General features: G+C 41.9%; 1 protein-coding gene across 2 annotated transcripts; it reads left to right on the top strand.

Annotated features, from left to right (window-relative positions):
* Window positions 1-5,547: 5,547 nt before the first annotated feature.
* On the top strand, window positions 5,548-17,996 carry LOC146194866 (uncharacterized). 2 transcript variants are annotated; one of them, XM_084597574.1, is made up of 4 exons: window positions 5,548-5,822; window positions 7,321-7,409; window positions 16,015-16,217; window positions 17,849-17,996. In XM_084597574.1, the coding sequence occupies exons 1-3, from the start codon at window positions 5,750-5,752 to the stop codon at window positions 16,213-16,215; spliced, it is 363 nt and encodes a 120-aa protein (XP_084453700.1). In that variant the 5' UTR covers window positions 5,548-5,749; the 3' UTR covers window positions 16,216-16,217; window positions 17,849-17,996. The 2 variants fall into 2 exon arrangements, 1 of the variants encoding a protein (XP_084453700.1); XR_014705932.1 differs by lacking the exons at window positions 5,548-5,822; window positions 7,321-7,409; window positions 17,849-17,996 and adding an exon at window positions 11,749-11,847 and having other exon boundaries at window positions 16,015-16,154.
* The last annotated feature ends 54,093 nt before the right edge of the window (window positions 17,997-72,089 follow it).

Consider the following 72,089-nt stretch of genomic DNA (forward strand, 5'->3'; position numbering starts at 1 on the left):
ACAGTGTGTAACCTCTCCAGTATTACAGCCGTCACATGCAAGGCAGATATTCATGTTCAGCTTTGGACTGACAAGCCTAACGTGTGTCATTTGCGTTTGCCTAGCTTGACAAAGCAAGAAAAAAAAATTAAGGAAAACCTAAAAAAAACACACAATACAGGACTAGTCATTAACACATATAAAGCACATTTGTTCCTTTATTAATGATGAAGTGGCCTTCAATAACAGCACATAGCCTGAAGGAAGGTGCTGTGCCTGGCAGCTATTATTTTCACCTGTAGTAATGCGCATCTTGGGGGTGCTGAGCACTTATTTTTCTGTCCACTCCAACATGCGAAAACTACATCATGTGCATTCCCAACTTTGTGCAACGCCAGGTTAAAGTATTGCCGTTCAATGCTTTTTGCAAGCTTCAAAACAATAGGCGTGTACTTTGTAGAAATAGCCCATTTTCCGAGTTTTAAGCTCCGTAGTGCAGTCTGATAAATTGTCGATCACTTATTTTGGTCTGACTGTTGCACAGCGCGCGTCAATAAGATTACGACGCTCTCTTTACGCGACATTTTCGGACTTTCCACTGAATAAACACTGACATGCACGTGGAACATCGGCGATCATAAGTGAACACCATGTGAATACCACGACCTACTGTATAATACAGTAGGTCGTGGTGAATACGCTCAGCGCACGTTCATCACAGCACTCTCGCAGGATGTAGTCCAGACCGTGGTCCGGACATCACGCATCTCACGAAAAGCACAAACCGGCGCCTATACCTCCAGCCATACAGCAAACGAAAATGACGCGATGCTTGTATTAGATCACGGTGGACTAGAGACACGCAGGCGGTACCCAGCAGCTTTTTCAGCGCCGCTTGTCTGTATACAACTTGCAGCACCGCAAAGCATCAGCAGAAAGCGACGCGTTACGTGACGCATTTGATCACTGATGGAAGTGAGAAAACTTTGAAGAATCGAAACTACAAAACTGCCATCGTAGACGTTAATCCACAGGATAACCAACCAAATGAGCAGGCGTGCGGGCCTCGGGCTGGCCGTCATCGGTATTATATAGCCTCAACGATTACATATGCGCTTGTGCTTCTCTGCCGCGGCCCAAAACACGTAAACCTATCAGGCCATCACGTAGTCTATCACCCATTGCTACAATCACACATCCGAGGACCTCGGATCCGTTCTGGTTTTCCGACGTATCCCGGAGAAAAAACGCATCGTGTCCGCCGGACGTAAACACCACCGATCGGGTCCGTGAGATATATTTCCCGGATCTGTCAGGCTTTTCCGACGATCCTGAAGAAAAACACACCGAGTACGTCGGGTGTAGTACCTTTAAAGCCATTGATCGGGTCCGTCCGACGTATGTACCTTTAGCCACAGCCTTTTTATATTTACTGCACAGCTACAGCAAATGTATGCTGAATCTGTTTGAGGTCTAGAGAATTCCCCGCCCGTCGCGCCTGCCGAGGCAAAGGTGTGCTCCGCTGCAACAGGGATGTTTGAGGAAGACTAGATAACTACCGAGCCTGAATTTCTCCTTACGAGAGTACTTTCGTGAGTTCTAGATTAGCGCCAAGAGTGCGGGCACTTCTAAGCGGTCACCATGTGCAAACAGATGCAAACCAGAAATGAACCTGAAAAAATTCTGTCATTTCAAGGTCAGTGTCAATATATGGTTCACGTGTACATAATCATATTTATTTTTTCAAGTGTCACCATAAATCTACTTAGTACCAGATACTTCTATACTATCGCAAACAGGGCTTTGCTTGGTAAACCTGTTTGCTCCAGCCTCACAGCTCTGCATCAGTACAAGGCACAACCATATCCGCACTGGCAGTGCTGCTTCCAATGTGCAGGTTCTGATAATTAAACAGCAAATTATTATTCCACGCCCACTATTCTGATTTTCACTATGATATGAATGAGATAATTACAAGGGCTCTGTAGGCTCTTGTTCAAAAGAGAAAGAAGTTTGAGCCAGAAAACCATTGACAGATTTCATTGAAAACATCAAAGAATAGCTGCTTTCAGATGTAGATAAATGCTGCACTCAACATTAATCACCATTACTCTGTCAGGCAGCATCTCCAGTGTATAATTATTCTAGTAGTATTTTGTAGGAAAGCAAGCATTCGTTAGCATTCATCCATTTCACTTCTCAAAGCAAAGAAAAAAAAATCTTTGGACAACACCGAACCTAAATTACATGTCGACTTTGTTATTCGAGATGGTTTGATTTGTAGCACTGCACTGCTAACCTATGGAAATATTGTATAATGCAGAAATACCTCCTCCCTCTAGCAATGCACCACATGGATAAAGCAGAAGCATAAGAACAGCAATGGAACAGCCATTAGCAAGATAAAAAATAGAACTTGTAGATGCAGTTTCAGCTTGAATTGTCTAGGTACTGCATAAAGGATTTTAACTGTTGATAATTTCACAATTAAGAAATAAAATCTGCACCTGTTTCAAACCAAAACTTTTTGTGCATAAATCGAATGCACTGCATAGAGAAAAGGTGTACCAACTAAGTTTGTTCTACAGCATGAACAGCTTCTTTGTTTCAAAACAAAGAAAATCTTACAAAACATGCTGCACAACTCCTGAAAGAATGCTTGTGTCCAGGACTTAATTCAGAGTGGTTAGAGTGCTCGACTTCTGTGGCCAAGGATGCAGGATCAAATCACAGCCACGGCGGCCTCTTTTCGAGAGGCAAAAAGCAAGGCGCCCATAGGCTGTGTGATGTCAGTGACGTTAAAAAACCCCAAATGGTCTAAATTTTCTGACTCCTCCACTACAGCATCTTGTACAGCTTGAGTCGCTTTGGGACGTTAAATCCCACAAACCAATCAACAAACTCAGAAAGCACACAATTAAATGTGGTGCCAACCGTAAACAACATGGTTTTGTGATTTGCATTCTGGCACAAAAAGGAATTTTCCCCTTAATAATATCAGGATATACAAATAAAATGGTCTATTTAATTAGCTGATATGGATTAGAAACATTATACTGTTTCATATTAATTAGTGCCAAAAAACTTATGGTCATGAAATTCAGTAGCTTTAAAAGCTCCATGATAAAATCTTACCTACAGACATTACGTTTCAAAAGAAGCAGAGTTTTTATGTGCTGCAAAATGCTAGTAACACATATTCAAAAACCCTAGATGGTCGAAATTATTTCGAATCAAACACAAACTGCGTCGCAAAACCTGTATGCAAGTTAGAGATAAGTGCGACATGCCGTGTTGTCCCATATCATTTCATATTGATCTGTTTCAACATGAAAAAGAAGAACGCAAGTTAGAAAGAGAAGGCGTGTCCCTGTGATCATTTAAATTGGCTTGCTGCATTACAAAAAGTCACCCTGAGTACCAAGCTTCTGCAACTTAGTAGCAAAACTGCAAACACTCTTCTATGGATGCCAAGCTAGATGCACTTCACAAAAAACTAACCAGCAATTCTCGCACCTAGTTTGTGCACACCACTGCATGTGTTGTACATAGGTGCACTCTTTGACACGGTCAATATACCTTCAGAGCCAATTTACTGCTGTGTGCCCAGGATAACGCAACACTACATTCACCACTGTTCCCAAGTTTGGACATCGGTCATAATCATCATAATTAGCCAGACTATACCTACTGCAGGGCAAAGACCTCTCCCCTATTCCTCCAATTTACCCGGTCATGTGCTAACTGCATCCACTTAACCCATGCGAACTTCCTTAACCACTTCCACCCACCAAACTTCCTGTTGCCACCTGCTACGCTTTCTTTCCCTTGGAATCCAATCTGTTACCCTTAACGACCATCGGTTATCCTCTTTTAGCACAACCTGCCCTGCCCATGCTCTTTTCTTCATTACTTCCTCTAGAATGTCATTAACTCGAGTTATTTCTCTGACCCACTCTACGTGCTTCCTTTCTCTTAACGTTACACCTATCATTTTTCGTTCCATAGCCCCCTGCGTTGTCCTCAACTTAAGAAGAACCTTTTTACAGGGTATTCTGTGCAACACAAACACACACAAGAAAGAGGACACCATGGGTGCCCATGTTGAACTCTTTCTTGTGTGTATTTGTATTGCACTCGATACCTTGTAATTATGTGTGACAGCCAACTAGCTCAGCAGTTAACTCTCTTAAAGAACCCTTTTCATTAGCCTCACATTTCAGCCGCAAAAGTGAGTAAGGTAAGATGCAGCTGTTGTATACTTCCTGGGTGATACCGGTAAGCTGCTAGTCATAATCTGCGAATATTTGCCAAATGCGCTCCATCCCAATCTTATTCTCCTAGTTATTTCCCTTCCATGGTCTGGATGCGGTTACTACCTGTCCAAAGTAGATACATTTCAGAAGGGTAGATACTTGGGCTTGTTGGTACATGATCGAAGGGAACAAAATGTAGCGCACCAAGACAAGGAAAGCGCTGTGTGTGTTCTTTCTCTGTCCTTGTCTTGGTGCGCTACATTTTGTTCCCTATGATATATTTGCCTACTACTTCCAGTGCTTCGCTACCTATTGTGAACCTACCTTCCCGAGGCTGTTGAACATTACCTTAGTCTTCTGCATATTGATTTTGGAGCCTACCTTTCTGTTTTTCCAGTCTCGGTCATCATCCTTCTTTGCAGTTCATCCCGTGAGCTACTTCGCAGATTACCGCGATTCGAGAATTGCAGATTACTGACATCTGCCCTTATCAACTGCTCCCATTCCAAGTCTCTGAATACTTCCTCTTAGTAAGCTGTGAACAGTACTGCGTAGGTCGTGTCTCCTTGCGTAGTACCTTTTTATATGGGAATTTTGTTACTTTTTTTATGCAGAACTATGGTTACTGATTGAACGGCTAAAACTGCGTCTGCGCCTTGTTCGTGCCTGTGTGTTTCTTACGTCCTGTCTATTTTGCGCAGTTTTACCCGTTCAATTAGTATGAACGAACCAGCCCTTCAGAGTGTATTACTTATGGTTACTGTACAGCCGCTATATATATCTTAATCCAGTACTTTTACAAACGGCTCGTCTGCAACCTGATTTCACAATGCCTGCATGACTCTCGAGGTTTTTACTAAGTCAAATGCTTTTTCGTAATCAATGAATGCTATGTATAAGGGCTGGTAGCTTAATTGGTTATTATATTCCTAGCATTTTGCTATCACCTGATTGATGATATGGACATGAAATTTTCGAAAACCTGCTTGATCTTTTGCTTGATTGAAGTCTAAGATTGTCGTAATTGTGTTAGCAATTTTGTGATTACGTTAGTAAACACCATTATATGTAACAGATAGTAGGCTGATTGGTTTGCAATTTTGAACGCCGCTACAATCCATAATTTCAAACTTCCCGCGTCTCGGCTGCCGATGGTACTTCTGGTTCCCATTGGTTGAAAATAAAAGAAAACTTATGCTCCATTTTTGGCTTTCAAAACTTTTCAAAAACAGGCTCACTTTTTATTATATTATTAATAAAATGATTGTTAATTATTGCTGCACTTTTGTATACAATACTACGATACTACTACTCACAAGTAACTGCTTGGCAGTTCGCATGTGTGTGTACAGGCGCTGGTCACTGGTGTGTATCAACGGTCAACGGTCTGTGTGGCCCACGGCCTATTGTATGTTGGGTTATCTTTGTGCTTTCTGCCGTATTTTACTTCTGCCTGCGTGCCATGTTGGCATCAGCTGCTCCCTGACCACAGCGCGCGTCGTTTACTAACAGCGATGGATCCGTCCTCGTCTCAAGTGTTTGTGTCGTCTCAGTATGCAGTCGAAGGCAGCGGGGAATACGTCAGTGGTAAGCCTTTCTCCACTTCTGTATGCTCTCAAGCAGTGCTTACGAGCAATAGGTGGTTACGCAGAACAGTATATTGTTTTTCATTTCCGAAATTTTCATCGAGATACTGCTTGATAAAAGCGCAAAAAGAAATTATTTGAGCTCTATAGCCGCAAGTTGCTTTGTCTCTTGTCTTTTCACCGCTGTGCAAGGCGCCGTCGACGCTTTTACCCACGACCTACTGTATAATGCTTTTACCGCTGCTACCAGACGTTATTGTTCTTAAGTAGGGTCTGCATTTCAGGCAAACATCGGAAGATTAGTCGAACAGGTGTTCATGAGACTCCCCCACCCCCCTCATGCGAACGAGGCACCCTCTGCGCGAGCGCTCACCGCAGCTGTGTGCACTTCGCACTGTCGCGTGCTCTGCTCTTCGGATAAGTGTGCTATTACATGCCAGCTGTGCTCTGCGGTGAAGGGGCGCTAAAAGGCGACGCAACTTGCAGCAGTGAGCTCGACATCGAAAATTACTTTCTCTCTTAAAGCAACAGTTAACGCGATGAAAAATTCAGAAATGAAAGACAATAAGCTGCTCTACCTAGCGCCTTAACGTTCGTTCTTTTTTTTACTGTAACCCTTCCAGGCTGACACCAACATGTCTTCATGGTTCAACATGCACTTCTTTCTGCAAACTGTTTTCTATTTCGATATACACTGATTTACTAGATGTAACATTGGTTATAAATGACATCTAGGGAAGCAATATGGCTATTTTCTAATTCCCAAAGGCTTGTTGATAGTTGTAACAAAATGAAAATTTATGTACTTTGAGGATTTCTTACACAATGTTTAAGGAAAGATTTCGAATATTTTGAATGCTTTATTGTTTATAGAATGTGATACTTGGTTTCTCGCTTTTTTGAAACATTTGAATTTTATTCAACTCAGAAAAATGTTTTGGAGCAATTTTAAGCTTTCAAACATGCCTTGGGATGAGTCATCGGCAATGTTTTTGGACAAATCAGGTTGAGTGCAACCTCCGGGTCGTTTGGTGCAGAACGACCCTTGTTAGTTTTATATATCGGAAGAGCTCAGTCAGCTTGCCTGTACACAAACAAGAGGACCTTTTAAGGAGGAAGTTTTAACTCATTTTTGCCTGTATGCTTATTGGCAATAACATGTGGAAGGGAAACAGTTTCAAGACAAGACACGAGCTTATGTCATGTAGCTGCACATATTTATCCCTTACCGCTTATAGTTTTTGTGATTGCATATTTGGACCTAATATGACAGAGCCTGAATTCATAACTTTGCCATTACGAACAGCTCAGCAAACTTGGGCAGAGTGTTGGAGCAGTTTCACGAATTCTATACATCATGCACTTGTGTTCATTTTGGTTATCGTACCATATTAGTTTCTATCCACTGATATGGTTAAATGAGATTTTCTTGTTTGCCAGGCATTTAACAAAAGCTTCTATGCGAGCTCTTCTCATGTCTTTTGTGTGTTGTCATGCAGAAGGTCTCCGAGAGCTGATGGCTTCTTTTAAGATATCGTGGACCCCAGTGCCAAGGCTGACTCTTGGCAAAGTCACCAAGTCTGCTAAGGTAAGGATTTTTCTGTCATCACGCCATGACCAGCTGCGCTCAAAAGAGCTGTACATAATAGTTAGGGTATTTATTAAGTGCAGTTTTATTTGTGATGTGGTCCAGTTGGACAGTCCATTTCTTAAAGCTGTAGCCTATACATGCAACACTTACTGTCTGGATGAGGGACCAATTCAAAAGTGCTTTGCAAGATGAGGCTAACATGTGTGCAGTATTAGATACATTGTGATCCTCTAAATAGTAAGTGAAAGTGCATGAGCAATATCACTTGGGGTTCATTTTATTATAATAGTATGATTAGCTACCACCTCCTTGAGAATCGTAAAGGTGCTTGCCGAGTAACGTTTTTGCATTGTGGGGTCATTGCAAACTGGCTATTTTAGACAACCGGTATGTCTACAGAGCAATATTTATTGAAAGGAAAATAGATAGGTCAGCTGACTACTATGAGGGTGGCAGCAGAACGCTGGAGCTGATCAACTGAAGGATCATCTATTCAACTGCACGCTAATCTGTGAGCGACTTGTCTTCTTCAAAGGCCTCATAATGTCCAATCGGAAAAGGAAATGGAAGTGCCAGGCGAATCACATTGAGATGGAAACATCCTCAAGGCATTCAAATCTTTCAAAACTCCCGATGAGGTATGTTACATTCATAATTTGTCACCTCCTTCATAGTCAGTAAAGGGTGGTGTAGCAGCTTATGGGGTGAGTTGGTGCATAATACTCAGAATTGCAGTGAAGCCTAGACAAACACATAGAAACAAACACGAAACAGGCACACACTACAAACTGTAATACAAAACTGTACCCGAATTTCCTCTTGCACACTCGGCCACAACTTCCTCCTCTACTCTCAAGTACAGCACACTCGCACACATCTTCTATCCCAAGCAGATATGTCTGGCCAATAGTAAATGTTAGCAAGGTAGCATCCAAGCAACAAATACAAGACAAAGGCTGTCACTCACATCTAACAAGAGTTAAAACTCCTGCCACATAGGCACAAACTAAAAAAAACACACATCTGCAGCTGCCAAGAATCAGGTTCACATTCACGCACAATACATCTAAACAATGAGTCCGGTTTGTGAGTTTCAACACAAAAGACATATGAAGGGAACCCTTATTTGAATCGCTGATTGCCTTGCCCAATCTGGTCAGCTGCAGTTCATTTCTTCTTCACAAGCATAAAATTCTTTTTAATTGCCTAAGGTCTTCTTATTAGGCAAGAGTCGGAATAGGATTGGCAGAGAAATTTTTGAGGCGTTATAGATACAAAAGAAAGACAGCACATGGTTCATTGATGCCTCTTTATCCTTGTGCAAAAATGAAATTTCAGTTCTTGAAGGCTGTTTATGAGTTGTTGCTAGGGATGTGTGGTGCATGAGGAATGCTTTTTGGATGAGCTTGAAGACTTACTGAGGACTTCTCGGAAGATGAGCCGGAGCTGTGAAGCCCCATTGTTTGTCAGTTTGAAGAAGACGAAGGTTGTTCCTCTAAAAAATCAATGACTTTAAATACCTTCTGAGGAATAACCTTAGTCTTCTTTAAACTGACAAACAACGGGGCTTCGCAGCTCCGGCTGGCCTATGCAAAGAGAAGGCAACCCAGGAAATTAAGAATTTTATGTTTGTGAGGAAGAAAGCTGGTGCAAAAGCAGTCGTGTTTTGTAATGAACTGCAGCTGACCAGATTGGCCAAGGTGATCAGCAATTGAAAGGAGGGTTGCCTTGATGTGTTTTTTATTCCGTTGAAACTCAGAAATCGGACACATTTAGAGGTATTGGGAGGGAATGTGAACCTAATTCGTGGCAGCTGCAGATGTTTATTTTTTGTTTAAGTATGTGTCTGTGGCGAGAGTAGTGACTGTCTTGTTTGGACGATGTGAGTGATGATCTTGGTTTTGTATTTGTTGCTTGGACGCTACCTTGCTAACAGTTATTGTTGGCCAGACATATCTGCTTGGTATAGACCAGATTTTTTTACCCTCACGCGCAGGCTGCCAGCGCGCTCCTGCTCTAGACACCAGGCGACGTATGTATGGGGACTGCGGGACCGCAGATCACGCAGGCGCCTCGCGTTGAATATGCGTGTTTGTGAGCAATCGTTGTCAAATTCTGCGGTTAACGCGCTCTACCACTTACGCATGTAGGTGTGTGCTGTGCCTTGCTACTCACATTTGTCCTTGTTCTACATAATACAACAGCATTTTGAAACGCACTGTCCTCTTGACGCAATATACGAAGGTGGGCTACCATGCAGGTTGCGGACTGTAAATCAGCGTTCATGCGCAGCAGTGGCGTATTTTTTTTCTCGGACTGCCCTTCACAAGCATTGAATGCATATGTCTTGCTTTTTTACTTCTTTGATTCTACGAATTTTGGACCAGACTCCATGGTGTGAGATGTAACCGGATTGGCGAGCTTCACGCTAAAGGTTGCTTAGGCAAAGCGTGTTTTCGGCCACCAGTGGTTCGTCTTTGGCTTTCATTTGCCATTCCTAACGCGAGTTTAAGTCCGATTATAACAGACGCTTGGGCGAGTTGGGCAATCCACAAGTGCAGACAGCGCAAAAAAAAAAAATGTGGAGCTACGTTTCCGATGTTTTTTTGTTTTTTTTTTTTGCTTGGGCGGTCTGCACTCCCACTAACAGCAATTCAAATTTTTATTTCCTTATTTCAAAGAGAAGTCTGCATGAACAATGGTTGAGCGTAGTAGCTTTTTGTGATTTCTGCCTAAGACTCAAAAACATAAATTCATTACATGCTATGACCTGGCCGAAATGGCTAAACAGATCTTTCACATACACCGAAAGCATCTAAATAGAGAATATTCGTATTCAGCCGCTACTGTGTTATTTGTTCAAAACTTGAAAGAAATAGAGAAACTGTGTTGTGCCTTTCAGCGAGTGGCTCTGTGGATAGGGCTCTCGACTGCTGAGCCAGAAGACATGGGCTCGATCACGGAAGCTATGGCAGCTCTTCGATGAAGATGAAGCTGAAGGCGCTTGTGTGGTGTGCGATGCCAGCGCACGTTAAAGAACCCCAGGCATTCATTAACTTTCCGGAGCACTTCACTACGGCGTACCTCATAGCCGATGCCACTTTTGGACGCTAAACTTCATATACCACATAAAAACAGTTGTCATGCTCCAGCTAGTATTTCTTTGCTGCAGTTTCTTCCTTTCGCGTGTATGACAATGTACGTGCAGCATCAAAAAAAAGTATCATGCTTGACATAAAGGCACTACTGTTTAATAGGTGCTAGATTATCCAGCGATGAAAAGAAACGATCCTAATGCTCCGTTGTTTATAAATAAAGCGCAACAAAACTTGCGTGGTGTTAGCCTGTCGATTCCGATGAACGAACCGCGATAACTTGTTGGTATTACTGGCACAGTCGTTGATCGTACATCAGCTGCCTTCATCAACAAGGCACCAGACAACCTGCATTCACTTTCATCTCGATGTATACTGTATTCCTTTAAGTATAAGTGATTGCATTGTTTATTACCTACTGTGTTCATTCAGTAGCTCTCTTCGAGCCATCCTACAGTGGCATCCACCTACCATTTTGGCATAATCGAGGATGCACTGCTCAATTTTTTTTTTCAAGGAATGGGAGGATGTCGTCTTGGAATGATGTATATTCATTCTTATTGAGTTTATTTTTGTTTTAATTCTCTTGTTTTGGAGGTTTTTTATATGTAGACATTTTAGCAGCAGCCTACATAACCACAAATAAAGCCCTCAGAAATGAAAATATGCACATACTGTTTACTTCCACAAGGCTCAACCTCATTACTCTGTCCATAGAAGGCACCCTAAATATTCTTGTTTGATGTTTTTGGACACTACGTAAATAATGTTTGATAAAACTGCCACATACTTGTTTATCAAACAGAAGATAGTCGATGGTCACTTAGGACAACAAATTGGATTCCAAGGTAACTAAAGCATAGCAAGGGTGCAGCAGAAAGTTGGGTGAGCGGATGAATTTAAGAAGTTCACAGGGGTCAAGTGGATGCAGCTAGCAGAGGACCGGGTTAATTGTAAGAATATGAAAGAGGCCTTTGGCCTGCAATGGATATATCTTTGCTGATATAATTTTTCCAGACCTGCTACTAGTGTTGCTTTACTGTCTATTACATACACCCTATAATGCTTTTTGCGCTATAAATACCTTGTTGCCTGCTTTTTGTCCTTTTGTACATACATGGCTACATTATTAGAAGTAGGTGCCGTACATGTTATTGTCATTGCAAAAGGTATCTGGAGTGCCACTTGCTAATGTCAGTCCATACAAGTATCTCATATTTGACCTGTATTTTTCACCTTCCCTTTCAGTCAACATGGCTCATGCGAAAGTTGGCAGCCCCCCCCCCCCCCCCCCCACCTCTCCGCCTCGTGTTCAGCTCTTTGAAGTCACGGGAAGAAATGTAAGCTCCTAACAAAGCTAGAAGGCTGTAACTTTTGATCGTTCAAGAGTATTAGTTAACGTGTGCATGTTGTATGATGTGACATGTTCTGCTTATCCTATTTAATGCAGTTACATTTGGCCTGGAAAACTAAAACAGCACTTTAATATGGTGTGGTGCTAGCACAGACTTCATATATTTTGACAGGTGCATGGCTTTAAGGCATCTGTAAAATGAAACTATCTAGAAGTATCCTGTTTACTCATTTATAATATGCATCCATGTATCACAGCAAGAAAAAAAAGTGGAATGCCTTGAATTTTTCTGGGCACTGGATTTTCATGGCCAAATCTCAATATTATGAATCATGTTGGGCTAAAATGGTTCATTATTTTGAATTATCACGGTACTGAAAAATTAGTGGTTATAAGGGAGTGATCTAATCTTGGTATGAAAATGATGTATCTTGGCAGTAGAGACATGCATAAAAGCCAGATCTGAAATGAAAATGTTTCACGAACTTCAAAGCTGCTTCCTTTGAAGAAATAAGTTATTTTCTTCTACTGCGTGGACCACGCGACTGATTAAAAACCTCTATACCTTCCGCTTTGTCCAATGCTTCATCGGGTGCATACTTCATTGCACCGACTCTCTCTGTTTGCTAACATATTTATGTTAACGTGTTTGTAGTAACGAGATTTGAATGTACTTGAATGAAAATCTAGCTACTTGGAACAACCAGATTTATTGCAACCGCTCATCACTTGGAGTGATATAAATGGTGTCAAAGGATGATTTGCCTTTCTGACAGGTGGCTGGCTGTTCGCCTTCAAAGTGAAGTTCATAATTAAGAATCTTGATTGGCTTTGAACACTCTGCGTTAACCCTTTCTGCAGTCTGTTCTGTGCATGAAATATTTAACTTAATATCCCGACTCATCGCCCTGCTCCCCTTAAAATATTCAGGCAAAACCGTCATTGCCAACCTCTAGGAAGAGTCAGTCACAGGCCGAAGACATTCCCGCTAATTGTTTTTTTTTTATTTGCTTATTACGCACTTTATCTGCTTTCAGTATAGCCCCTTTGTCTTTTGGTTGCTGTTTTTCTTGTATTTGGTATTTGCGTTTTCTTTTGAACCAGCATTGCTTTTTGTTATGTGTTTTGTACTGCGGTAACTTTTGGGCGTAGGCTTCCAATTGAGCTCCGGAGCTGCACTTGCATGAGACAAGCTGTAGATTTCATAGACAGTAAAACATTGTTTTGCGAGTCTTCCGAGCAAGGTAAGATCCCATAAGTTTGTTTTGTTTGTGTTTTGTGGAGTTCAACGCCCCAAAGCGACTCAGGCTATGAGAGACGCCGTTGTGGAGGACGCCGGAAATTTCGACTACCTAGGGTTCTTTAACGTGCGCTGACATCGCACAGCACACGGGCGCCTTGCTTTTTGCCCCCTTCGAAAAGCGGCCGCCAAGGCCGGAATTCGATCCCGCATCCTTGGGAATAGTTGTCTGCGCCACCCCGGTGGGGAATAAGATCCCATGATTAAGATCGTCAAACCGCACTAGATGCAGAAAAAAAGGAATGAATATTCTCTAGATTTTGGTTTTTTGTTCAGTCCCGGAAGTTTGAAAAATTAACCTCCTCGGGTTTATGGCTCACATTCTTTTTTTTCTTAGTGTGATAGCATGCCTTGCAATACAAAATGCTTACTTACAAAAACAGGTACATGCCAGATTTTTAAAAGAAATATACTAAGTGCCGGTGATAGATGGCCCCTTCTAGATTTCCTTTGGATCACATTCATACTGTCGATGTTCACATCTTTTCATTTTTTTGTGCCGAGAGTAATGTTTCCTCCCTGTTTAATGGCTCCAAAACTTCATGCTGCTGCTAAGTGCAGTTTTTTTTTTCGTTCAGCTGCTCCAAATATGGATATTACTACTCCAAAAATTAAGATTTTGCTGCTCTTAAAATTGTTACAAATCCTATTTCAGCTGTTACATCCCTGCATTTCTGTACTCTATTCTTAACTTTTACCCAAAATTAATTTTTCTCCAAAAAAGGGACACTTCACTATGTAGTGAATAAAGGGGGACGGAATGGAATCCAGTCTTCAGGCCACGAAACGCTTGTAATTCTTTCAAGATTTTTTTTTTGTCTTCCTCCACTTGCGAATGCACAACTCTTCGACGTCATTTTGTTTTGCGGGCAGCTTTGTTGCAAATTTCCAGTGGCTATAGACCAGATTTATAGCTGCTCCCGGGCGCGGCCATTTTTTTGCCGGCGCGCCGCCACGTGGACACTTCCTTGGGGACTGCGGGACCGTGCCTGTTCAGTAGCCATGTTCAGCTAGCGTTCGGGAGCTAGACAAAATTGCCAAAAATATTTTCATGGCATGATTGTGTTGGAGCAAGTTTATTTTCATTGTCGTAAAGTTAAAATCGACTAATTATTAGTGGGATTTAGTACTACATTCACGTTAACTGTGTTTGATGCTCAGCATGCAACTGCACTATAATGCTGTCATTTTGGTGCCTTACTGATGACAAAATGTCTGAACAATTGCAAGCATTACTCTTGCACCCCGCTGGGGTGGCGCAGTGGTTATGGCGCTCGAATACTGTTCCCAAGGATGCGAGATCGTATCCCGGCCGTCAACGGCCGCTTTTCGATAGAGGCGAAAAGCAAGCTGCCCGTTGTGCTGTGCGATGTCAGTGCACGTTAAAGAACCTTTAGGTGCTCTAAATTTCCGGAGTACTCCACTGCGGCGTCTCTCATAGCCTGAGTCGCTTTGGGACGTTAAACCCCACGAACCAAACCAAACCATTACTCTTGCATACGACTCGCATATAATTTCACTTTTAGTGAGCTCTTCCTTCATACTAGCCATTTCGAACCTCACCAATTGCGCTGTGCTGTTGTTAGCGTGGTGTGTGCCATTAACACCAACAAATTATCGCGGTGTGCGCATCTGAGTCGACAGTGCAGTGACCACTGCCTCCCCCTTCCCCTGGAAAAAATTTGCAGTTAACCTGCACCCCCAAAGCTGCTGTATAGTTAAGGTAGGTTCTAGAGCTGTGCACGGGCTGGGGCTGCTCAGAAGCCCTTGGGCTTGGTCTGGGCCCAGGTATATTTATCTTGGGTGGGCCGGGCCGGACACCCTGATCACGAACACATGCAACATCTGCAAAACTGCGAATACAGCCATAGTGCGATAGGTGTCTAGAATGCACAGCATTTTCCCGTGCCAAGCTGGATGGGGAATGTTATTGAAGCAATATTAAGCCATTTAAAGGAGCTAACATTTAAGTCGTAACCATGTGAAGCGACAATCCTTGGCGATGAGTCGTGCCATCACTGCGCTAACTCCTGTCGTTGCCACTGGTGCACACTGCACAAACGTGACTGCAACAGAGCAGCGCATTTTCAGCGTTGCTCTGTTACTGCTGCCTCGCGGTTTGGTCTAGGGAAGTACAGTTAGGCTAATACTCCATTTCTAACACTTAACAGCATGAAGTACGATTATAACACTGATGAAATTTCATGTAACACATCTGGTTTCTAATGGAAACACCACATTGGTGCGTGGTGTGCTCCTGCACATCGATGCAGACTTCCATTGCAAGCAGTGACTTCGTCCAGCTCCTTTTGAAAGTAAACAATATCTAGCCACTCTATATCCTTTGTTTTCCCTTATTATCCTACCAATCAATCGACTCGATGCCCTCGTATGCGCATGGACGAAATGAAGTGATCGTCTGCAGGATCTTCCTTCGTCCAAAACGGATTATAGAAAAAACTTGTCGCAAAAAAGGCCAAAACGGAAGTTGAATACCTCAAAGCCTTCTGCAATTGGCTGTCCGCGAATCTGATTCCGGGCAACGACTGCTGAACTCAAGGATGCAGGATCGAATTCTGGTGGCAGTGGGCACAGTTTGTGAAAAGCAAGGCGCCACTGTGCTGTGCGATGCCTTGCATGTGGAAGAACCCTAGGTGGTATAAATTTCTGGAGCCTTCCACTGTGGCGTCTCTTATAGCCTGAGTCACTTTGTGATGTTAAACCACATAAATAACCACTGAAGTACTTTTTGAACTCATCTTAGTGTTGCAAATTCTCATTATGGATGACTGTGCCTCTTTTTTCCACCCTCTATATATACATATTTTATGTGTGCCAATTTTGTGCTTGCAGGTTCACTTTGGGTCGAATCTGTACATCAACGAGAGAAAAGTTCAATTTATCACAAGCAAGAAAAATGAGACAAAAGTGGAGCGGGAAATGGTGATGGTATTTCTGGACACCTGCGGAGTTGAGAGAGAAGCCTCACGGGCCAGCATTGCAGAAGGACTGCAGGCAGTGTTCCAGAGATGCCGGCAACCCCTGAGAAAGTGATGGTAATCATGACTAGGTTTCGTTTTATGCTTGTTGCTGAAATCAATGCTGCAACAGCTGTGCCAATTGTGCCATTTTGATACAGCAGCATAATTCTGCGTGCGCAAAACTTGCTGAATTTGCACCAAAATGCGCCGAACGGCCGCAAAAATTTGCCATGCTCGAAGACAACTTTCTGCGACCGTGATATAGCCAGTCGTGACGTTTCAGACACTCCAGCATGTCACTGGCCTTTTATTTTTATTTTGAGATGGCTTCATGCCGTTCTAACGCCTACCCATATTTTTCTTTCTAGCATTCACGTGCTTCCTCCACTTTGAGTACGCTGAACTGTTGCGGTTTGAGGATGCTTCAACGCACGGGTCACACACAGTTCGTGCGGTGAAGTATTCTTTAATGCATAGAAGCCATTTGTAACGAGGCACCACTGCTACTGCGTTGCATTGCTAAAAGGGGCGTGGTAGTATTTTTGATTTTGCAGTAATACTTCCATGCTTTGTTTTAAGCACCGCATGCTTTTAATGGATGTATCTTGTTTTTTTTTTATGTCGCTTCTGGAAGTTTTCTGTATTTTGTTGGGCTATTCATGTGCAGCAAGGTTGTTTTTAATCAGTCTAGTTGATAGACTCAAGACTCACTTTCCCGTCAGATAGTGTAGGAGATGCATCGGTTATGGCTTCTGTTGGTGATAATAAATTGGGGGGGTGGGGTGGAGGGAAGGCATCGGCATGTCGGGAAACGCGCAGCAGCCAAATTTTGAATTCCATAACACCACAATGTAGCCCAAGACTGTCAGAATGTAACATTTATGGATGCCGGAACATCTAAATTGCTCTGTGCACGAAGTATATAGCCTTGCTTATACGAATATATACGACTTGATTTCCTATCTGCATTTGGCATTTGCCCTTTCGCCTTTGGGTTGCTTTTTTTTTGTGCTTTTGAATGAAGATTTTTGTTTTTGGTACTGCGCTCGCATTTAAGCACAGGCTGATAGCAGGCTGATGGCTTTGAATCTCGACTGGAGCTGTCGTCGCGCGACACAAGCTATGAATTTTGCAGACAGTAAAATATTGTTTTAAAAGTCTTGCAAGCAAGAATCTCTGAATGAGATTGTCAAACCGCGCTAGATGCAAAAAAAAAGCACATTCTTTAGCTTTTTGTATCCTTTTTTTTGAAAAATTAACCTTGGTTGTATGGCTAACATTCTTTTTTTGTTTGATGCCACGCCTTGCGGTACAAAATGCTTACAGAAAGAGGTGCACGCCAGATTCTGGAACGAAATATGCCAAGCGCCTGTAATAGGTGGCCCTTGCTAGATTTCCTTTGGATCACATCCATACGGTCCGATATTCACATATTTTTTGTTTGTTTGCCCCGAAGGTAAGGTTTCTTTTCTGGCTAATGGCTTCAAATTTAAATTCATTCTGCAAAGCGCAGGTTTTTTTTTCTCCTATAAGCTGCTCCAAATACGGATTTTGCTGCTTCAAAATTGCTACAAATCCTATTTCTTCTATTGCACCCCTGTGAAATGAATGTTAAAATTAGTGGCAGATCAACAGTGTAATTCTGAACCATGACCTTAAACACCATTTTGCTTCTGTTACTTATGCATATCTTCTCTTTTTTTTAGATCTAATACAAAAGGTGGTCACTGAAAACCCAAGTGACATGTCGACTGACAAAAGGATCTCGGACCGAAAAGCCATTGATGATATGTTTGCAGAAGTCAGTCGTGTGGGCCGTCAGAAGGAAATGTGTGAAAATAAAATTGCATATATCATGCGAAGCTCTACGTTACAGTCAATAGGAACAGGGCATCACCCGCTTCTGTGCAGGGTGTATTCTGTCCTGCATGCTAGTATCACGTGTGGTCTGTATGCTGGCTAGCTACTGCCAGTGTGCCAGCAGTGTCACCTAGTGTGCCAGTGTAGGCCATATGACAGTGTAGTCCAGCATGCCAGTGTATTCCAGCATGCCAGTGTATTCCAGCATGCCAGTGTATTCCAGCATGCCAGTGTAGGCCAGCATGCCAGTGTAGGCCAGCATGCCAGTATAGGCCAGTGTGCCAGTATGCAGTGCCACACTGGTCCGATAATCAGGTATGACACTGGCCCAGTGTCTCCCAGTGGCACTGCGTTTTCCAATAGGGTGGAGTGGAAGCGTGGGCGAGTTAGTGTTACATAGTCAACGCAATATCCTGTTTAAAATTTTGTATAAGAGCATTGCGAAAATGGATTCCAAATAGCAAGTGTGCTTTATCCAGAAATATATAGTTATGCCCTATATAAACATTATGCCTTGAGGATTCGTCACAACCGTAACTCAAATCAGCGTCTCTGTTTCCTATTTGATACTCTGGTTTTGCGATCTGCAACCATGACATCACTGTTTATGGTATACTAACTATATTATGCGTAGAAATAATATGAGCAGGCGTAATAGTTGTAGCAGTGTAAAGTGACAGTTCCAGTGATCACAAAATCTTAGCTTTATCAAACGTTATTCGTATATGATAACGAGGAACAAATGAAGTCAATTTCGAGCAATAACATCGCTTGTTTTTTTGTTAGTTCGCGCGTGCCCAGCCTCAGAAGTTGAAGTTCGTAAATTACAAAAGTAAGGAAAAATGCGGGACCGTCAAATTCTTTTTACGTTTGAGAAGGGTTGACCTAGCAAAATAAATTCCAAATCGCTACCAAGAGAGGAAGCACCACGCACGCGACCGGAATATTCTCTTGTGCACTTCAGAGTATGTCCGGCGGCGGAAACAACTAAAAGAGCCGGAGGGAAGTTGAGACAGTCTTGAAGCTACATGTACAGAAGAAGAATTCGAACTAGGATAATTTTCAACGCGCTTAGGGCGCCCCTTTCTAGTGTCCAATTTCGATCCTTTGCATTGTCAATTTCATTATTTAGACGTACGTAATTTTGCATTCGCATCCAGTTTGTTTCTGTTTATTTGTGAAGAACAATTGGATTTACATTTATTGTTGCTTACTAATAGGCGCCTACCTCCATATTCTGCGTCAATTTCGCCTAACCAGCGCGCTGAATAATTTTTTTTAGATCACCCTTGGGAGAAACACTTGCGAATACATGCTTATGGTTTTGACCGACCCAAGGTTTGCAAGAATTTGTGTAACACGCGGCTCGTAAAATGCCGCTTTTGTTTTTAGATGAGGTGTGTGAAAGCGATTGCGAAGGTCGATTCGACCTGAGAGTCCTTTGAAGGCGCTTTTCACTTTGTTGTTTTCCACTTTCATGTTCATCGAAAATATCCTCGACTACTAGAGCAGCTGATCTCATGATTTCCCTCTATATTAGGTTCAGCACCATTGAACCCTTCTAATTTTCTTGCACATGAACTGTTAGTGCTATAAGCAGCTTTAGTCGGAAGGGACAAGAAAACTCTCCATCCAAATTAGCCGCCATAACCTACTGTATAGGAATAATGGAAACAATATTGAAAAAACTACTGAATGCTCTACCAAAAATAAATCAGTGCATACATTAGTTCTTTTCTTCGTTCCTGCGTGGTAACTATTCAAACAAGATTTGGAGAGTATAGTGAGAAAAAGGGCTGCGACAGGCCGCAAACGAGCGAGTAAAAAAAAAAACAATGTTTTTCTGGCATCTATTTTGAGAGCAATTAAGGAAATACGAAGTGCATCGAGAATAGGCAATTTACAAAAAATGAAGCATGCAATGCCTCCCTTAATAATATGAATAGCAAGAAAGAGTTCGAAATGAAACTACAGTTTATTTACCCAAGCTTGGCTTAATTAGAAACGGACATAAAATATGGGCATGGATACAAATTATATACAATTTCCAGGGAGAGGGTTGTTGGCAGCATTGATCACATTTAGCAGGCACAGGGTCCTTGTCGGCTTTGTTCTCATCAAACGAAGCTGCCGCAGGACTCGCTTTTTACACAAGCACAACAATGTCGTCTTCATCAGAGTCACCGTAGGAGTCATCAGGATACGAGGCAGACATGATTTCCTCCGCTTTCTTTATCACCACGTTCACGAAAAAGCGCCAGCGCAGGCACAAGCTTTGTCGACGGAAACGCATCAAGTCCATTTTGCTGCGGGAAACAGCCAGGATTCGGCAGGCGTCGATGTAAGTCGCTTCACAATATGCGGTAGTCGGCTGAGAGACGCACGCAGATGGAACTGAACCATTGTTGCCACAAGCAAAAGGCGATGTTGACTCCATGACTCGGCAAAAGTTGAGCAGGGACTCGCGAGGCCGCACGACTGAAGCTTGGCTGCAACAAGCCAAGAATGGCTTGTTTCATGAACCACTACACATTTCATGTGTCTAAGATGGAGAGGGTAGATAAAACTGGACTGGTTTAGGGAAAGCAAAGTCTTTACCCTTTCCTTCTCTAGTCGGGTGGAAGCCCGGCTGTTCACTCCCGTTATCTTATCTCTACAGAGAGAAAAACATATTCAGAATCAGCTGCTGGTGACCCACTTTTGTTCTCCTGCGAATTACAGACTGACATGGGCAGGAGAGGGCCCTAAGCAGGACAGGTCATGGTTAAAAGCATGTTCAGCACAGGGGAAGATGAAGAATGAGGACACCACACGCAAAGCTCTTAATGTAATACCGCCGGCCATGTTTTAACAGAATAACGCGGCTCAAACTACCAAACTGGCACTAAGCACAGTTTCGAATACCTGTCTATAACTTAAGCGTAAATGTATAAACTGTGCGCATGAGCACAAGGCAATGCGCGTTAGTGTCGGCACTGGTACGGTTTGAGGCTGAAATCACATGCGGCAACTTAGAATTCCAAAACCCGAAGCAGAGCAAAGTCCGCGAGTTAAATTAGCGCTTTTCGCAGCGCTGTGATTCCTTTGGTAGTGCTGGCTCACCGGCAAAACCTATAGTTTTTTTACAACTTTATAGTGTATTGACGCGGGGCTTTTAAAGAAAATGGCAAAACTTTTTTTCTCCCGCCATGCGTGAGTAAAAGTTTATTTGGCGCGTTTCGGCACGCCGCTTATTATGTGTGCTTGTGTTTTAAAAAAAGTAATAATTTTGCTTATAATACTCGGTAGCTGAATTGCAATATTTTAGCATTTTTAACGCTCGTCATAAAAACAAAAAATATCGATAGCCGATAGCATCTTTTCCTGCTTTATTTTTTGATGGAGTGGAAGCATGGCGAGTTAGTGTTACATAGTCAACGCAATATCCTGTTTAAAATTTTGTATAAGAGCATTGCGAAAATGGATTCCAAATAGCAAGTGTGCTTTATCCAGAAATATATAGTTATGCCCTATATAAACATTATGCCTTGAGGATTCGTCACAACCGTAACTCAAATCAGCGTCTCTGTTTCCTATTTCATACTCTGGTTTTGCGATCTGCAACCATGACATCACTGTTTATGGTATAGTAACTATATTATGCGTAGAAATAATATGAGCAGGCGTAATAGTTGTAGCAGTGTAAAGTGACAGTTCCAGTGATCACAAAATCTTAGCTTTATCAAACGTTATTCGTATATGATAACGAGGAACAAATGAAGTCAATTTCGAGCAATAACATCCCTTGTTTTTTTGTTAGTTCGCGCGTGCCCAGCCTCAGAAGTTGAAGTTCGTAAATTACAAAAGTAAGGAAAAATGCGTGACCATCAAATTCTTTTTACGTTTGAGAGGGGTTGACCTAGCAAAATAAATTCCAAATCGCTACCAAGAGAGGAAGCACCACGCACGCGACCGGAATATTCTCTTGTGCACTTCAGAGTATGTCCGGCGGCGGAAACAACTAAAAGAGCCGGAGGGAAGTTGAGACAGTCTTGAAGCTACATGTCCAGAAGAAGAATTCGAACTAGGATAATTTTCAACGCGCTTAGGGCGCCCCTTTCTAGTGTCCAATTTCGATCCTTTGCATTGTCAATTTCATTACTTAGACGTACGTAATTTTGCATTCGCATCCAGTTTGTTTCTGTTTATTTGTGAAGAACAATTGGGTTTACATTTATTGTTGCTTACTAATAGGCGCCTACCTCCATATTCTGCGTCAATTTGGCCTAACCAGCGCGCTGAATAATTTTTTTAGATCACCCTTGGGATTAACGCTTGCGAATACATGCTTATGGTTTTGACCGACCCAAGGTTTGCAAGAATTTGTGTAACACGCGGCTCGTAAAATGCCGCTTTTGTTTTTAGATGAGGTGTGTGAAAGCGATTGCGAAAGTCGATTCGACCTGATAGTCCTTTGAAGGCGCTTTTCACTTTGTTGTTTTCCACTTTCATGTTCATCGAAAATATCCTCGACTACTAGAGCAGCTGATCTCATGATTTCCCTCTATAATAGGTTCAGCACCATTGAACCCTTCTATTTTTCTTGCACGTGAACTGTTAGTGCTATAAGCAGCTTTAGTCGGAAGGGACAAGAAAACTCTCCATCCAAATTAGCCGCCATAACCTACTGTATAGGAATAACGGAAACAATATTGAAAAAACTACTGAATGCTCTACCAAAAATAAATCAGTGTATACATTAGTTCCTTTCTCCGTTCCTGCGTGGTAGCTATTGAAACAAGATTTGGAGAGTATGGTGAGAAAAAGGACTGCGACAGGCCGCAAACGAGCGCTTAAAAAAAACAATGTTTTTCTGGCATCTATTTTGAGAGCAATTAAGGAAATACGAAGTGCATCGAGAATAGGCAATTTACAAAAAATGAATTATGCAATGCCTCCCTTAATAATATGAATAGCAAGAAAGAGTTCGAAATGAAACTACAGTTTATTTACCCAAGCTTGGCTTAATTAGAAACGGACATAAAATATGGGCATGGATACAAATTATATACAATTTCCAGGGAGAGGGTTGTTGGCAGCATTGATCACATTTAGCAGGCACAGGGTCCTTGTCGGCTTTGTTCTCATCAAACGAAGCTGTCGAAGGAGACGCGTTTTTACACAAGCACAACAATGTCGTCTTCATCAGAGTCTCTGTAGGAGTCATCAGGACACGAGGCAGACATGAGTTCCTCCGCTTTCTTTATCACCACGTTCACGAAAAAGCGCCAGCGCAGGCACACGCTTTGTCGACGGAAACGCATCAAGTCCATTTTGCTGCTGGAAACAGCCAGGATTCGGCAGGCGTCGATGTAAGTCGCTTCACAATATGCGGTAGTCGGCTGAGAGACGCACGCAGATGGAACTGAACCATTGTTGCCACAAGCAAAAGGCGATGTTGACTCCATGACTCGGCAAAAGTTGAGCAGGGACTCGCGAGGCCGCACGACTGAAGCTTGGCTGCAACAAGCCAAGAATGGCTTGTTTCATGAACCACTACACATTTCATGTGTCTAAGATGGAGAGGGTAGATAAAACTGGACTGGTTTAGGGAAAGCAGAGTCTTTACCCTTTCCTCCTCTAGTCGTGTGGAAGCCCGGCTGTTCACTCCCGTTATCTTATCTCTACAGAGAGAAAAACATATTCAGAACCAGCTGGTGGTGACCCACTTTTGCTCTCCTGCGAATTACAGACTGACATGGGCTGGAGAGGTCCCTAAGCAGGACAGGTCATGATTAAAAGCATGTTCAGCACAGGGGAAGATGAAGAATGACGACACCACACGCAAAGCTCCTAATTTAATACCGACGGCCATGTTTTAACAGAATAACGCGGCTCAAACTACCAAACTGGCACTAAGCACAGTTTCGAATACCTGTCTATAACTTAAGCGTAAATGTATAAACTGTGCGCATGAGCACAAGGCAATGCGCGTTAGTGTCGGCACTGGTACGGTTTGAGGCTGAAATCACATGCGGCTACATAGAATTCCAAACCCCGAAGCAGAGCAAAGTCTGCGAGTTAAATTAGGCGCTTTTCGCGGCGCTGTGATTCTTTTGGCAGTGCTGGCTCACCGGCAAAACCTTTAGTTTTTTTACAATTTTGTAGTTTATTGACGCGTGGACTTCTAAAGAAAATGGCAAAACGTTTTTTCTCCCGCCATGCGTGAGTAAAAGTTTATTTGGTGCGTTTCGGCACGCCGCTTATTATGTGTGCTTGTGTTTTAAAAAAGTAGTAATTTGGCTTATAATACTCAGTAGCTGAATTGCAATATTTTAGCATTTTTAACGCTCGTCATAAAAAACAAAAATATCGATAGCCGATAGCATCTTTTCCTGCTTTATTTTTGATGGAGTGGAAGCGTGGGCGAGTTGGTGTTACATAGTCAACGCAATATCCTGTTTAAAATTTTGTATAATAGCATTGCGAAAATGGATTCCAAATAGCAAGTTTACGTTATCCAGAAATATATAGTTATGCCCTATATAAACATTATGCCTTGAGGATTCGTCACAACCGTAACTCAAATCAACGTCTCTATTTCCTATTTCATACTCTGGTTTTGCGGTCTGCAACCATGACATCACTGTTTATGGTATAGTAACTATAATATGCGTAGATATAATATGAGCAGGTTAATAGTTGTAGCAGTGTAAAGTGACAGTTCCAGTGTTCACAAAATCTTAGCTTTATCAAACGTTATTCGTATATGATAACGAGGAACAAATGAAGTCAATTTCGAGCAATAACATCCCTTGTTTTTTTGTTATTTCGCGCGTGCCCAGCCTCAGAAGTTGAAGTTCGTAAATTACAAAAGTAAGAAAAAATGCGTGACCGTCAAATTCTTTTTACGTTTGAGAAGAGTTGACCTTGCAAAATAAATTCCAAATCGCTACCAAGAGAGGAAGCACCACGCACGCAACAGGAATAATCTTTTGTGCACTTGAGAGTATGTCCGGCGGCGGGAACAACTAAAAGAGCCGGAGGGAAGTTGAGACAGTTTTGAAGCTACATTTCCAGAAGAAGAATTCGAACTAGGGTATTATTTTGAACGCGCTTAGGGCACCCCTTTCTAGTGTCCAATTTCGATCCTTTGCATTGTCAATTTCATTATTTGGACGTACGTATTTTGCATTCGCATCCAGTTTATGTTTCTGTATATTTGTGCAGAACAATTGAGTTTAAAATTTTTGTTGCTTACTAATAGGCGTCTACCTCCATATTCTGCGTCAATTTGGCCTAAACAGCGCGCTGAATATTTTTTTATATCACCCTTGGGAGAAACGCTTGCGAATACATGCTTATGGTTTTCACCGACCCAATGTTTGCAAGAATTTGTGTAACACGCGGCTCGTAAAATGCCGCTTTTGTTTTTAGATGAGGTGTGTGAAAGCGATTGCGAAAGTCGATTTGACCTGAGAGTCCTTTGCAGGTGCTTTTCACTTTGTTGTTTCCCACTTGCATGTTCATCGAAAATATCCTCGACTCCTAGAGCAGCTGATCTCATGATTTCCCTCTATATTAGGTTCAGCACCATTGAACCCTTCTATTTTTCTTGCACGTGAACTGTTAGTGCTTTAAGCAGCTTTACTCGGAAGGGGCAAGAAAACTCTCCATCCAAATTAGCCGCCATAACCTACTGTATAGGAATAATGGAAACAATATTGAAATAACTACTGAATGCTCTACCAACAATAAATCAGTGTATACATTTGTTCCTTTCTTCGTTCCTGCGTGGTAACAATTCAAACAAGATTTGGAGAGTACGGTGAGAAAAAGGACTGCGACAGGCCGCAAACGAGCGCGTAAAAAAAACAATGTTTTTCGGGCATCTATTTTGAGAGCAATTAAGGAAATACGAAGTGCATCGAGAATAAGCAATTTACAAAAAATGAAGCATGCAATGCCTCCCTTAATAATATAAATAGAAAGAAAGAGTTCGAAATGAAACTATAGTTTATTTACCCAAGCTTGGCCTAATTAGAAACGGACATAAAATATGGGCATGTATACAATTTATATACAAGTTCCAGGGAGAGGGTTATTGTGAGCATTGATCACATTTAGCAGGCACAGGGTCCCTGTCGGCTTTGTTCTCATCAAACGAAGCTGTCGAAGGAGTCGCGTTGTTACACAAGCACAACAATGTCGTCTTCATCAGAGTCACTGTCACTGTAGGAGTCATCAGGACACGAGGACGACATAATTGTCTCCGATTTTTGTATCACCATGTTCACGAAAAAGCGCCAGCGAAGGCACACGCTTTGTCGACGGGAATGCACCAAGTCCATTTTGCTGCGGGAAACAGCTAGGATTCGGCAGGCGTCGATGTAAATCGCTTCACAATATGCGGTAGCTGGCTGAGGGACGCGCGCAGATGGAACTGAACCATTGTTGCTACCAGCAAAAGGCGATGTTGACTCCATGACTCGGCAAAAGTTGAGCAGGGACTCGTGAGGCCGCACGACTGAAGCTTGGATGCAACAAGCCAAGAATGGCTTGTTTTATGAAGCACTACACATTTTATGTGTCGAAGATGGAGAGGGTAGATAAAACTGGACTGGTTTAGGGAAAGCAGGGTCTTTACCCTTTCCTCCTCTAGTCCTGTGGAAGCCCGGCTGTTCACTCCCGTCATCTTATCTCTACAGAGAGAAAAACATATTCAGCACAAGCTGGTGGCGACCCACTTTTGCTCTCTTGCGAATTAGAGACTGACATAGGCTGGAGAGGTCCCTGTTCAGCACAGGGGAAGAATGACGACACCACACACAAAGCTCTTAATGTAATACCGACGGCCATGTTTTAACAGAATAAAGCGGCTCAAACTACCAAACTTTCACTAAGCACAGTTTCGAATGCCTGTCTATACCTTAGGCGTAAATGGATAAAAGGGGCACATGAGCACAAGGCAATGCGTGTTAGTGTCGGCACTGTTACTGTTTAAGGCTGAAATCACATGAGGAAACTTAGAATTCCAAAACCCGAAGCAGAGCAAAGTCTGCGAGTTCAATTAGGCGCTTTTCGCGGCGCTGTGATTCCTTTATCAGTGCTGGCTCACCGGCAAAAGCTTTTGTTTTTTGACAATTTTCTAGTTTATTGACGCGTGGACTATTAAAGAAAATGGCAAAGCTTGTTTTCTCCCGCCATGCGTGGAGGGAAGGTTATTTGGTGCGTTTCCCCTTACAAAATTGTCTATGATCACTTTATGCGATGTCTTTAGACAATATGATCATAGAAGCTATCGACCATCAAAAGAAAGTCTTTAGAACACGTATGATCTATGCATGACCTTTCTTCCGACAATTGGCCACCGTGATTGAATAGAATGTATTTACATAGAACATATTTATACCTCCTATGTTTATCCTATTGATAGCGTATATGGACACTGTAACGACTGTGTTCCGATAATTGGCGACCGTTATTTTAAAGTTTCGTGTTCATACAAAGTATTAATATTTTGTGTAATGCTAACTATATTTCAAGTGTCCAATAATAATGTGTATTTTATTCACTGTTCACATTCGTGTAATATTTCGTGAAAAGTGAGAGTGGTGAAAGAAACCAATGCAAATTAATACCTTCATTTATTGCACAAACCACTGACACAGAAACACTTGATTTCCGATGGCAACGACATTGTGTGTTTGATGTAGCAGCCATATCAAATTTAACATGGTGTCACCTAGAAAAGAAATATACATACTCAAAATTTCTCTGCCAATTTCACACGCTTTGTGCTAGCATCACACACATCTCTCTTCACTCAGATGCCTCTTTTTCCTCAAAATATGCTAACAGGTTTCCAACCACTTTCTGTACAAACTAGTACCTGCAAAACACCCTCAGGAGATGGAGACTATTGCTGTGTTTAGTTGTATTCCTTTTGATCCTCTATATCATTCGACATTAGTTTATCACAATAGGGGCCCAGGAAACAAATGAGTGAAATTTACACGCCAGTATGCTTGGTCATCAGATAAACTCTCTCCTCTGCCATTTGCTACATCAAGCAAATACAATGTTGAGTGGCAACGTATCAGTATGTACACATACATTTTGGTGCATGCTACCAGAAAGTGATGCAACTATGCCTGTTTGCTCCCATTTTTCCTGAGTGATGCCTATGTTAGCCATAGCAGATAACACACACCTAAGTAATTACTGAAGGAGACCAGCTACACCAAGCACCTAGATGAATACAAGAGCAATGATAGGGAATGATGAAGTATATTATAGTTACCCTACAATATGTAGTCACACATACCTTTTGCTACTTATGCAGGTAACAAGTCTCAATAGTGTATTCCCAGAGAGTAAGAAAATAAGAAAGTGCCACTCATGCCAATCTTTTCCTTTCAAGAGCTTGTCACCAAGGTAAAATCTTTATCACATTTAAAAGCAAAATTTAGAATATTTCTTTTATAAGAAGTCCACATGGATGCTGAAGAAACTACGCTGCTACGTTCCACTGCTACTTGTCCCGGAAGTCAGGTTGCCTTGTTACTTGTCAGCACAGACCACGGCAAAAGGGGGTCTCCAGATATGGTCGAATGAAGCAACAAGAGGATTGCATGTACATATGAGAACACTAGTCAGAACAGCACGAAGAAAGATTTTTGAATAATAAAGGAAAAGTCAAATGCACAAGCAAAAGAAACATAGGAGGAGTATTACATATGGTTGCTGAGTGACAGCATGAAAAGCCCAGAATTGGAAACGCAATGCTCCACTGAGGAAAATTACATAATCATAAAATACATAAATACATAATAATCTAGGTATTCTTAGAAATAGTGGCAAGCCTTATGTAGGCACTATCGTTTGGAGATACGTGGAAAGACAAGTAAGATGGGGTGGTAAAAAATGACTGGTTTGGTTTATGTGGTTTAAGATCCAAAGCAACCCAGGCTATGAGAGATGCTGTAGGGGAGGACTTAAGAGCGTACGACGAGCTGGGGCTCTTTAACGTGCACTGACATCGCACAGAACATGAATGCCTTTTTGCTGCAATTTTGAGGTTACTGCTGAACTGGTCGTACTCAAAACAGGTTGGCGCTACTTTTATTTAAATTTAGACAAGGTCATTTTGAGGATACAAGACTTGCATGTGTCCCAGACACATTCAGGGAGACACTTTGGCGCTGTACAAAGGCTTAAAACGTGGAGAGCTTGTCTCATTAAAACCCACCCGGCCCCGCATAATCACTTTTTGGTACCTAGTATTGCCTGCTTTGGCTCGTCAATAGTAGGCTACCGACAATAGGAGCAAAATTATTTCATCCTTACAAAATCGTGCAGCTTACTGCTGGAATATTCAGTCACACATAATTTTTGCTACATGTGCAGTTAACAAGTCGTAATAGTGTATTCCCGAGAGTAAGAAACCAAGAAAGTGCCATTCATGTCCATACTTTCCTTCAAGAGCTTGTCACCAAGGTAAAATCTTGATCACATATGAAAGTCAAATATAGGAGAAATACCTGTCTTTTATAAGAAATCCACATGGATGCTGAAGAAACCGTGCCGCTACGTCCCACTGCTACTTGTCCCGGAAGTCAGGTTGCCTAGTTTTTACTTGTCGGCACAGACCACGGCAACAGGGAGTCTCCAGATATGGCTCAATGAAGCATCAAAAGGACTGCATATGCATACGAGAACACTAGTCAGAACAGCAGGAAGAAAGTTATTTTGAATAATAAAAAAAGGAAAAGTCAAATGCACAAGTAACAGAAACAAACAAGGAATACTTCATATGTTGCTGAGTAACAGCATAAAAAGAGAAGCACAGAATTAGAAATACAATGCTCCGCAGAGGCAAACTACAGTAAAATGCTTGTGCACAAAATTCTCTTCTAGAGTGGAGGATTCATTGATATATGCAAGGGGTTACGATTATCTATTGTGCATGCATACGATACTATAGGAATACATTACTGTCTGGGACATCAACCTCCACACCACCAGGTATCAAACTATTTCAGAAGTTTATGAAAGATTTCTATGCAATGACAGGAAGATCTTTCACTATCAAACACAGTTGCAAACAACACTAAAATCTAATGAGCCCATGTATGTTTCTCTTAAAAATGTGTGGACGAAGGAAATGTAGTTGCTGCTCCTTTTATTTATTTACTTGTAACTAATACTGCATCATTTCCAGCTATAGCATGCGTGAACACAATGCAAACAAACAATAGAGGTGAGCAAGCTTATCTAAAGATTTAGAATGACTTTTTGTAATAAAATGAACACAAATCATTTAACTAGCCACGTACAGGAGACAATGCATGTACTAAAACAGAGCTGCACAGATCTAAGAGCCTTAAAAGCTCTAGCAAAACACCCTTCTTGTCACTGTTGCCTTTTCACAAACACTACAGGCTGGCCGAGAGCTAGTTTAGATACAATACCCCTATTTATTGCATTCAAACTGATCACTTTTTCAAATACATTGATAAACACAGGTACACATGGCTGAGCTTTCAAAACATCATCTGTTGGACAAAACCCTCATTATACTCTTGGATAGGTCTGGTAATAAAGATCAGCATGGCGAACAGCCATTCGGCGCTTCCATGCGCTATGCAAGCTTAATAGCCTTATCAAATCTTACAGAACACTGCTGTAATTTTCAACACCTGAGAACCAAATTCCATGGGGGTTTGAAGGGACATCTTTGAGCAAAGTTCACTGTAGGATATTGCCCCCAAAAAACCCAATCACAACAATCTATAAACACATGTTCGACAGCCTCTGGCTTTCTGCACAAAATACAGTTCACACCCCATGGCAGAAAGATCTCGCTCTGCCATCTATGCTTATCCAGGCAGAACCCAAACATGCAATTTAAAAAAGAAGATTTTTAGCAGGCTGTAAAGGCATTCGTTTTACATGTTAGGATGCGTTATTATTTGATAAACACAAAAGGGCCGCCACACTGATACTTCCCTTCGTATTGCAGCCCACCCCTTCTGTAACAAGCCCCTTCATGTTTGCAGAACTCAAAAACACACAAAACAATCTAACAAAAAATGTTCTCTAAACAGATAAATATCAACATATTACTTTTATTATTGCTAGTGACTATTTGGCTCTAGGGTTAACGGTGCATTTATTTAAGTTGTGAATAATATGAGCTCGGAAGTTAATTGCAAATCTTGGTGACTAGCAAGAAAGTAAATATTTGTGTATATGTTGCTTTGAGCAAAGTAAATGTTTTCATTTAGTCACAGAAAAACAGAATACCACTTGAACGAACGTCACTTCGATGATGTATTCAGTTGTACGAACTATATTAAACCCCCCCACTGAAGCTCTATTGAACACTATGCAAACGCACTTCATTTTAACAAACTTCAGTTATCGCTCATTTCAGTTCAACGAACATTTTCCGCGGTGCTATCCTATGTCTTCAAAGTCATACTGAGCGCTTAAAAAAGCACAGTTCGCACTCTTTGTAGCATATTTTTATGTTAAGAATCACTCTTCATTATCGCGTCAAGAAAAGTGGCGTTATTTAGCTTTAAAGTGAATTGGCTGTGTAAACTAGCTTATAACCAGATGAATCCATAGCTGTCTTTGCACGCTTATTTAGCTGTACAGTCATAGCCAGTCAAAGCCATATCTTCAGCCCTACTAGGCCCTTTAGCTCCAAGAATTGCGAATGTGTGCATTTTGGTTAACCATGATCTGCTTGGAGAAAATGAAAGCCTTTTCTCCTCAGCAGGCCGTTGTGATAGGCAAGATTCTCAGGAGCTTGCACAGTAATCAAGTTCAAAACCCCTGTAGTCCTTTCAAAAGTGCTGCGAAAGGTTACGCATTCTTCACTTGCAAATCAGCGCAGTGACAAATAAATGGGCCCAGATAAGATTTGAACAACCTAAAAATCTGTGACAGATTTTCTCTTCTTGGGCTCCAAAATTACCTCCGAAGGAGACTGCAGCCATGAAATTAGGAGACGCCTACTTCTGAGAAAGAGAGCAATGCTTAGCCTTGACCGCCTAGTAAAGAGCAGAGACATTAGTCTGCCAACCAAGATCCGTATAACTCGTGCTATGGTCTTTCCAGTTGTGATGTATGGATGCGAGAGTTGGACTGTGAAAAAGGCTGACCGCCGATGAAATGACGCGTTTGAATTTTGGTGCTGGCGAAGACTCTTGAGAGTTCCTCGGACTGCCAGAAGATCAAATCAGTCGATATTGTCGACCATAAACCCTGACTGCTCATTGGAGGGTCAAATTCTTAAGCTAAAGCTCAGCTACTTTGGTCATCTGATGAGAAGAGAGGAGTCGCTGGAGAAAGATTTGATGTTGGGAAAGATTGAGGGTCACCGGAGAAGGAGTAGGCAGCGAAGGCGATGGTTAGATGGCATCCTCGAGGCACTGCAGATTAAGGTATGTGATATTAGGAAGATAGCGAGAGACCGGAAAGCGCAGTGTGACATGGTCCATAGGGTCACGAAGAGTCGGACACGACTGAACGACTGAACTGAATATTTCTTGAAGCTAATGGAAACAATCTTCCACGCATTCATTTCAGTCCAATGAATTTTCATTTACACAAACTTTTTCCTAAGGTCCCTTGAACTTTGTTCAAGTGAAGCATCAGTGTATGTGTACATATGCTGAGGCAGTCTAAATAAACAGTAACTGAATGTGAGAATGAACATGCACACATATGCACAGTGCAGTCAGCTATATTATTAAACTATGTTTTTCACTGAGCTAATAAAACACAGGTTTACTCAATTTTGCCTCAACTATAAATAGTAGGTACTACTGCAATAAAACAGCTAAGTATATCTCCTGTTTTAAAGCTCTGAAGAGGCCACGAAAACTTTTCTTTAGTGAAGACTCTGAGCAAGATTCACCAACACGTCAGTCTTGCGCTATATACACAGCAAGAATCATATAACAACACCGAGCTGGTCTCAAGCTTTGCTTTAATGAAGCCTGTTACACATCTGCCCTTTATATTCTCAAAAGAAAACAATAATTGCAAGAAAGCATGAACCAGTAAACATTTTACAGTTATAAAGCAAACACATGAATGCAAAAAACATCAGCATGTGATACCTACCAATTCAATGTCTCCTTTACAGGAAGGATGGTTTAGGGCAGTGCACCCATGGCTGATATAATAAATTGCCTCAACCGATTCATGACGCTCTCTGCTTCATATTCAGGCAGCACTCCCTCGATGGCAGATGAAATCTGCTGCAAAAGCAGTGTGACAATACAACTGCAGCAGCTGGACTGCAAGCATTATTGCCAAAAGAGCCGTAAACGCAGTAAAAGAAAGACTTCATTAAATCCATGCTTCTCAAAATCCATAACATACCATTACTTTCTCTATACTCCTAAAGAAAAGCTGTCTCAGAAAATGAATTCCTAGCAGCTCTAGGTCACATGCCATAAGTTACCAAAAAACTCGATCCAATCATCTGTTTCAATTCTGACCCTTGTCAGCAATGTTAAACATTATTAATTGAAGAATTTCCATAGTTGAAATTCACTTTTCAAAATATGCTGCTTCTCTTTGAAGGTTCTTAGAAACTAAACAAACCAGAAGACTAAGTTTGAAAGCTCGAACCCCTTAGTTTACAGCCAATTGTTAGCTTGACCCACATAACTTGCCACGCCGCCGTAAAAAAAAATGAAAACCGTTGAGACTTAAATAAACAATACGTACTGACCTACTCAGGATACAAATATAACTATATTACTGTGTTGGAGTCTGCGAATTGTTATGAATAAAATGATATATCCCCCCCCCCCCCAATCTGTGCTTACTCGGAAGGAAAGCTTAAAATACAGTGTAATTTTACGCGCAAAAGTCGTTGCTTATGGACTATTGCAATCAACCTTGAATTACCGGCTCTATGTGCACATAGCTCAGCAAAGAAACCCTATAAATAAAAAAGATAGGTAGCGAGCGATCGCACCCATCTGATGGAAGATAAAAATAGCGTCTACATGGCTTTTACGTCTCTCTCAATATTTGAAGCTGACAGTAATGGCTGCGAGGCTAAGCGGTTGTTTACGTTTGAATAATTAGTAATAACTCCGCAAAAACAAACGCCTTAACTATCTGAACTTTGTTGCAAAATGATCGGAAAGAGGCCGCGGACCATCGAGGATCACTTTTTAGAACTTAACTAGGTGCTAAAACAGCTAAACGATGAAAAATCTTCCTAGCACATTGGTCGCGCTGTGTGCAGCAAATTAAATAATGGGTAAACGCGTGTAAGCTAAAAACTGCTCAGTTCAGAAACATACAATTTTCCGTGAGTATGCGCAAAGGGTTTATAAAAAAGGAATGAAAACTTTTAGTAACTTACGTTGAAGATTTCTGGCAGAAAGAAGTGTTTTTTTCCGTGCTCGACGTCGCCAAACTCCGCCTCCCCAAAAAGATTTTTGCAGGTCTTCGGTGCACGATCACGTGACACAATCACGTGACGCATGCCTCTATTTTTGCAGGCATTCGGAGAGCAATCACGTGACACATGGGTGCCGTAGGCAAGCCGTAGTCTCGGCGTCCGCTCACGCGAGTATCGTGGAGTTCGCTTTTTTTTTTTAGTTGCGCTGCCGCGCTGCTCAGACGAAAGGCGGGAAGCGTGGAATGCCGAGCGAGCCCCGGTTCTGTGCGTTCGCAATCTTTTGCTTTCGTTATTTTTCTTCCGGTGGTCTTGTGGGGTGGCTGGTATACGAGGCGACGCAGAGACTCGGAGTGGCGAGCCCGCTTCTTCACAGCGCGCTGCATGGATCATGTGTTTGCTTTCCTCATTGTAATGAAAACTTGAGTTCTGACTGTATGCGGGGCCACACATATTGAGTACCTGCGCATAAGTTATTTGCACACACGCCCGCTCACACACATGCAGATTTGCAGTGACGGAAAAGATATAGCTCTGAAGACTGAGAGCATTATCCATTTATGTTAAATAAACACGAAACACTGATTGCTGATTTGGTTACTTTTACTCGGAGACAGCTTCGTGAATATTTTGTGAAACTTTGAAGCCATCCTTTTCGCTCTATTGATGACATCACTGCGGTATTACCATGAAATTGCGCTGTTATTCGGTAAACACATATCTATTTTCCTTTTTTTACTTTTGATGCTGTTCATCTCTGTAATGCCTGCAATGTTTATGCCTGTAATTTGTTCCATGTAAACTCTCAAGCAGTGTGCAACTGCTTTCTAGCCTAGAAGCACCTTGCAACCACAATCTCGAGAGGGTGGCTGCAGCTAGAACTAGCATAACGTTCTTAATGGATCACAACACACGGAAGGATGAATATGTTCAGCTACAGCTGGTTCATATTCCGTGGTTCTGCATGTTAATTGCTGTTAATTGTGCCGTAAGGGCGCTTAATTTAGGCACAGAACAAGGTCAGTGCTGCGGACCGCAGGTTGCGCGGTGATATAGTTCACCAGGCTGAATGAGCGCGATGCGAAGGCAGAGAGCGAATATGCGTGTTTCTGCGGGCGCATTCTATGCCGTTATGTGTGCTAGTTCGCCCGCACCGCCCCCTTCTCTGCGCCTTCCCTCTTCCGCTCTCTTCTCTTACCATTAGCGCGCCTCCCTTCTCTACCCTTGCCCTTAGCACGAACCTCACCCAGACACCACCTCCAGCAAAAACGCAACAAACAAAAGTAGGACCTGTAGAGCACTCGCTCGGTTGAAGCACATGCCCAAAGGCTTCTCTGTGGTCTCGGATAACCTCCGCGAGCGAAACATACGATGCGCGCGGTCAGGAACATATGGGCTGAGATATGGCCGCTGCCTTGCCGGGAGCTGTGGCGCAGAAGTGAATAAGACAATCGCTAACATATTGAGCGCGGCGAAAGAAAATGTCGGCGACGCGGACACCGATTTGTTTCCATAAGTGGTGGGCAGGGGCGTAGCCTGAACAGTGGGGTGGCTCGACGGCGTATGGGCGCACAGTTCTGTGTATACCATCAAATAATGCTAAAGTCCCGCCCATACAGCTTCTGGGCTACGTGGATCCGGGCGTCCAGGGCGTGCGCCTCTTGGAGAGCATCGCGCGATGTAACCCGACAACACCACACAGCGCACATTCGCCATGGTAAAGTTTCCGGCGCTGTGGCTGACGGCGTGCTGTCCGCGTTCACCTTCCATTTGTGATGTTTTAGTCTTTAATGGTGCGAGCAAGCTCGCTAACAGGACTCAGTGCGTCCTCAACAAGAGCGGACGCTTGAAGAAATGCGCGATGAATAAAGAGTGAAATTGTAACAAGTTAAATTTTTCAAAATATAAAGTTATAAGTTTTTATCAATAATTCTTGCAATTGGTCCTATCAATTGTATTTTTCCATTTCTTTTTTTAACAGATGTTACTAATAATAAAAATAAAAAAAATAATTCAGATATGATTTGCAAAGAACAGCATGCACTCAGTCAGTTAATTGGGAGTATATACTTTCGATCTGAACATTTTTTCTGACATGCCAAATTGCTTCAATACATTGCAATAGCTGTGTATGAGTGTATAACCAGACATAATTGTCGAGGGCGTTACATGGCATCGATAAAAAAAATTGAAAAAAATCCCGAAAAAAGGAGTTCAAATACTTTCGGAAGGTGTTTTGACCTCGAAACAGAGCCCTGGCTACGCCTCTGCTGTATATTGACAGGCGTATATACAGAGTATATTCTCCTAACTTGCTATGTACTAACTTTATATGAACTGATCTAAATACACAAAAGTAACCGTGTATGAACTTCGTATTTACACATGTTCATAGAGATTAAAAGTACGTACAAAATTGATAGAGTCAATATGGTGTTAATACGAATTCTAAAGACTGTTAACGACCATTTTTGTAAGGGGCTCGCCGCTTATTATGCGTGCTTGTCTTTTTAAAAGGTAATAACTTGGCTTGTAATAGTCGGTAGCTGAATTGCAATATTATAACGAAAGGGCTCACTCGACCACAAGAGATATTTCTCGACAAAATAATAACAAACGCTGCTTACACACCACACATACTTGACAAGTGGTTTCTCCGAAGACACGAAGCACTCAAACACAACATATGCACGCACTGTCAGGAACAGTGTACAGCAGACCTAGAACATCTTATATGGCAATGTCCATCGTTTTCACTAGGAAGAAACAAAATTACGCATATTCCACACGACGACATGCCCCCATTGGCAGATCAGGTTATATCAAGCACCGAAATACAACACTCCATTGCCACATACGGCAGAGAGAGCGGCCTGCTTCGAGTAGTGTGAGAGAGGTCGACTTACAGCGCGAAAATCGGCCGCATGGCAAGCAACAAGCAACAGCTTGAAGAACCGTTAGACGAAGTTACTCCCATCCCTCCTAACTCCCCAAGAACCCAAACAGCGGCCGAGAGCCATCCCTTCCTTTCAATAAAGGCTTCATTCATTCATTTTAACGCTCGCATAAAAAAATGAAAAATGTCGATAGCCGATAGCACCTCTTCCTGCTTTATGTTTTGATGGAGTGGATGCGTGGGCGAGTTAGTGTTACATAGTCAACGCAATATTCTGTTTAAAATTTTTTATAAGAGCGTTGCGAAAATGGATTCCAAATAGCAACTGTGCGTTATCTAGAAATATATAGTTATTCCCTATATAAATATTATGCCTTGAGGATTCGTCCCAACCATAACTAAAATCAACACCTCTTTGTTTCCTATTTCATAGTCTGGTTTTGTGATCTGCAACCATGACATCACTGTTTATGGTATAATGACTATAATATGCGTAGAAATAATATGAGCAGGCGTAATAGTTGTAGTAGTGTAAAGTGACAGTTCCAGTGATCACAAAATCTTAGCGTTATCAAACGTTATTCGTATATGATAACGAGGAACAAATGAAGTCAATTTCGAGCAATAACATCCCTTGTTTTTTTGTTAGCTCGCGCGTGCCCAGCCTCAGAAGTTGAAGTTCGTAAATTACAAAAGTAAGGAAAAATGCGTGACCGTAAAATTCTTTTTACGTTTGAGAAGAGTTGACCTTGCAAAATAAATTCCAATCGCTACCAAGAGAATAAGCACAACGCACGCGACCGGAATATTCTCTTGTGCACTTCAGAGTATGTCCGGCGGCGGAAACAACTAAAAGAGCCGGAGGGAAGTTGAGACAGTTTTGAAGCTACATGTCCAGAAGGAGAATTCGAACTAGGATAATTTCGAACGCGGTTAGGGCGCCCCTTTCTAGTGTCCAATTTCGATCCTTTGCATTGTCAATTTCATTATTTAGACGTACGTATTTTGCATTCGCATCCAGTTTATGTTTCTGTATATTTGTGCAGAACAATTTGGTTTACAATTTTTGTTGCTTACTAATATGCGCCTACCTCCATATTCTGCGTCAATTTGGCCTAAACAGCGCGCTGAATATTTTGTTTTATATCACCCTTGGGAGAAACGCTTGCGAATACATGCTTATGGTTTTCACCGACCCAAGGTTTGCAAGAATTTGTGTAACACGCGGCTCGTAAAATGGCGCTTTTGTTTTTAGATGAGGTGTGTGAAAGCAACTGCTAAAGTCGATTCGACCTGAGAGTCCTTTGAAGGCACTTTTCACTTTGTTGTTTCCCACTTGCATGTTCATCGAAAATATCCTCGACTACTAGAGCAGCTGATCTCATGATTTCCCTCTATATTAGGTTCAGCACCATTGAACCCTTCTATTTTTCTTGCACGTGAACTGTTAGTGCTATAAGCAGCTTTAGTCGGAAGGGACAAGAAAACTCTCCATCCAAATTAGCCGCCATAACCTACTGTATAGGAATAATGGAAACATAATTGAAATAACTACTGAATGCTCTACCAACAATAAATCAGTGTACACATTTGTTCCTTTCTTCGCTCCTGCGTGGTGACTATTCAAACAAGATTTGGAGAGTATGGTGAGAAAAAGGGCTGCGACAGGCAGCAAACGAGCGCGTAAAAAAAAACAATGTTTTTCTGGCATCTATTTTGAGAGCAATTAAGGAAATACGAAGTCCATCGAGAATAGGCAATTTACAAAAATGAAGCATGCAAAGCCTCCCTTAATAATATGAATAGCAAGAAAGAGTTCGAAATGAAACTATAGTTTATTTACCCAAGCTTGACTTAATTAGAAACGGACATAAAATATGGGCATGGATACAAAATATGTACAAGTTGCAGGGAGAGGGTTGTTGGCAGCTTTGATCACATTAGCAGGCACAGGGTCCTTGTCGGCTTTGTGCTCATCAAACGAAGCTGTCGAAGGAGTCGCGTTTTTACACAAGCACAACAATGTCGTCTTCATCAGAGTCACTGTAGGAGTCATCAGGACACGAGGCAGACATGATTTCCTCCGCTTTCTTTATCACCATGTTCACGAAAAAGCGCCAGCGCAGACACATGCTTTGTCGACGGGAACGCATCAAGTCCATTTTGCTGCGGGAAACAGCCAGGATTCGGAAGGCGTCGATGTAAGTCGCTTCACAATATGCGGTAGCCGGCTGAGAGACGCGCGCAGATGGAACTGAACTATTGTTGCTACCAGCAAAAGGCGATGTTGACTCCATGGCTCGGCAAAAGTTGAGCAGGGGCTCGCGAGGCCGCGCGACTGAAGCTTGGCTGCAACAAGCCAAGAATGGCTTGTTTCATGAAGCACTACACATTTCATGTGTCGAAGATGGAGAGGGTAGATAAAACTGGACTGGTTTAGGGTAAGCAGAGTCTTTACCCTTCCTCCTCTAGTCGTGTGGAAGCCCGGCTGTTCACTCCCGTTATCTTATCTCTACAGAGAGAAAAACATATTCAGAACCAGCTGGTGGAGACCCACTTTTGCTCTTGTGCGAATTACAAACTGACATGGGCTAGAGAGGTCCCTAAGCAGGACAGGTCATGTTTAAAAGCATGTTCAGAACAGGGGAAGATGAAGAATGACGACACCACACGCAAAGCTCTTAATTTAATACCGACGGCCATGTTTTAACAGAATAACGCGGCTCAAACTACCAAACTGGCACTAAGCACAGTTTCGAATACCTGTCTATAACTTAAGCGTAAATGTATAAACTGTGCGCATGAGCACAAGGCAATGCGCGTTAGTTTCGGCACTGGTACGGTTTGAGGCTGAAATCAGATGCGGCAACATAGAATTCCAAAACCCGAAGCAGAGCAAAGTCTGCGAGTTAAATTAGGCGCTTTTCGCGGCGCTGTGATTCCTTTGGTAGTGCTGGCTCACCGGCAAAAACCTATAGTTTTTTTACAATTTTATAATTTGTTGACGCGGGGACTTTTAAAGAAAATGGCAAAACGTTTTTTCTCGCGCCATGCGTGAGTAAAAGTTTTTTTGGTGCGTTTCGGCACGCAGCTTATTATGTGTGCTTGTGTTTTAAAAAAGTAATAATTTGTCTTATAATAGTCGGTAGCTGAATTGCAATATTTTAGCATTTTAACGCTCGTCATAAAAAACAAAAAATATCGATAGCCGATAGCATCTTTTCCTGCTTTATTTTTTGATTGAGTGGAAGCGTGGGCGAGTTAGTGTTACAAAGTCAATGCAATATCCTGTTTAAAATTTTGTATAAGAGCATTGCGAAAATGGATTCCAAATAGCAAGTGTGCGTTATCCAGAAATACATAGTTATGCCCTATATAAACATTATGCCTTGAAGATTCGTCACAACCGTAACTCAAATCAAAGTCTCTGTTTCCTATTTCATACTCTGGTTTTGCGGTCTGCAACCATGACATCACTGTTTATGGTATAGTAACTATAATATGCGTAGATATAATATGAGCAGGTTAATAGTTGTAGCAGTGTAAAGTGACAGTTCCAGTGATCACAAAATCTTAGCTTTATCAAACGTTATTCGTATATGATAACGAGGAACAAATGAAGTCAATTTCGAGCAATAACATCCCTTGTTTTTTTGTTATTTCGCGCGTGCCCAGCCTCAGAAGTTGAAGTTCGTAAATTACAAAAGTAAGAAAAAATGCGTGACGGTCAAATTCTTTTTACGTTTGAGAAGAGTTGACCTTGCAAAATAAATTCCAAATCGCTACCAAGAGAGGAAGCACCACGCACGCAACAGGAATAATCTTTTGTGCACTTGAGAGTATGTCCGGCGGCGGGAACAACTAAAAGAGCCGGAGGGAAGTTGAGACAGTTTTGAAGCTACATTTCCAGAAGAAGAATTCGAACTAGGGTATTATTTTGAACGCGCTTAGGGCACCCCTTTCTAGTGTCCAATTTCGATCCTTTGCATTGTCAATTTCATTATTTGGACGTACGTATTTTGCATTCGCATCCAGTTTATGTTTCTGTATATTTGTGCAGAACAATTGAGTTTAAAATTTTTGTTGCTTACTAATAGGCGTCTACCTCCATATTCTGCGTCAATTTGGCCTAAACAGCGCGCTGAATATTTTTTTTATATCACCCTTGGGAGAAACGCTTGCGAATACATGCTTATGGTTTTCACCGACCCAATGTTTGCAAGAATTTGTGTAACACGCGGCTCGTAAAATGCCGCTTTTGTTTTTAGATGAGGTGTGTGAAAGCGATTGCGAAAGTCGATTTGACCTGAGAGTCCTTTGCAGGTGCTTTTCACTTTGTTGTTTCCCACCTGCATGTTCATCGAAAATATCCTCGACTCCTAGAGCAGCTGATCTCATGATTTCCCTCTATATTAGGTTCAGCACCATTGAACCCTTCTATTTTTCTTGCACGTGAACTGTTAGTGCTTTAAGCAGCTTTACTCGGAAGGGGCAAGAAAACTCTCCATCCAAATAACCCGCCATAACCTACTGTATAGGAATAATGGAAACAATATTGAAATAACTACTGAATGCTCTACCAACAATAAATCAGTGTATACATTTGTCCCTTTCTTCGTTCCTGCGTGGTAACAATTCAAACAAGATTTGGAGAGTACGGTGAGAAAAAGGACTGCGACAGGCCGCAAACGAGCGCGTAAAAAAAACAATGTTTTTCGGGCATCTATTTTGAGAGCAATTAAGGAAATACGAAGTGCATCGAGAATAAGCAATTTACAAAAAATGAAGCATGCAATGCCTCCCTTAATAATATAAATAGAAAGAAAGAGTTCGAAATGAAACTATAGTTTATTTACCCAAGCTTGGCCTAATTAGAAACGGACATAAAATATGGGCATGTATACAATTTATATACAATTCCAGGGAGAGGGTTATTGTGAGCATTGATCACATTTAGCAGGCACAGGGTCCCTGTCGGCTTTGTTCTCATCAAACGAAGCTGTCGAAGGAGTCGCGTTGTTACACAAGCACAACAATGTCGTCTTCATCAGAGTCACTGTCACTGTAGGAGTCATCAGGACACGAGGACGACATAATTTTCTCCGCTTTTTGTATCACCATGTTCACGAAAAAGCGCCAGCGAAGGCACACGCTTTGTCGACGGGAATGCACCAAGTCCATTTTGCTGCGGGAAACAGCTAGGATTCGGCAGGCGTCGATGTAAATCGCTTCACAATATGCGGTAGCTGGCTGAGGGACGCGCGCAGATGGAACTGAACCATTGTTGCTACCAGCAAAAGGCGATGTTGACTCCATGACTCGGCAAAAGTTGAGCAGGGACTCGTGAGGCCGCACGACTGAAGCTTGGATGCAACAAGCCAAGAATGGCTTGTTTTATGAAGCACTACACATTTTATGTGTCGAAGATGGAGAGGGTAGATAAAACTGGACTGGTTTAGGGAAAGCAGGGTCTTTACCCTTTCCTCCTCTAGTCCTGTGGAAGCCCGGCTGTTCACTCCCGTCATCTTATCTCTACAGAGAGAAAAACATATTCAGCACAAGCTGGTGGCGACCCACTTTTGCTCTCTTGCGAATTAGAGACTGACATAGGCTGGAGAGGTCCCTGTTCAGCACAGGGGAAGAATGACGACACCACACACAAAGCTCTTAATGTAATACCGACGGCCATGTTTTAACAGAATAAAGCGGCTCAAACTACCAAACTTTCACTAAGCACAGTTTCGAATGCCTGTCTATACCTTAGGCGTAAATATATAAAAGGGGCACATGAGCACAAGGCAATGCGTGTTAGTGTCGGCACTGTTACTGTTTAAGGCTGAAATCACATGAGGAAACTTAGAATTCCAAAACCCGAAGCAGAGCAAAGTCTGCGAGTTCAATTAGGCGCTTTTCGCGGCGCTGTGATTCCTTTATCAGTGCTGGCTCACCGGCAAAAGCTTTTGTTTTTTGACAATTTTCTAGTTTATTGACGCGTGGACTATTAAAGAAAATGGCAAAGCTTGTTTTCTCCCGCCATGCGTGGAGGGAAGGTTATTTGGTGCGTTTCCCCTTACAAAATTGTCTATGATCACTTTATGCGATGTCTTTAGACAATATGATCATAGAAGCTATCGACCATCAAAAGAAAGTCTTTAGAACACGTATGATCTATGCATGACCTTTCTTCCGACAATTGGCCACCGTGATTGAATAGAATGTATTTACATAGAACATATTTATACCTCCTATGTTTATCCTATTGATAGCGTATATGGACACTGTAACGACTGTGTTCCGATAATTGGCGACCGTTATTTTAAAGTTTCGTGTTCATACAAAGTATTAATATTTTGTGTAATGCTAACTATATTTCAAGTGTCCAATAATAATGTGTATTTTATTCACTGTTCACATTCGTGTAATATTTCGTGAAAAGTGAGAGTGGTGAAAGAAACCAATGCAAATTAATACCTTCATTTATTGCACAAACCACTGACACAGAAACACTTGGTTTCCGATGGCAACGACATTGTGTGTTTGATGTAGCAGCCATATCAAATTTAACATGGTGTCACCTAGAAAAGAAATATACATACTCAAAATTTCTCTGCCAATTTCACACGCTTTGTGCTAGCATCACACACATCTCTCTTCACTCAGATGCCTCTTTTTCCTCAAAATATGCTAACAGGTTTCCAACCACTTTCTGTACAAACTACTACCTGCAAAACACCCTCAGGAGATGGAGACTATTGCTGTGTTTAGTTGTATTCCTTTTGATCCTCTATATCATTCGACATTAGTTTATCACAATAGGGGCCCAGGAAACAAATGAGTGAAATTTACACGCCAGTATGCTTGGTCATCAGATAAACTCTCTCCTCTGCCATTTGCTACATCAAGCAAATACAATGTTGAGTGGCAACGTATCAGTATGTACACATACATTTTGGTGCATGCTACCAGAAAGTGATGCAACTATGCCTGTTTGCTCCCATTTTTCCTGAGTGATGCCTATGTTAGCCATAGCAGATAACACACACCTAAGTAATTACTGAAGGAGACCAGCTACACCAAGCACCTAGATGAATACAAGAGCAATGATAGGGAATGATGAAGTATATTATAGTTACCCTACAATATGTAGTCACACATACCTTTTGCTACTTATGCAGGTAACAAGTCTCAATAGTGTATTCCCAGAGAGTAAGAAAATAAGAAAGTGCCACTCATGCCAATCTTTTCCTTTCAAGAGCTTGTCACCAAGGTAAAATCTTTATCACATTTAAAAGCAAAATTTAGAATATTTCTTTTATAAGAAGTCCACATGGATGCTGAAGAAACTACGCTGCTACGTTCCACTGCTACTTGTCCCGGAAGTCAGGTTGCCTTGTTACTTGTCAGCACAGACCACGGCAAAAGGGGGTCTCCAGATATGGTCGAATGAAGCAACAAGAGGATTGCATGTACATATGAGAACACTAGTCAGAACAGCACGAAGAAAGATTTTTGAATAATAAAGGAAAAGTCAAATGCACAAGCAAAAGAAACATAGGAGGAGTATTACATATGGTTGCTGAGTGACAGCATGAAAAGCCCAGAATTGGAAACGCAATGCTCCACTGAGGAAAATTACATAATCATAAAATACATAAATACATAATAATCTAGGTATTCTTAGAAATAGTGGCAAGCCTTATGTAGGCACTATCGTTTGGAGATACGTGGAAAGACAAGTAAGATGGGGTGGTAAAAAATGACTGGTTTGGTTTATGTGGTTTAAGATCCAAAGCAACCCAGGCTATGAGAGATGCTGTAGGGGAGGACTTAAGAGCGTACGACGAGCTGGGGCTCTTTAACGTGCACTGACATCGCACAGAACATGAATGCCTTTTTGCTGCAATTTTGAGGTTACTGCTGAACTGGTCGTACTCAAAACAGGTTGGCGCTACTTTTATTTAAATTTAGACAAGGTCATTTTGAGGATACAAGACTTGCATGTGTCCCAGACACATTCAGGGAGACACTTTGGCGCTGTACAAAGGCTTAAAACGTGGAGAGCTTGTCTCATTAAAACCCACCCGGCCCCGCATAATCACTTTTTGGTACCTAGTATTGCCTGCTTTGGCTCGTCAATAGTAGGCTACCGACAATAGGAGCAAAATTATTTCATCCTTAAAAAATCGTGCAGCTTACTGCTGGAATATTCAGTCACACATAATTTTTGCTACATGTGCAGTTAACAAGTCGTAATAGTGTATTCCCGAGAGTAAGAAACCAAGAAAGTGCCATTCATGTCCATACTTTCCTTCAAGAGCTTGTCACCAAGGTAAAATCTTGATCACATATGAAAGTCAAATATAGGAGAAATACCTGTCTTTTATAAGAAATCCACATGGATGCTGAAGAAACCGTGCCGCTACGTCCCACTGCTACTTGTCCCGGAAGTCAGGTTGCCTAGTTTTTACTTGTCGGCACAGACCACGGCAACAGGGAGTCTCCAGATATGGCTCAATGAAGCATCAAAAGGACTGCATATGCATACGAGAACACTAGTCAGAACAGCAGGAAGAAAGTTATTTTGAATAATAAAAAAAGGAAAAGTCAAATGCACAAGTAACAGAAACAAACAAGGAATACTTCATATGTTGCTGAGTAACAGCATAAAAAGAGAAGCACAGAATTAGAAATACAATGCTCCGCAGAGGCAAACTACAGTAAAATGCTTGTGCACAAAATTCTCTTCTAGAGTGGAGGATTCATTGATATATGCAAGGGGTTACGATTATCTATTGTGCATGCATACGATACTATAGGAATACATTACTGTCTGGGACATCAACCTCCACACCACCAGGTATCAAACTATTTCAGAAGTTTATGAAAGATTTCTATGCAATGACAGGAAGATCTTTCACTATCAAACACAGTTGCAAACAACACTAAAATCTAATGAGCCCATGTATGTTTCTCTTAAAAATGTGTGGACGAAGGAAATGTAGTTGCTGCTCCTTTTATTTATTTACTTGTAACTAATACTGCATCATTTCCAGCTATAGCATGCGTGAACACAATGCAAACAAACAATAGAGGTGAGCAAGCTTATCTAAAGATTTAGAATGACTTTTTGTAATAAAATGAACACAAATCATTTAACTAGCCACGTACAGGAGACAATGCATGTACTAAAACAGAGCTGCACAGATTTAAGAGCCTTAAAAGCTCTAGCAAAACACCCTTCTTGTCACTGTTGCCTTTTCACAAACACTACAGGCTGGCCGAGAGCTAGTTTAGATACAATACCCCTATTTATTGCATTCAAACTGATCACTTTTTCAAATACATTGATAAACACAGGTACACATGGCTGAGCTTTCAAAACATCATCTGTTGGACAAAACCCTCATTATACTCTTGGATAGGTCTGGTAATAAAGATCAGCATGGCGAACAGCCATTCGGCGCTTCCATGCGCTATGCAAGCTTAATAGCCTTATCAAATCTTACAGAACACTGCTGTAATTTTCAACACCTGAGAACCAAATTCCATGGGGGTTTGAAGGGACATCTTTGAGCAAAGTTCACTGTAGGATATTGCCCCCAAAAAACCCAATCACAACAATCTATAAACACATGTTCGACAGCCTCTGGCTTTCTGCACAAAATACAGTTCACACCCCATGGCAGAAAGATCTCGCTCTGCCATCTATGCTTATCCAGGCAGAAACCAAACATGCAATTTAAAAAAGAAGATTTTTAGCAGGCTGTAAAGGCATTCGTTTTACATGTTAGGATGCATTATTATTTGATAAACACAAAAGGGCCGCCACACTGATACTTCCCTTCGTATTGCAGCCCACCCCTTCTGTAACAAGCCCCTTCATGTTTGCAGAACTCAAAAACACACAAAACAAAATAACAAAAAATGTTCTCCAAACAGATAAATATCAACATATTACTTTTATTATTGCTAGTGACTATTTGGCTGTAGGGTTAACGGTGCATTTATTTAAGTTGTGAATAATATGAGCTCGGAAGTTAATTGCAAATCTTGGTGACTAGCAAGAAAGTAAATATTTGTGTATATGTTGCTTTGAGCAAAGTAAATGTTTTCATTTAGTCACAGAAAAACAGAATACCACTTGAACGAACGTCACTTCGATGATGTATTCAGTTGTACGAACTATATTAAACCCCCCCACTGAAGCTCTATTGAACACTATGCAAACGCACTTCATTTTAACAAACTTCAGTTATCGCTCATTTCAGTTCAACGAACATTTTCCGCGGTGCTATCCTATGTCTTCAAAGTCATACTGAGCGCTTAAAAAAGCACAGTCCGCACTCTTTGTAGCATATTTTTATGTTAAGAATCACTCTTCATTATCGCGTCAAGAAAAGTGGCGTTATTTAGCTTTAAAGTGAATTGGCTGTGTAAACTAGCTTATAACCAGATGAATCCATAGCTGTCTTTGCACGCTTATTTAGCTGTACAGTCATAGCCAGTCAAAGCCATATCTTCAGCCCTACTAGGCCCTTTAGCTCCAAGAATTGCGAATGTGTACATTTTGGTTAACCATGATCTGCTTGGAGAAAATGAAAGCCTTTTCTCCTCAGCAGGCCGTTGTGATAGGCAAGATTCTCAGGAGCTTGCACAGTAATCAAGTTCAAAACCCCTGTAGTCCTTTCAAAAGTGCTGCGAAAGGTTACGCATTCTTCACTTGCAAATCAGCGCAGTGACAAATAAATGGGCCCAGATAAGATTTGAACAACCTAAAAATCTGTGACAGATTTTCTCTTCTTGGGCTCCAAAATTACCTCCGAAGGAGACTGCAGCCATGAAATTAGGAGACGCCTACTTCTGAGAAAGAGAGCAATGCTTAGCCTTGACCGCCTAGTAAAGAGCAGAGACATTAGTCTGCAAACCAAGATCCGTATAACTCGTGCTATGGTCTTTCCAGTTGTGATGTATGGATGCGAGAGTTGGACTGTGAAAAAGGCTGACCGCCGATGAAATGACGCGTTTGAATTTTGGTGCTGGCGAAGACTCTTGAGAGTTCCTCGGACTGCCAGAAGATCAAATCAGTCGATATTGTCGACCATAAACCCTGACTGCTCATTGGAGGGTCAAATTCTTAAGCTAAAGCTCAGCTACTTTGGTCATCTGATGAGAAGAGAGGAGTCGCTGGAGAAAGATTTGATGTTGGGAAAGATTGAGGGTCACCGGAGAAGGAGTAGGCAGCGAAGGCGATGGTTAGATGGCATCCTCGAGGCACTGCAGATTAAGGTATGTGATGTTAGGAAGATAGCGAGAGACCGGAAAGCGCAGCGTGACATGGTCCATAGGGTCACGAAGAGTCGGACACGACTGAACGACTGAACTGAATATTTCTTGAAGCTAATGGAAACAATCTTCCACGCATTCATTTCAGTCCAATGAATTTTCATTTACACAAACTTTTTCCTAAGGTCCCTTGAACTTTGTTCAAGTGAAGCATCAGTGTATGTGTACATATGCTGAGGCAGTCTAAATAAACAGTAACTGAATGTGAGAATGAACATGCACACATATGCACAGTGCAGTCAGCTATATTATTAAACTATGTTTTTCACTGAGCTAATAAAACACAGGTTTACTCAATTTTGCCTCAACTATAAATAGTAGGTACTACTGCAATAAAACAGCTAAGTATATCTCCTGTTTTAAAGCTCTGAAGAGGCCACGAAAACTTTTCTTTAGTGAAGACTCTGAGCAAGATTCACCAACACGTCAGTCTTGCGCTATATACACAGCAAGAATCATATAACAACACCGAGCTGGTCTCAAGCTTTGCTTTAATGAAGCCTGTTACACATCTGCCCTTTATATTCTCAAAAGAAAACAATAATTGCAAGAAAGCATGAACCAGTAAACATTTTACAGTTATAAAGCAAACACATGAATGCAAAAAACATCAGCATGTGATACCTACCAATTCAATGTCTCCTTTACAGGAAGGATGGTTTAGGGCAGGGCACCCATGGCTGATATAATAAATTGCCTCAACCGATTCATGACGCTCTCTGCTTCATATTCAGGCAGCACTCCCTCGATGGCAGATGAAATCTGCTGCAAAAGCAGTGTGACAATACAACTGCAGCAGCTGGACTGCAAGCATTATTGCCAAAAGAGCCGTAAACGCAGTAAAAGAAAGACTTCATTAAATCCATGCTTCTCAAAATCCATAACATACCATTACTTTCTCTATACTCCTAAAGAAAAGCTGTCTCAGAAAATGAATTCCTAGCAGCTCTAGGTCACATGCCATAAGTTACCAAAAAACTCGATCCAATCATCTGTTTCAATTCTGACCCTTGTCAGCAATGTTAAACATTATTAATTGAAGAATTTCCATAGTTGAAATTCACTTTTCAAAATATGCTGCTTCTCTTTGAAGGTTCTTAGAAACTAAACAAACCAGAAGACTAGGTTTGAAAGCTCGAACCCCTTAGTTTACAGCCAATTGTTAGCTTGACCCACATAACTTGCCACGCCGCCGTAAAAAAAAAATGAAAACCGTTGAGACTTAAATAAACAATACGTACTGACCTACTCAGGATACAAATATAACTATATTACTGTGTTGGAGTCTGCGAATTGTTATGAATAAAATGATATATCCCCCCCCCAATCTGTGCTTACTCGGAAGGAAAGCTTAAAATACAGTGTAATTTTACGCGCAAAAGTCGTTGCTTATGGACTATTGCAATCAACCTTGAATTACCGGCTCTATGTGCACATAGCTCAGCAAAGAAACCCTATAAATAAAAAAGATAGGTAGCGAGCGATCGCACCCATCTGATGGAAGATAAAAATAGCGTCTACATGGCTTTTACGCCTCTCTCAATATTTGAAGCTGACAGTTATGGCTGCGAGGCTAAGCGGTTGTTTACGTTTGAATAATTAGTAATAACTCCGCAAAAACAAACGCCTTAACTATCTGAACTTTGTTGCAAAATGATCGGAAAGAGGCCGCGGACCATCGAGGATCACTTTTTAGAACTTAACTAGGTGCTAAAACAGCTAAACGATGAAAAATCTTCCTAGCACATTGGTCGCGCTGTGTGCAGCAAATTAAATAATGGGTAAACGCGTGTAAGCTAAAAACTGCTCAGTTCAGAAACATACAATTTTCCGTGAGTATGCGCAAAGGGTTTATAAAAAAGGAATGAAAACTTTTAGTAACTTACGTTGAAGATTTCTGGCAGAAAGAAGTGTTTTTTTCCGTGCTCGACGTCGCCAAACTCCGCCTCCCCAAAAAGATTTTTGCAGGTCTTCGGTGCACGATCACGTGACACAATCACGTGACGCATGCCTCTATTTTTGCAGGCATTCGGAGAGCAATCACGTGACACATGGGTGCCGTAGGCAAGCCGTAGTCTCGGTGTCCGCTCACGCGAGTATCGTGGAGTTCGCTTTTTTTTTTAGTTGCGCTGCCGCGCTGCTCAGACGAAAGGCGGGAAGCGTGGAATGCCGAGCGAGCCCCGGTTCTGTGCGTTCGCAATCTTTTGCTTTCGTTATTTTTCTTCCGGTGGTTTTGTGGGGTGGCTGGCATACGAGGCGACGCAGAGACTCGGAGTGGCGAGCCCGCTTCTTCACAGCGCGCTGCATGGATCATGTGTTTGCTTTCCTCATTGTAATGAAAACTTGAGTTCTGACCGTATGCGGGGCCACACATATTGAGTACCTGCGCATAAGTTATTTGCACACACGCCCGCTCACACACATGCAGATTTGCAGTGGCGGAAAAGATATAGCTCTGAAGACTGAGAGCATTATCCATTTATGTTAAATAAACACGAAAAACTGATTGCTGATTTGGTTACTTTTACTCGGAGACAGCTTCGTGAATATTTTGTGAAACTTTGAAGCCATCCTTTTCGCTCTATTGATGACATCACTGCGGTATTACCATGAAATTGCGCTGTTATTCGGTAAACACATATCTATTTTCCTTTTTTTACTTTTGATGCTGTTCATCTCTGTAATGCCTGCAATGTTTATGCCTGTAATTTGTTCCATGTAAACTCTCAAGCAGTGTGCAACTGCTTTCTAGCCTAGAAGCACCTTGCAACCACAATCTTGAGAGGGTGGCTGCAGCTAGAACTAGCATAACGTTCTTAATGGATCACAACACACGGAAGGATGAATATGTTCAGCTACAGCTGGTTCATATTCCGTGGTTCTGCATGTTAATTGCTGTTAATTGTGCCGTAAGGGCGCTTAATTTAGGCACAGAACAAGGTCAGTGCTGCGGACCGCAGGTTGCGCGGTGATATAGTTCACCAGGCTGAATGAGCGCGATGCGAAGGCAGAGAGCGAATATGCGTGTTTCTGCGGGCGCATTCTATGCCGTTATGTGTGCTAGTTCGCCCGCACCGCCCCCTTCTCTGCGCCTTCCCTCTTCCGCTCTCTTCTCTTACCATTAGCGCGCCTCCCTTCTCTACCCTTGCCCTTAGCACGAACCTCACCCAGACACCACCTCCAGCAAAAACGCAACAAACAAAAGTAGGACCTGTAGAGCACTCGCTCGGTTGAAGCACATGCCCAAAGGCTTCTCTGTGGTCTCGGATAACCTCCGCGAGCGAAACATACGATGCGCGCGGTCAGGAACATATGGGCTGAGATATGGCCGCTGCCTTGCCGGGAGCTGTGGCGCAGAAGTGAATAAGACAATCGCTAACATATTGAGCGCGGCGAAAGAAAATGTCGGCGACGCGGACACCGATTTGTTTCCATAAGTGGTGGGCAGGGGCGTAGCCTGAACAGTGGGGTGGCTCGACGGCGTATGGGCGCACAGTTCTGTGTATACCATCAAATAATGCTAAAGTCCCGCCCATACAGCTTCTGGGCTACGTGGATCCGGGCGTCCAGGGCGTGCGCCTCTTGGAGAGCATCGCGCGATGTAACCCGACAACACCACACAGCGCACATTCGCCATGGTAAAGTTTCCGGCGCTGTGGCTGACGGCGTGCTGTCCGCGTTCACCTTCCATTTGTGATGTTTTAGTCTTTAATGGTGCGAGCAAGCTCGCTAACAGGACTCAGTGCGTCCTCAACAAGAGCGGACGCTTGAAGAAATGCGCGATGAATAAAGAGTGAAATTGTAACAAGTTAAATTTTTCAAAATATAAAGATATAGGTTTTTATCAATAATTCTTGCAATTGGTCCTATCAATTGTATTTTTCCATTTCTTTTTTTAACAGATGTTACTAATAATAAAAATAAAAAAATTAATTCAGATATGATTTGCAAAGAACAGCATGCACTCAGTCAGTTAATTGGGAGTATATACTTTCGATCTGAACATTTTTTCTGACATGCCAAATTGCTTCAATACATTGCAATAGCTGTGTATGAGTGTATAACCAGACATAATTGTCGAGGGCGTTATATGGCATCGATAAAAAAAATTGAAAAAAATCCCGAAAAAAGGAGTTCAAATACTTTCGGAAGGTGTTTTGACCTCGAAACAGAGCCCTGGCTACGCCTCTGCTGTATATTGACAGGCGTATATACAGAGTATATTCTCCTAATAACTTGCTATGTACTAACTTTATATGAACTGATCTAAATACACAAAAGTAACCGTGTATGAACTTCGTATTTACACATGTTCATAGAGATTAAAAGTACGTACAAAATTGATAGAGTCAATATGGTGTTAATACGAATTCTAAAGACTGTTAACGACCATTTTTGTAAGGGGCTCGCCGCTTATTATGCGTGCTTGTCTTTTTAAAAGGTAATAACTTGGCTTATAATAGTCGGTAGCTGAATTGCAATATTATAACGAAAGGGCTCACTCGACCACAAGAGATATTTCTCGACAAAATAATAACAAACGCTGCTTACACACCACACATACTTGACAAGTGGTTTCTCCGAAGACACGAAGCACTCAAACACAACATATGCACGCACTGTCAGGAACAGTGTACAGCAGACCTAGAACATCTTATATGGCAATGTCCATCGTTTTCACTAGGAAGAAACAAAATTACGCATATTCCACACGACGACATGCCCACATTGGCAGATCAGGTTATATCAAGCACCGAAATACAACACTCCATTGCCACATACGGCAGAGAGAGCGGCCTGCTTCGAGTAGTGTGAGAGAGGTCGACTTACAGCGCGAAGATCGGCCGCATGGCAAGCAACAAGCAACAGCTTGAAGAACCGTTAGACGAAGTTACTCCCATCCCTCCTAACTCCCCAAGAACCCAAACAGCGGCCGAGAGCCATCCCTTCCTTTCAATAAAGGCTTCATTCATTCATTTTAACGCTCGCATAAAAAAATGAAAAATGTCGATAGCCGATAGCACCTCTTCCTGCTTTATGTTTTGATGGAGTGGATGCGTGGGCGAGTTAGTGTTACATAGTCAACGCAATATTCTGTTTAAAATTTTTTATAAGAGCGTTGAGAAAATGGATTCCAAATAGCAACTGTGCGTTATCTAGAAATATATAGTTATTCCCTATATAAATATTACGCCTTGAGGATTCGTCCCAACCATAACTAAAATCAACACCTCTTTGTTTCCTATTTCATAGTCTGGTTTTGTGATCTGCAACCATGACATCACTGTTTATGGTATAATGACTATAATATGCGTAGAAATAATATGAGCAGGCGTAATAGTTGTAGTAGTGTAAAGTGACAGTTCCAGTGATCACAAAATCTTAGCGTTATCAAACGTTATTCGTATATGATAACGAGGAACAAATGAAGTCAATTTCGAGCAATAACATCCCTTGTTTTTTTGTTAGCTCGCGCGTGCCCAGCCTCAGAAGTTGAAGTTCGTAAATTACAAAAGTAAGGAAAAATGCGTGACCGTAAAATTCTTTTTACGTTTGAGAAGAGTTGACCTTGCAAAATAAATTCCAATCGCTACCAAGAGAATAAGCACAACGCACGCGACCGGAATATTCTCTTGTGCACTTCAGAGTATGTCCGGCGGCGGAAACAACTAAAAGAGCCGGAGGGAAGTTGAGACAGTTTTGAAGCTACATGTCCAGAAGGAGAATTCGAACTAGGATAATTTCGAACGCGGTTAGGGCGCCCCTTTCTAGTGTCCAATTTCGATTCTTTGCATTGTCAATTTCATTATTTAGACGTACGTATTTTGCATTCGCATCCAGTTTATGTTTCTGTATATTTGTGCAGAACAATTTGGTTTACAATTTTTGTTGCTTACTAATATGCGCCTACCTCCATATTCTGCGTCAATTTGGCCTAAACAGCGCGCTGAATATTTTGTTTTATATCACCCTTGGGAGAAACGCTTGCGAATACATGCTTATGGTTTTCACCGACCCAAGGTTTGCAAGAATTTGTGTAACACGCGGCTCGTAAAATGGCTCTTTTGTTTTTAGATGAGGTGTGTGAAAGCAACTGCTAAAGTCGATTCGACCTGAGAGTCCTTTGAAGGCACTTTTCACTTTGTTGTTTCCCACTTGCATGTTCATCGAAAATATCCTCGACTACTAGAGCAGCTGATCTCATGATTTCCCTCTATATTAGGTTCAGCACCATTGAACCCTTCTATTTTTCTTGCACGTGAACTGTTAGTGCTATAAGCAGCTTTAGTCGGAAGGGACAAGAAAACTCTCCATCCAAATTAGCCGCCATAACCTACTGTATAGGAATAATGGAAACATAATTGAAATAACTACTGAATGCTCTACCAACAATAAATCAGTGTACACATTTGTTCCTTTCTTCGCTCCTGCGTGGTGACTATTCAAACAAGATTTGGAGAGTATGGTGAGAAAAAGGGCTGCGACAGGCAGCAAACGAGCGCGTAAAAAAAAAACAATGTTTTTCTGGCATCTATTTTGAGAGCAATTAAGGAAATACGAAGTCCATCGAGAATAGGCAATTTACAAAAATGAAGCATGCAAAGCCTCCCTTAATAATATGAATAGCAAGAAAGAGTTCGAAATGAAACTATAGTTTATTTACCCAAGCTTGACTTAATTAGAAACGGACATAAAATATGGGCATGGATACAAAATATGTACAAGTTCCAGGGAGAGGGTTGTTGGCAGCTTTGATCACATTAGCAGGCACAGGGTCCTTGTCGGCTTTGTGCTCATCAAACGAAGCTGTCGAAGGAGTCGCGTTTTTACACAAGCACAACAATGTCGTCTTCATCAGAGTCACTGTAGGAGTCATCAGGACACGAGGCAGACATGATTTCCTCCGCTTTCTTTATCACCATGTTCACGAAAAAGCGCCAGCGCAGACACATGCTTTGTCGACGGGAACGCATCAAGTCCATTTTGCTGCGGGAAACAGCCAGGATTCGGAAGGCGTCGATGTAAGTCGCTTCACAATATGCGGTAGCCGGCTGAGAGACGCGCGCAGATGGAACTGAACTATTGTTGCTACCAGCAAAAGGCGATGTTGACTCCATGGCTCGGCAAAAGTTGAGCAGGGGCTCGCGAGGCCGCGCGACTGAAGCTTGGCTGCAACAAGCCAAGAATGGCTTGTTTCATGAAGCACTACACATTTCATGTGTCGAAGATGGAGAGGGTAGATAAAACTGGACTGGTTTAGGGTAAGCAGAGTCTTTACCCTTCCTCCTCTAGTCGTGTGGAAGCCCGGCTGTTCACTCCCGTTATCTTATCTCTACAGAGAGAAAAACATATTCAGAACCAGCTGGTGGAGACCCACTTTTGCTCTCGTGCGAATTACAAACTGACATGGGCTAGAGAGGTCCCTAAGCAGGACAGGTCATGTTTAAAAGCATGTTCAGAACAGGGGAAGATGAAGAATGACGACACCACACGCAAAGCTCTTAATGTAATACCGACGGCCATGTTTTAACAGAATAACGCGGCTCAAACTACCAAACTGGCACTAAGCACAGTTTCGAATACCTGTCTATAACTTAAGCGTAAATGTATAAACTGTGCGCATGAGCACAAGGCAATGCGCGTTAGTTTCGGCACTGGTACGGTTTGAGGCTGAAATCAGATGCGGCAACATAGAATTCCAAAACCCGAAGCAGAGCAAAGTCTGCGAGTTAAATTAGGCGCTTTTCGCGGCGCTGTGATTCCTTTGGTAGTGCTGGCTCACCGGCAAAAACCTATAGTTTTTTTACAATTTTATAATTTGTTGACGCGGGGACTTTTAAAGAAAATGGCAAAACGTTTTTTCTCCCGCCATGCGTGAGTAAAAGTTTTTTTGGTGCGTTTCGGCACGCAGCTTATTATGTGTGCTTGTGTTTTAAAAAAGTAATAATTTGTCTTATAATAGTCGGTAGCTGAATTGCAATATTTTAGCATTTTAACGCTCGTCATAAAAAACAAAAAATATCGATAGCCGATAGCATCTTATCCTGCTTTATTTTTTGATGGAGTGGAAGCGTGGGCGAGTTAGTGTTACAAAGTCAATGCAATATCCTGTTTAAAATTTTGTATAAGAGCATTGCGAAAATGGATTCCAAATAGCAAGTGTGCGTTATCCAGAAATACATAGTTATGCCCTATATAAACATTATGCCTTGAAGATTCGTCACAACCGTAACTCAAATCAAAGTCTCTGTTTCCTATTTCATACTCTGGTTTTGCGATCTGCAACCATGACATCACTGTTTATGGTATAGTAACTATAATATGCGTAGAAATAATATGAACAGGGGTAATAGTTGTAGCAGTGGAATGTGACAGTTCCAGTGATCACAAAATCTTAGCTTTATCAAACGTTATTCGTATATGATAACGAGGAACAATTTAAGTCAATTTCGAGCAATAACGTCCCTTGTTTTTTTGTTAGCTCGCGCGTGCCCAGCCTCAGAAGTTAAGGTTCGTAAATTACAAAAGTAAGGAAAAATGAGTGACCGTCAAATTCTTTTTACGTTTGAGAAGAGTTGACCTTGCAAAAAAAACCCAAATCGCTACCAAGAGAGGAAGCACCACGCACGCGACCGGAATATTCTCTTGTGCACTTCAGAGTATGTCCGGCGGCGGAAACAATAAAAGAGCCGGAGGGAAGTTGAGACAGTTTAAGCTACATGTCCAGAAGAAGAATTAGAACTAGGATAATTTTGAACGCGCTTAGGGCGCCCCTTTCTAGTGTCCAATTTCGATCCTTTGCATTGTCAATTCCATTATTTAGACGTATGTAATTTTGCATTCGCATCCAGTTAATGTTTCTGTATATTTGTGCAGAACAGTTGGGTTTACATTTATTGTTGCTTACTAATAGGCGCCTACCTCCATATTCTGCGTCAATTTGGCCTAACCAGCGCGCTGAATATATTTTTTGATATCACCTTTGGGAGAAACGCTTGCGAATACATGCTTATGGTTTTCACCGACCCAAGGTTTGCAAGAATTTGTGTAACACGCGGCTCGTAAAAAGCCGCTTTTGTTTTTAGATGAGGTGTGTGAAAGCGATTGCTAAAGTCGATTTGACCTGAGAGTCCTTTGAAGGTGCTTTTCACTTTGTTGTTTCCCACTTGCATGTTCATCGAAAATATCCTCGACTACTAGAGCAGCTGATCTCATGATTCCCTCTATATTAGGTTCAGCACCATTGAACCCTTCTATTTTTCTTGCACGTGAACTGTTAGTGCTATAAGCAGCTTTACTCGGAAGGGACAAGAAAACTCTCCATCCAAATTAGCCTCCATAACCTACTGTATAGGAATAATGGAAACAATTTTGAAATTACTACTGAATGCTCTACCAACAATAAATCAGTGTATACATTTGTTCCTTTCTTCTTTCCTGCGTGGTAACTATTCAAACAAGATTTGGAGGGTACGGTGAGAAAAAGGACTGCGACAGGCAGCAAACGAGCGCGTGAAAAAAAAACAATGTTTTTCTGGCAACTATTTTGAGAGCAATTAGGGAAATACGAAGTGCATCGAGAATAGGCAATTTACAAAAAATGAAGCATGCAAAGCCTCCCTTAATAATATGAATAGTAAGAAAGAGTTCGAAATGAAACTATAGTTTATTTACCCAAGCTTGGCTTAATTAGAAACGGACATAAAATATGGGCATGGATACAAATTATATACAAGTTCCAGGGAGAGGGTTGTTGGCAGCATTGATCACATTTAGCAGGCACAGGGTCCTTCTCGGCTTTGTTCTCATCAAACGAAGCTGTCGAAGGAGTCGCGCTTTTACACAAGCAGAACAATGTCGTCTTCATCAGAGTCACTGTAGGAGTCATTAGGACACGAGGCAGACATGATTTCCTCCGCTTTCTTTATCACCATGTTCACGAAAAAGCGCCAGCGCAGGCACACGCTTTGTCGACGGGAACGCATCAAGTCCATTTTGCTGCGGGAAACAGCCAGGATCGGCAGGCGTCGATGTAAGTCGCTTCACAATATGCGGTAGTCGGCTGAGAGACGCGCTTAGATGGAACTGAACCATTGTTGCCACCAGCAAACGGCGATGTTGACTCCATGACTCGGCAAAAGTTGAGCAGGGACTCGCGAGGCCGCATGACTGAAGCTTGGCTGCAACAAGCCAAGAATGGCTTGTTTCATGAAGCACTACACATTTCATGTGTCGAAGATGGAGAGGGTAGATAAAACTGGACTGGTTTAGGGAAAGCAGAGTCTTTACCCTTTCGTCGTCTAGTAGTGTGGAAGCCGGGCTGTTCACTCCCGTTATCTTATCTCTACAGAGAGAAAAACATATTCAGCACCAGCTGGAGGTGACCTACTTTTGCTCTGGTGCGAAAACAGACTGACATGGGCTGGAGAGGTCGCTAAGCAGGACAGGTCATGGTACAAAGCATGTTCAGCACAGGGGAAGAAGAAGAATGACGACACCACATGCAAAGCTCTTAATGTAATACCGACGGCCATGTTTTCACAGAATAACGCGGCTCAAACTACCAAACTGGCACTAAGCACAGTTTCGAATACCTGTCTATAACTTAAGTGTAAATGTATAAATATGCGTATGAGCAAAAGGCAATGCGCGTTAGTGTCGACACTGGTACGGTTTGAGGCTGAAATCACGTGCGGCAACTTAGAATTCCAAAACCCGAAGCAGAGCAAAGTCTGCGAGTTAAATTAGGCGCTTTTCGCGGCGCTGTGATTCCTTTGGTAGTGCTGGCTCACCGGGAAAACCTTTAGTTTTTTTTTACAATTTTATAGTTTATTGACGCGTGGACTTTTAAAGAAAATGGCAAAACGTTTTTTCTCCCGCCATGCGTGAGTAAAAGTTTATTTGGTGCGTTTCGGCGCGCCGCATATTATGTGTGATTGTGTTTTAAAAAAGTAATAATTTGGCTTATAATACTCGGTAGCTGAATTGCAATATTTTAGCATTTTTAACGCTCGTCATAAAAAACAAAAAATATCGATAGCCGATAGCATCTTTTCCTGCTTTATTTTTTGATGAAGTGGAAGCGTGGGCGAGTTAGTGTTACATAGTCAACGCAATATCCTGTTTAAGATTTTGTATAAGAGCATTGCGAAAATGGATTCCAAATAGCAAGTGTGCGTTATCCAGAAATATATAGTTGTGCCCTATATAATCATTATGCCTTGAGGATTCGTCACATCCGTAACTCAAATCAACGTCTCTGTTTCCTATTTCATACTGTGGTTTTGCGATCTGCAACCATGACAACACTGTTTATGGTATAGTAACTATAATATGCGTAGAAATAATATGAGCAGGCGTAATAGTTATAGCAGTGTAAAGTGACAGTTCCATTGATCACAAAATCTTAGCTTTATCAAATGTTATTCGTATATGATAAGGAGGAACAAATGAAGTCAATTTCGAGCAATAACATCCCTCGTTTTTTTGTTCGCTCGCGCGTGCCCAGCCTCAGAAGTTGAATTTCGTAAATTACAAAAGTAAGGAAAAATGCGTGACCATCAAATTCTTTTTACGTTTGAGAAGAGTTGGCCTTGCAAAATAAATTCCAAATCCCTACCAAGAGAGGAAGCACCACGCACGCGACAGGAATATTCTCTTGTGCACTTCAGAGTATGTCCGGCGGCGGAAACAACTAAAAGAGCCGGAGGGAAGTTGAGACAGTTTTGAAGCTACATGTCCAGAAGAAGAATTCGAACTAGGATAATTTTGAACGCGCTTAGGGCGCCCCTTTCTAGTGTCCAATTTCGATCCTTTGCATTGTCAATTTTATTATTTGGACGTACGTATTTTGCATTCGCATCCAGTTTATGTTTCTGTATAATTGTGCCGAACAATTGGGTTTACAATTTTTGTTGCTTACTAATAGGCGTCTACCTCCATATTCTGCGTCAATTTGGCCTAAACAGCAGGCTGAATATTTTTTTATATCGCCCTTGGGAGAAACGCTTGCGAATACATGCTTAAGGTTTTCACCGACCCAAGGTTTGCAAGAATCTGTGTAACACGCGGCTCGTAAAATGGCGCTTTGTTTTTAGATGAGGTGTGTGAAAGCGATTGCGAAAGTCGATTCGACTTGAGAGTCCTTTGAAGGTGCTTTTCACTTTGTTGTTTCCCACTTGCATGTTCATCGAAAATATCCTCGACTACTAGAGCAGCTGATCTCAGAGTCCTTTGAAGGTGCTTTTCACTTTGTTGTTTCCCACTTGCATGTTCATCGAAAATATCCTCGACTACTAGAGCAGCTGATCTCATGATTTCCCTCTATATTAGGTTCAGCACCATTGAACCCTTCTATTTTTCTTGCACGTGAACTGTTAGTGCTATAAGCAGCTTTAGTCGGAAGGGACAATAAAACTCTCCATCCAAATTAGCCGCCATAACCTACTGTATAGGAATAATGGAAACAATATTGAAATAAGTACTGAATACTCTACCAACAACTAATCAGTGTATACATTTGTTCCTTTCTTCGTTCCTGCGTGGTAACTATTCAAACAAGATTTGGAGAGTACGGTGAGAAAAAGGACTGCGACAGGCAGCAAACGAGCGCGTGAAAAAAAAACAATGTTTTTCTGGCATCTATTTTGAGAGCAATTAAGGAAATACGAAGTGCATCGAGAATAGGCAATTTACAAAAACTGAAGCATGCAAAGCCTCCCTTAATAATATGAATAGCAAGAAAAAGTTGGAAATTATTTACCCAAGCTTGGCTTAATTAGAAACGGACATAAAATATGGGCATGGATACAAATTATATACAAGTTCCAGGGAGAGGGTTGTTGGCAGCATTGATCACATTTAGCAGGCACAGGGTCCTTGTCGGCTTTGTTCTCATCAAACGAAGCTGTCGAAGGAGTCGCGTTTTTACACAAGCACAACAATGTCGTCTTCATCAGAGTCACTGTAGGAGTCATCAGGACACGAGGCAGACATGATTTCCTCCGCTTTCTTTATCACCATGTTCACGAAAAAGCGCCAGCGCAGGCACACGCTTTGTCGACGGGAACGCATCAAGTCCATTTTGCTGCGGGAAACAGCCAGGAGTCGGCAGGCGTCGATGTAAGTCGCTTCACAATATGCGGTAGTCGGCTGAGAGACGCGCGCAGATGGAACTGAACTATTGTTGCCACCAGCAAAAGGCGATGTTGGCTCCATGGCTCGGCAAAAGTTGAGCAGGGACTCGCGAGGCCGCACGACTGAAGCTTGGCTGCAACAAGCCAAGAATGGCTTGTTTCATGAAGCACTACACGTTTCATATGTCGAAGATGGAGATGGTAGATAAAACTGGACTGCTTTAGGGAAAGCAGAGTCTTTACCCTTTCCTTCTCTAGTCGTTTGGAAGCCCGGCTGTTCACTCCCGTTATCTTATCTCTACAGAGAGAAAGACATATTTAGAACCAGCTGGTGGTGACCCACTTTTTCTCTCCTGCAAATTGCAAACTGACATGGGCAGGAGAGGTCCCTAAGCAGGACAGGTCATGGTTAAAAGCATGTTCAGCACAGGGGAAGATGAAGAATGACGACACCACACGCAAAGCTCTTAATGTAATACCGACGGCCATGTTTTAACAGAATAACGCGGCTCAAACTACCAAACTGGCACTAAGCACAGTTTCGAATACCTGTCTATAACTTAAGCGTAAATGTATAAACACTGCGCGTGAGCACAAGGCAATGCGCGTTAGTGTCGGCACTGGTATGGTTTGAGGCTGAAATCACATGCGGCAACTTAGAATTTCAAAACCCGAAGCAGAGCAATGTCTGCGAGTTAAATTAGGCGCTTTTCCGGCGCTGTGATTCCTTTGGTAGTGCTGGCTCACCGGCAAAACCTATAGTTTTTTACAATTTTATAGTTTATTGACGCGTGGACTTTTAAAGAAAACGGCGAAAAAATTTTCTCCCGCCATGCGTAAGTAAAAGTTTATTTGGTGCGTTTCGGCACGCCGCTTATTATGTGTGCTTGTGTTTTAAAAAAGTAATAATTTGGCTTATAATACTCGGTAGCTGAATTGCAATATTTTAGCATTTTTAACGTTCGTCATAAAAAACAAAAAATATCGATAGCCGATAGCATCTTTTCCTGCTTTATTTTTTGATGGAGTGGAAGCGTGGGCGAGTTAGTGTTACATAGTCAAAGCAATATCCTGTTTAAAATTTTTGTATAAGAGCATTGCGAAAATGGATTCCAAATAGCAAGTGTGCGTTATCCAGAAATATATAGTTATGCCCTATATAAACATTATGCCTTGAGGATTCGTCACAACCGCAACTCAAATCAACGTCTCTGTTTCCTATTTCATACTCTGGTTTTGCGATCTGCAACCATGACATCACTGTTTAATGTATAGTAACTATAATATGCGTAGAAATAATATGAGCAGGCGTAATAGTTGTAGCAGTGGAAATTGACAGTTCCATTGATCACAAAGTCTTAGCTTTATCAAACGTTATTCGTATATGATAACCAGGAACAAATGAAGTCAATTTCGAGCAATAACATCCCTTGTTTTTTTGTTAGCTCGTGCGTGCCCAGCCTCAGAAGTTGGAGTTCGTAAATTACAAAAGTAAGGAAAAATGCGTGACTATCAAATTCTTTTTACGTTTGAGAAGAATTGACCTTGCAAAATAAATTCCAAATCCCTACCAAGAGAGGAAGCACCACGCACGCGACAGGAATATTCTCTTGTGCACTTCAGAGTATGTCCGGCGGCGGAAACAACTAAAAGAGCCGGAGGGAAGTTGAGACAGTCTTGAAGCTACATGTCCAGAAGAAGAATTCGAACTAGGATAATTTTGAACGAGCTGAAGGCGCCCCTTTCTAGTGTCCAATTTCGATCCTTTGCATTGTCAATTCCATTATTTAGACGTATGTAATTTTGCATTCGCATCCAGTTTATGTTTCTGTATATTTGTGCAGAACAATTGGGTTTACAATTTTTGTTGCCTACTAATAGGCGTCTACCTCCATATTCTGCGTCAATTTGGCCTAAACAGCGCGCTGTATATTTTTTTATATCGCCCTTGGGAGAAACGCTTGCGAATACATGCTTAAGGTTTTCACCGACCCAAGGTTTGCAAGAATCTGTGTAACACGCGGCTCGTAAAATGCCGCTTTTGTTTTTAGATGAGGTGTGTGAAAGCGATTGCGAAAGTCGATTCGACCTGAGAGTCCTTTGAAGGTGCTTTTCACTTTGTTGTTTCCCACTTGCATGTTCATCGAAAATATCCTCGACTACTAGAGCAGCTGATCTCATGATTTCGCTCTATATTAGGTTCAGCACCATTGAACCCTTCTATTTTTCTTGCACGTGAACTGTTAGTGCTATAAGCAGCTTTAGTCGGAAGGGACAAGAAAACTCTACATCCAAATTAGCCGCCATAACCTACTGTATAGGAATAATGGAAACAATATTGAAATAACTACTGAATGCTCTACCAACAATAAATCAGTGTATACATTTGTTCCTTTCTTCGTTCCTGCGTGGTAACTATTCAAACAAGATTTGGAGAGTATGGTGAGAAAAAGGACTGCGACAGGCAGCAAACGAGCACGTGAAAAAAGACAGTGTTTTTCTGGCAACTATTTTGAGAGCAATTAAGGAAATACGAAGTGCATCGAGAATAGGCAATTTACAAAAAATGAAGCATGCAAAGCCTCCCTTAATAATATGAATAGCAAGAAAGAGTTCGAAATGAAACTATACTTTATTTACCCAAGCTTGGCTTAATTAGAAACGGACATAAAATATGGGCATGGATAGAAATTATATACAAGTTCCAGGGAGAGGGTTGTTGGCGGCATTGATCACATTTAGCAGGCACAGGGTCCTTGTCGGCTTTGCTCTCATCAAACGAAGCTGTCAAAGGAGTCGCGTTTTTACACAAGCACAACAATGTCGTCTTCATCAGAGTCACTGTCACTGTAGGAGTCATCAGGACACGAGGCAGACATGATTTCCTCCCCTTTCTTTATCACCATGTTCACGAAAAAGCGCCAGCGCAGGCACACGCTTTGTCGATGGGAACGCATCAAGTCCATTTTGCTGCGGGAAACAGCCAGGATTCGGCAGGCGTCGATGTAAGTCGCTTCACAATATGCGGTAGTCGGCAGAGAGACGCGCGCAGATGGAACTGAACCATTGTTGCCACCAGCAAACGGCGATGTTGACTCCATGACTCGGCAAAAGTTGAGCAGGGACTCGCGAGGCCGGATGACTGAAGCTTGGCTGCAACAAGCCAAGAATCGCTTGTTTCATGAAGCACTACACATTTCGTGTGTCGAAGATGGAGAGGGTAGATAAAACTGGACTGGTTTAGGGAAATCAGAGTCTTTACCCTTTCCTCCTCTAGTAGTGTGGAAGCCGGGCTGTTCACTCCCGTTATCTTATCTCTACAGAGAGAAAAACATATTCAGCACCAGCTGGTGGTGACCCACTTTTGCTCTGGTGCGAAAACAGACTGACATGGGCTGGAGAGGTCGCTAAGCAGGACAGGTCATGGTTAAAAGCATGTTCAGCACAGGGGAAGAAGAAGAATGATGACACCACACGCAAAGCTCTTAATGTAATACCGACGGCCATGTTTTAACAGAATAACGCGGCTCAAACTACCAAACTGGCACTAAGCACCGTTTCGAATACCTGTCTATAACTTAAGTGTAAATGTATAAATATGCGTATGAGCACAAGGCAATGCGCGTTAGTGTCGGCACTGGTACGGTTTGAGGCTGAAATCACATGCGGCAACTTAGAATTCCAAAACCCGAAGCAGAGCAAAGTCTGCGAGTTCAATTAGGCGCTTTTCGCGGCGCTGTGATTCCTTTGGTAGTGCTGGCTCACGGGCAAAACCTGTAGTTTTTTTACAATTGTATAGTTTATTGACGCGGGGACTTTTAAAGAAAATGGCAAAACGTTTTTTTTCTCCCGCCATGTGTGAGTAAAAGTTTATTTGGTGCGTTTCGGCACGCCGCTTATTATGTGTGCTTGTGTTTTAAAAAAGTAATAATTTGGCTTATAATACTCGGTAGCTGAATTGCAATATTTTAGCATTTATAACCCTCGTCATAAAAAACAAAAAATATCGATAGCCGATAGCATCTTTTCCTGCTTTATTTTTTGATGGAGTGGAATCGTGGGCGAGATAGTGTTACATAGTCAGCGCAATATCCTGTTTAAAATTTTGTATAAGAGCATTGCGAAAATGTATTCCAAATAGCAAGTGTGCGTTATCCAGAAATACATAGTTATGCCGTATATAAACATTATGCCTTGAGGATTCGTCACAACAGTAACTCAAATCAACGTCTCTGTTTCCTATTTCATACTCTTGGTTTTGCGATCTGCAACCATGACATCACTGTTTATGGTATAGTAACTATAAGATGCGTAGAAATAATATGAACAGGCGTAATAATTGTAGCAGTGGAAAGTGACAGTTCCAGTGATCACAAAATCTTAGCTTTATCAAACGTTATTCGTATATGATAACGAGGAACAATTTAAGTCAATTTCGAGCAATAACATCCCTTGTTTTTTTGTTAGCTCGCGCGTGCCCAGCCTCAGAAGTTGAAGTTCGTAAATTACAAAAGTAAGGAAAAACGCGCGACCGTCAAATTCTTTTTACGTTTGAGAAGAGTTGACCTTGCAAAATAAATTCCAAATCCCTACCAAGAGAGGAAGCACCACGCACGCGACAGGAATATTCTCTTGTGCACTTCAGAGTATATCCGGCGGCGGAAACAACTAAAAGAGCCGGAGGGAAGTTGAGACAGTTTTGAACCTACATGTCCAGAAGAAGAATTCGAACTAGGATAATTTTGAACGCGCTTAGGGCGCCCCTTTCTAGTGTCCAATTTCGACCCTTTGCATTGTCAATTTCATTATTTGAACGTACGTATTTTGCATTCGCATCCAGTTTACGTTTCTGTATAATTGTGCAGAACAATTGGGTTTACAATTTTTGTTGCTTACTAATAGGCGTCCACCACCATATTCTGCGTCAATTTGGCCTAAACAGCGCGCTGAATATTTTTTTATATCACTCTTGGGAGAAACGCTTGCGAATACATGCTTATGGTTTTCACCGACCCAAGGTTTGCAAGAATTTGTGTAACACGCTGCTCGTAAAATGCCGCTTTTGTTTTTAGATGAGGTTTGTGAAAGCGATTGCGAAAGTCGATTCAACCTGAGAGTCCTTTGAAGGTGCTTTTCACTTTGTTGTTTCCCACTTGCATGTTCATCGAAAAAATCCTCGACTACTAGAGCAGCTGATCTCATGATTTCCCTCTATATTAGGTTCAGCACCATTGAACCGTTCTATTTTTCTAGCACGTGAACTGTTAGTGCTATAAGCAGCTTTAGTCGGAAGGGACAAGAAAACTCTCCATCCAAATTAGCCGCCATAACCTACTGTATAGGAATAATCTAAAGAATATTGAAATTACTACTGAATGCTCTACCAACAATAAATAAGTGTATACATTTGTTCCTTTCTTCGTTCCTGCGTGGTAACTATTCAAACAAGATTTGGAGAGTACGGTGAGAAAAAGGACTGCGACAGGCAGCAAACGAGCGCGTGAAAAAAAAACAATGTTTTTCTGGCAACTATTTTGAGAGCAATTAAGGAAATACGAATTGCATCGAGAATAGGCAATTTACAAAAAATGAAGCATGCAGAGCCTCCCTTAATAATATGAATAGCAAGAAAAAGTTCGAAATGAAACTATAGTTTATTTACCCAAGCTTGGCTTAATTAAAAAATGGACATAAAATATGGGCATGGATACAAATTATATACAAGTTCCAGGCAGAGGGTTGTTGGCAGCATTGATCCCATTTAGCAGGCACAGGGTCCTTGTCGGCTTTGTTCTGATCAAACGAAGCTGTCGAAGGAGTCGCGTTTTTACACAAGCACAACAATGTCGTCTTCATCAGAGTCACTGTAGGAGTCATCAGGACACGAGGCAGACATGATTTCCTCCGCTTTCTTTATCACCATGTTCACGAAAAAGCGCCAGCGCAGGCACACGCTTTGTCGACGGGAACGCATCAAGTCCATTTTGCTGCGGGAAACTGCCAGGATTCGACAGGCGTTGATGTAAGCCGCTTCACAATATGCGGTAGTCGGCTGAGAGACGCGCGCAGATGGAACTGAACCATTGTTGCCACCAGCAAAAGTCGATGTTGATTCCATGACTCGGCAAAAGTTGAGCAGGGACTCCCGAGGCCGCACGACTGAAGCTTGCCTGCAACAAGCCAAGAATGGCTCGTTTCATGAAGCACTACACATTTCATGTGTCGAAGATGTAGAGGGTAGATAAAACTGGAATGGTTTAGGGAAAGCAGAGTCTTTACCCTTTCCTCCTCTAGTCGTGTGGAAGCCCGGCTGTTCACTCCCGTTATCTTATCTCTACAGAGAGAAAAACATATTCAGAACCAGCTGGTGGTGACCCACTTTTGCTCTCATGCGAATTACAAACTGACATGGGCTGGAGAGGTCCCTAAGCAGGACAGGTCATGGTTAAAAGCATGTTCAGCACAGGGGAAGATGAAGAATGACGACACCACATGCAAAGCTCTTAGTGTAATACCGACGGCCCTGTTTTAACAGAATAACGCGGCTCAAACTACCAAAATGGCACTAAGCCCAGTTTCGAATACCTGTCTATAACTTAAGCGTAAATGTATAAACTGTGCGCATGAGCACAAGGCAATGCGCGTTAGTGTTGGCACTGGTACGGTTTGAGGCTGAAATCACATGCTGCAACTTAGAATTCCAAAACCCGAAGCAGAGCAAAGTCTGCGAGTTAAATTAGGCGCTTTTCGCGGCGCTGTGATTCCTTTGGTAGTGCTGGCTCACCGGCAAAACCTTTAGTTTTTTTACAATTTTATAGTTTATTGACGCGTGGACTTTTAAAGAAAATGGCAAAACAATTTTCTCCCGCCATGGGTAAGTAAAAGTTTATTTGGTGCGTTTCGGCACGCCGCTTATTATGTGAGCTTGTGTTTTAAAAAATTAATAATTTGGCTTATAATACTCGGTAGCTGAATTGCAATATTTTAGCTTTTTTAACGCTCGTCATAAAAAACAAAAAAATATTGATAGCCGATAGCATCTTTTCCTGCTTGATTTTTTGATGGAGTTGAAGCGTGGGCGAGTTAGTGTTACATAGTCAACGCAATATCCTGTTTAAAATTTTGTATAAGAGCATTGCGAAAATGGATTCTAAATAGCAAGTGTGCGTTATCCAGAAATATATAGTTATGCCCTATATAAACATTATGCCTTGAAAATTTGTCACAACCGTAACTCAAATCAACGTCTCTGTTTTCTATTTCATAATCTGGTTTTGCGATCTGCAACCATGACATCACTGTTTATGGTATAGTAACTATAATATGCGTAGAAATAATATGAGCAGGCGTAATAGTTGTAGTAGTGTAAAGTGACAGTTCCAGTGATCACAAAATTTTAGCTTTGTCAAACGTTATTCGTAAATGATAACGAGGTACAAATGAAGTCAATTTCGAGCAATAACATCCCTTGTTTTTTTGTTAGCTCGCGCATGCCCAGCCTCAGAAGTTGAAGTTCGTAAATTACAAAAGTAAGGAAGAATGCGTGACCGTCAAATTCTTTTTACGTTTGAGAAGAGTTGACCTTGCAAAATAAATTCCAAATTGCTACCAAGAGAGGAAGCACCACGCACGCGACAGGAATATTCTCTTGTGCACTTCAGAGTATGTCCGGCGGCGGAAACAACTAAAAGAGTCGGAGGGAAGTTGAGACAGTTTTGAAGCTACATGTCCAGAAGAAGAATTCGAACTAGGATAATTTCGAACGCGGTTAGGGCGCCCCTTTCTAGTGTCCAATTTCGATCCTTTGCATTGTCAATTTCATTATTTAGACGTACGTATTTTGCATTCGCATCCAGTTTATGTTTCTGTATATTTGTGCAGAACAATTTGGTTTACAATTTTTGTTGCTTACTAATATGCACCTACCTCCATATTCTGCGTCAATTTGGCCTAAACAGCGCGCTGAATATTTTGTTTTATATCACCCTTGGGAGAAACGCTTGCGAATACATGCTTATGGTTTTCACCGACCCAAGGTTTGCAAGAATTTGTGTAACACGCGGCTCGTAAAATGGCTCTTTTGTTTTTAGATGAGGTGTGTGAAAGCAACTGCTAAAGTCGATTCGACCTGAGAGTCCTTTGAAGGCACTTTTCACTTTGTTGTTTCCCACTTGCATGTTCATCGAAAATATCCTCGACTACTAGAGCAGCTGATCTCATGATTTCCCTCTATATTAGGTTCAGCACCATTGAACCCTTCTATTTTTCTTGCACGTGAACTGTTAGTGCTATAAGCAGCTTTAGTCGGAAGGGACAAGAAAACTCTCCATCCAAATTAGCCGCCATAACCTACTGTATAGGAATAATGGAAACATAATTGAAATAACTACTGAATGCTCTACCAACAATAAATCAGTGTACACATTTGTTCCTTTCTTCGCTCCTGCGTGGTGACTATTCAAACAAGATTTGGAGAGTATGGTGAGAAAAAGGGCTGCGACAGGCAGCAAACGAGCGCGTAAAAAAAAAAACAATGTTTTTCTGGCATCTATTTTGAGAGCAATTAAGGAAATACGAAGTCCATCGAGAATAGGCAATTTACAAAAATGAAGCATGCAAAGCCTCCCTTAATAATATGAATAGCAAGAAAGAGTTCGAAATGAAACTATAGTTTATTTACCCAAGCTTGACTTAATTAGAAACGGACATAAAATATGGGCATGGATACAAAATATGTACAAGTTCCAGGGAGAGGGTTGTTGGCAGCTTTGATCACATTAGCAGGCACAGGGTCCTTGTCGGCTTTGTGCTCATCAAACGAAGCTGTCGAAGGAGTCGCGTTTTTACACAAGCACAACAATGTCGTCTTCATCAGAGTCACTGTAGGAGTCATCAGGACACGAGGCAGACATGATTTCCTCCGCTTTCTTTATCACCATGTTCACGAAAAAGCGCCAGCGCAGACACATGCTTTGTCGACGGGAACGCATCAAGTCCATTTTGCTGCGGGAAACAGCCAGGATTCGGAAGGCGTCGATGTAAGTCGCTTCACAATATGCGGTAGCCGGCTGAGAGACGCGCGCAGATGGAACTGAACTATTGTTGCTACCAGCAAAAGGCGATGTTGACTCCATGGCTCGGCAAAAGTTGAGCAGGGGCTCGCGAGGCCGCGCGACTGAAGCTTGGCTGCAACAAGCCAAGAATGGCTTGTTTCATGAAGCACTACACATTTCATGTGTCGAAGATGGAGAGGGTAGATAAAACTGGACTGGTTTAGGGTAAGCAGAGTCTTTACCCTTCCTCCTCTAGTCGTGTGGAAGCCCGGCTGTTCACTCCCGTTATCTTATCTCTACAGAGAGAAAAACATATTCAGAACCAGCTGGTGGAGACCCACTTTTGCTCTCGTGCGAATTACAAACTGACATGGGCTAGAGAGGTCCCTAAGCAGGACAGGTCATGTTTAAAAGCATGTTCAGAACAGGGGAAGATGAAGAATGACGACACCACACGCAAAGCTCTTAATGTAATACCGACGGCCATGTTTTAACAGAATAACGCGGCTCAAACTACCAAACTGGCACTAAGCACAGTTTCGAATACCTGTCTATAACTTAAGCGTAAATGTATAAACTGTGCGCATGAGCACAAGGCAATGCGCGTTAGTTTCGGCACTGGTACGGTTTGAGGCTGAAATCAGATGCGGCAACATAGAATTCCAAAACCCGAAGCAGAGCAAAGTCTGCGAGTTAAATTAGGCGCTTTTCGCGGCGCTGTGATTCCTTTGGTAGTGCTGGCTCACCGGCAAAAACCTATAGTTTTTTTTACAATTTTATAATTTGTTGACGCGGGGACTTTTAAAGAAAATGGCAAAACGTTTTTTCTCCCGCCATGCGTGAGTAAAAGTTTTTTTGGTGCGTTTCGGCACGCAGCTTATTATGTGTGCTTGTGTTTTAAAAAAGTAATAATTTGTCTTATAATAGTCGGTAGCTGAATTGCAATATTTTAGCATTTTAACGCTCGTCATAAAAAACAAAAAATATCGATAGCCGATAGCATCTTATCCTGCTTTATTTTTTGATGGAGTGGAAGCGTGGGCGAGTTAGTGTTACAAAGTCAATGCAATATCCTGTTTAAAATTTTGTATAAGAGCATTGCGAAAATGGATTCCAAATAGCAAGTGTGCGTTATCCAGAAATACATAGTTATGCCCTATATAAACATTATGCCTTGAAGATTCGTCACAACCGTAACTCAAATCAAAGTCTCTGTTTCCTATTTCATACTCTGGTTTTGCG

This window comes from Amblyomma maculatum, chromosome 3 (genome assembly GCF_055883805.1).
Source record: "Amblyomma maculatum isolate TAMU_Amacu chromosome 3, ASM5588380v1, whole genome shotgun sequence".
NCBI lineage: Eukaryota > Metazoa > Arthropoda > Arachnida > Ixodida > Ixodidae > Amblyomma > Amblyomma maculatum.

What these genes read in the sequence shown, in the direction of transcription:
- LOC146194866 (XM_084597574.1), top strand. Translation starts at nt 5,750, where the DNA reads ATGGATCCGTCCTCGTCTCAAGTGTTTGTGTCGTCTCAGTATGCAGTC. An exon ending in CAGCGGGGAATACGTCAGTG is followed by an intron (nt 5,823 to 7,320) that starts GTAAGCCTTTCT and finishes GTTGTCATGCAG; the next exon opens with AAGGTCTCCGAGAGCTGATG. An exon ending in AAGTCACCAAGTCTGCTAAG is followed by an intron (nt 7,410 to 16,014) that starts GTAAGGATTTTT and finishes TTGTGCTTGCAG; the next exon opens with GTTCACTTTGGGTCGAATCT.